The sequence below is a fragment of the Capricornis sumatraensis genome, chromosome 11, assembly GCF_032405125.1.
Source record: "Capricornis sumatraensis isolate serow.1 chromosome 11, serow.2, whole genome shotgun sequence".
Classification (NCBI taxonomy): Eukaryota; Metazoa; Chordata; class Mammalia; order Artiodactyla; family Bovidae; genus Capricornis; species Capricornis sumatraensis.
Genome location: NC_091079.1, coordinates 14,075,416 through 14,147,504, shown reverse-complemented (window position 1 = coordinate 14,147,504; position 72,089 = coordinate 14,075,416).

The window sequence follows — 72,089 nt, the reverse complement described above, 5'->3', positions numbered from 1 at the left end:
CCCATATTAGAGGAAAAGTGCCAACTGGAAACAATTGAGGTCATATTGGAGTAACAAAGAAGAATAGGAAGGGGAACTCTTTCATTTTCCATCTAATGTGTATTCTCAGTAAAGTTCTAAGGTTGTAAACATTGGAGATCATCTCAAGTGCTAGTCTAGCAGAACCCTATTGGGTATGTCTATTTTGCAAAGATTTGACAGGCAATAGGTACAAAGTTCAAAAATAATTATGCAAAGCAGAGTTAAAATATAAACACATATATGTATACATATATATGTATATGTATAAAACTTCTTATGATGATTTTAAAGTAGGAAGCTGTGTGGCCTGAAGGTAACTACTTAAATAGGTAAAAAGACCAGGGCTTATTAGGCGAATTTTGGTGTAATCAATGGGTTTGCCTTCTGATTGGTAATTGAGTGTTTCTCTCCCCAAAGGCGTTTATCCATGTATCATTGTTTAGTCACTAAGCTGTGTCCAAATACTTCTGCATTCCAGTCCCCTATGATAAAAAGGACAGCTTTTGGGGGTGCTAGTTCTAGAAGGTCGTGTAGGTCTTCATAGAACTGTTCAGCTTCTTCAGGGTTACTGTTTGGGACATAGACTTGGATTACTGTAATATTGAATTGTTTGCCTTGGAAATGAACAGAGATCACAGTTATTTTTGACATTGCATCCAAGTACTGCATTTTAGATTCTTTCATTGACTATGATGGCTGCCCCATTTCTTCTAAGGAATTCTTGCCCGCAGTAGTAGATATAATGGTCATCTGAGTTAAATTTGCCCATTCTAGTCCATTTTAATTCACTGATTTCTAAAATGTCTATGTTCACTCTTGCCATTTGCTGTTCAGTCACTTCCAATTTACCTTGATTCGTGTACCTAACATTCCAGGTTCCTATGAAATAGTATTCTTTACAGAATCGTACCTTGCTTCCATTACCAGTCACATCCACAACTAGGCATTGTTTTCATTATGGCCCTGAATCTTCATTTTTTGTGAATATCCAACTCTTTGTACCCCATGGACTGTAGCCTGTCAGTATCCTCTGTCCATGGAATTTCCCAGGCATGAATACTGATATGCATTAAATCACTTCAGACTTGTCTGACTCTTTGATGATGCTATGGACTGTAGCCTGCCAGCCTCCTCTGTCCATGGGATTCTCCAGGCAAGAATACTGGAGTGGGTTGCCATTTCATCCTTCAGAGGATCTTCCCGACCCAGGGATCAAGCCTGAGTCTCCTGCATCTCTTGCATTGGCAGGGAAGTTCTTTACCACTGGTGCCACGTGGGAAGCTCCAAAGTGATAGTGAAAGTTGCTTAGTCATGTCTGGCTCTTTGAAACATCATGGACTATACAATCCATGGAACTGTCCAGGCCAAAATACTAGAGTGGGTAACCTTTCCCTTCTCCAGGGGATATATCCTACCCAGAGATCAGACCCAGGTCTTCAGCATTGCAGAGAGAGTATTTACCAGCTGAGACACAGGGGAAGCCCACATGAATACTGGAGGGGTGGCCATTTCCTACTCCACAGGATATTCCAAATGCAGAGACTGAACTTCTGTATCCTGCATTAGTAGGTGGATTCTTCACCACTGAGCCACCAGGGAAGACATATCCATGTGTAATAGGTGGTATAAAGGCTTACTAGGTGGCTCAATGGTAAAGAATCTGCATGTCAATGCAGGAGACTTGAATTTGATCTATGGTTTGGGAAGATTCCCTGAAGGAGGAAATGGCAACCCACTCCAGCATTTCTGCTTGGAAAGACCTATGGACAGAGTTGCCTGGTGAACTATAGTCCATTGGGTGGCAAGGAATCAGACAAGACTGATCAACTGAACATGCACACAACAGGGAATATATGTTATTATATATATATATATTTCTCCTTGTTCAGCTAGTACATAAAGACTATATAATTTCCCTAAAATAATTTAGCCTTTAGGCAAACCATTCAACATCACAATAATCCAAGTCTATGTCCCCAGTACCAGTGCCAAAGAAGCTGAAGTTGAACTGCTCCATGAAGACATAAGACCTTCTAGAACTAACACCAAAAAAAGATGTCCTTTTCATGATAGGGGATTGGAAGTCAAGAGTAGGAAGTCAAGAACTACCTGAACTAACAGGCAAGTTTGACCTTGAAATACAAAATGAAGCAGGGAAAAGGCTAACAGAGTTTTGTCAAGAGAGCTCACTGGTTATAGCAAATGCCCTCTTCCAACAATACAAGAGATGGCTCTACACATGTACATCACAGGTTGTTCAACACTGAAAGCAGATTAATTATATTCTTTACAGCCAAAAATGCAGGAATTTTGTACAGTAACCAACACAAGACCTGCGACTGACTCTTGATAAGATCATGAGCAACAAATTGCAAAATTAGACTTAAATTGAAGACAATAGGGAAAAATCATTGGCTTCACTTGTGGCTCGGCTGGTAAACAATCTCCCTGCAATGTGGGAGATCTGGGTTCTATCTCTGGCTTGGGAATATGCCCTGGAGAAGGGAAATGCTACCCACTCCAGTATTCTGGCCTAGAGAATTCCATGGATGGGACATTCCATGGGGTCACAAAGAGTTGAACACAGCTGAGGGAGTTTCACTTTCACTTTTGAAGATAATAGGGAAAATCATTAGGCCATTCAAATATGACCTAAATCAAATCCTTTATATTACAAGTAGAAGTAACAAAAAGATTTAGATTTAAAAGACAGAATACCTGAAGAACTGAGTGGATGTTCATAACACTGTACAGGAGGTGGTGACCAAAACCATACCCAAGGGAAAAAAAAAAAAAAAAAACACAAGAAGGCAAAATGGTTGTTTAAGGAGACCTTACAAAGTGCTGGGAAAAGAATAGAATTGAAACACAAAGGAAAAAAGGAACTATATACTCATATGAACAGTACCCCACGAATAGTATGAAAAGGCAAAAAGGTATGACACTGAAAGATTAACTCCCCAGGTCGGTAGGTGCCCAATATGCTACTGGAGATCAGTGGAGAAGTAACTCCAGAAAGAATGAAGAGATGGGATATGACACTGAAAGATGAACTCCTCAGATCAGTAGGTACTCAATATGCTACTGGAGAAAAATGGAGAAATAACTCCAAAAGAATGAAGAGACAGAGCCAAAACAAAAAGAGCACCCAGTTGTGAATGTGATGGGTGATGGAATAAAGTCTGATGCTGTAAAGAAAAATATTGCATAGGAACCGGGAACATTAGGTTCATGAATCAAGGCAAATTGGAAGTGGTCAAATAGGAGATGGCAGAGTGAACATCGACATTTTAGGAATCAATGAACTAAAATGGAATGGAATGGGTGAATTTAACTCAGATGACCATTATATCTACTACTGTGGGCAAGAATTCCTTAGAAGAAATGGAGTAGCCATCAAAAAAAAAAAAAAAAAAAAAGAAAGAGAGAGAGAGAGAGAGTCTTAAATATAGTACTTGGATGCAATCTCAAAAATAACAGAAATATCTCCATTTGATTCCAAGGCAAACCATTCAATATCACATTAATCCAAGTCTATGCCCCCAACCAGTAACACTGAAGAAGCAGAAGTTGATCAGTTCTATGAAGATCTAAAAGACCTTCTAAAACTAATACCCAAAAAAATCTGTCCTCTTATTTAGAGAGGACTGAAACGCAAAAGTAGGAAATCAAGAAATACCTGGCTGCTGCTGCTGCATCGCTTCAGTCTTGTCCAACTCCGTGCGACCCCATAGACAGCTGCCCACCAGCTTCCCTCGTCCCTGGGATTCTCCAGGCAAGAACACTGGAGTGAGTTGCCATTTCCTTCTCCAATGCATGAAAGTGAAAAGTGAAAGGGAAGTCGCTCAGTGGTGTCTGACTCTGAGTGACCCCATGGACTGAAGCCTGCCAGGCTCCTCCATCCATGGGATTTTCCAGGCAAGAGTACTGGAGTGGGGTGTCATTGACTTCTCCAAGAAATACCTGGAGGAACAGGCAAATTTGGCCATGGAGTACAAAGCGAAGCAGGTCAAAAGCTAACAGAGTTTTGCTAAGAGAACACACTGGCCATAGCAAATACCCTCTGTCAACAACACAAAAGAGGACTCTATACATGGATATCACCAGATGGTCAACACGAAAATCAGATCGATTATATTCTTTGCAGCCAAAATGCAGATGCTCTATACAGTCAGCAAAAACAAGAACGAGAGCTGACTGTGGCTCAGACCAAAAACTTCTGATTGCCAAATTCAGGCTTAAATTGAAGAAATTAGGGAAAATCACTAGACCATTCAGGTATGGCTTAAATCAAATTCTTTGCAATTATACAGTGGAAGTGAGAAATCAACTTTTCATTCCAATCCCAAAGAAGGGGTATGCCAAAGAATGTGCCTGCTACTGCAGAATTCTGCTCACTTCACATGCTAGCAAGGTAATCCTCGAAATGTTTCAAGCTAGGATCAAGAGTATGTGAACCAAGAACTTCCAGATGTACAATCAAGATTTAGAAGAGGTGGAGGAACCAGATATCAAATTTCTAGCATCAGTTGAATCATAGAAAAATCAAGAGGATTTCACAAAAATATCTATTTCTGCTTCATTGAGTAGGCTAAATCCTTTGACTCTGTGGATCATAGCAAAATGTAGAAAATTTTTAAAGAGATGGGATAACCAATTCACCTTACCTGCCTCCTGAGAAACTTCAAGAAGCAACATTTCAAGAAGCAAATCAGTTAGTTCAGTTCAGTCGCTCAGTCATGTCCTACTCTTTGCGATCCCATGAACCAAAGGATGCCAGGGCTCCTTGTCCATCACCAACTCCCGGAGTCCACACTAACCTATGTCCATTGAGTCGGTGATGCCATCCAACCATCTCATCTTCTGCCATCCCCTTCTCCTTCTAACTTCAATCTTTCCCAGCATCAGGGTCTTTTCAAATTAGTCAGCTCTTCACATCAGGTGGCCAAAGTATTGGAGTTTCAGCTTCAACATCAGGCCTTCCAATGAAAATCCAGGACTGATTTCATTGAGAATGGACTGGTTGTATCTCCGTGCAGTCCAAGGAACTCTCCAGAGTCTTCGACACCACAGTTCAAAAGCAAAAATTCTTCAGTGCTCAGCTTTCTTTATAGTCAAACTCCCACATCCATATATGACCACTGGAAAAACCATAGCCTTGACTAAATGGACCTTTGTGGAAAAAGTAATGTCTCTGATTTTTAATATACTGTCTAGGTTGGTCATAACTTTCTTTTCAAGGAGGAAGCATCTTTTAATCTCATGGCTGCAATCACCATCTCCAGTGATTTTGGAGCAGACCAAGAAGAAACAATTGGAACCAGAAATTGAAAAATAGACTAATTCCAAATTGGGAAGGAGTATGCTAAGGCTATGTATTGCCATCATGCAGATTTCTCTTATACGCTGGGTACATCATGTAAAGTGCCTGGTTGGATGAATCAAAAGGTGAAATCAATATTTCTAGAAGAAATATCAATAACTTCAGATATATAGATGACAACACCCTAATGGCAGAAAGTGAAGAGGAACTAAAGAGCCTATAGAAAAAGGTGAAAGAGTGAAAAAGTTAGCTTAAAACTCAACATTCAAAAAACAAAGATAATGATATCTTGTCTCATCATCTCATGGCAAGTAAATGGGAGAGAAATGTAAACAATAACAAACTTTATTTTCCTGGGTTTCAAAATCACTGTGTATGATGACTGCAACCATGAAATTAAAAGATTTTTTTTTTCTTTTTGGAAGAAAAACTGTGACAAATCTAGATAGCATTTTAAAATGAAGAGACATCACTTTGCCGACCAATGTTCCTACAGAAAAAGCTATGATTTTTCCAATAGACATGCAAGAGTTGGATGATAAAGAGGCTAAGCACCAAAGAAATGATTTTGAACTGTAGTGTTGGTCAAAACTCACGAAATTTCCTTGGATTTCATGGAAATCAAAACAGTCTAACCTAAAGGAAATCAACCCTGAATATTAATTAAAAGGATTGATGCCTAAGCACCAATACTCTGGCCACCTGATTTGATGCTGAGAAAGATTGTCAGGAGGAGAAGTGGGTAACAGAGGATAAGATGGTTGGATGGCATCACCAACACAATGGACATGAGTTTGAGCAACTCTGGGAAATAATGAACAGGGAAGCCTGGCATACTGTAGTCAATGGGTTTGCGAAGTGTTGGATATGACTGAGTGAGTGAACAACAACTTTAGCCTATGAGCCAATTGATCACCTCTGGGTTGCTATTGCTTTTACTATGGAATCAGCTAGAGGGATTTATAAAAATGTTTTCATTGGCATTTAATCCAATACAAAGGAGAAAGCTTCTCCTTATAGAGGTAAATTCAGAGTCATGTATGCCTCCTGTATGTTTTAATTTAAGCTGGCCATGGAGGCTTAATGGGATAAACAAATGACAAGCTTCAAAAGTTTTATTTTAGATCTGGCATCAAGGAGATGCTGGGTGAAATTAGCAGTAGCACTTGGAATGAGTGACAAAAAGCTCTTATATGATGAACTCAAACATTACCATTATCATGAATGAATTGAAGTTTTTGGTGACAAATTCAAAAGTTAGATAAGTTTATCCCTATTGTGATAAGTTAATAAATGTATTGTCTGTCCAAGAAAAGGAAGGGAAGGAACAGGTAAGAAGTAGCAGCAGGAAAAATATACAGATGTGATCAGGCCACCCTGGAAATATTTCCTTTAGCTGTTGTCTGCTTCAATTCCTGGTCAATTTGATTCTGCAGTCTCTAGGGCTTATATAGGACAGGATATCAGATGCAGTCATCTTTAGCTATGAGATATGTATCCATCTCCAGTCTCTGAAATTTGGCTGCCATCTGGATAGTAAGGAGGATATGGTATTGTTCCTTACAAGGACATTTAAAGACAATCTTTGTTCTTATTGATTCCAAATCAGAAGGATGGGAGAAATTGGAAATGTTATTTTGGAAATTGTCATCATATATTTGAGTGAAATAGAGTTTAGATATCAGTTCCTCTTACAGGTGTATAACAAATATTTAAAGATAATTAACATGACCAGAAACTAACATCTATAAAAGTGAAACATAATTTTGCCCTCTATAATTATCTCCTTTTTTTGTGAAAGATGATCATAGTAAAATAATTTGTTTATATTAAATTTGGCCTGATTTTCTGCATAAACACAGCAAGAATAGTGATTAACTGTATATCCAGATTATTTTGCTGAAAACTTGTAAACAAGGTCCTAGGCTAATCTTTCTAAGCCGTTTCTAAAACTTTTATGATCATATTTGACTATCCATATCTCTCTTGAATATGACTATTCAGTCAAAGCCTTGGTAATATATCTAATATTTCCAACTTTTTTTTTTTTTTTTTGTTACCAGGAGTGATGACTTATTGAATCTGTGTAAATAACTATCTTGCCATAAAAACAGAAATACACATTGAAAGCTTTTTAATTTGGAGGGATCAGGTAGGGAGAAAAAGCAAATGTTTCAACTTTGATTACAGAAGTATATTTTACCATATTGATTATAGCTTTAAAGGGAAAGAAACATTTTCCTAAAATCTAGAAAAGCAAAACAATACAGTCCCTGTAATAAAATGGTACAAAATTATCCTCGTCAGTACATTTATTCCCCCATAATTAATTTTTTCTTCAGCAGCAACTTTATAAATCCATCCGTTTTCTTTTAAAGTTTTAGAAAAAAATTATACTTAATTCTGTTATGATCTTGAAGTAACAAAACTCTATTCCAGAGTACATGTCAGAGTTCTTTCCATGAATCTCTCTGAAGATGAGACACTTTTCTAGGAACATTTTTTAAGGGCCTCAGAGTAAAAGAGTTATTTTCTATGAATGACAAACCTAAGTTTAAATATTTGATAAGAGTCTATTATCATGCAATAGACAAGCAAACTTGGTTATTCCCATGACACACAACATTTTAAGATAACAATTGGAATCGTGAATAATAATAGTGGGGTGTGTTAGTCACGAAGTCATGTCCAACTCTTTGTGACCCCATAAACTGTAGCTCACCAGGACCCTCTGTCCGTGTAATTATCCAAGCAAGAATACTGGAGTGGGTGCCATTCCCTTCTGCAGGAGACCTTTCTGACCTACTGATTGAACCACAGTGTCCCACAATGCAGGCAGATTCTTTACCATCTGAGCCAACAGGGAAGCCATATGAATGATAATATATGAGGACAGATTAGATTTCCAAGAATCCCGTATAATTTAAGAAACACTACAGGAATGCAGTAACAATGGGGCCTGATGCCATTATCTTAGTTTGTTGTTGTCGTTGTTGTTGTTTTGTTTTTAGTATTTAGTCATAAGTTGTCTCTTTCATACTCTTCCTTCTCCTTAATCAAGAGACTCTTTAGTTCCTCTTCACTTCCTGCCATTAGAGTGGTATCATCTGCATATTGGAGGTTGTTGATGTTTCTCCCATCTATCTTGATTCCAGCTTGTAACGCATCCAGCACAGCATTTCTCATTATGTGCTCAGGATATAGATTAAACAAATAGGGTGACAGCCGAAAGCTCTGTCATGCTCCTTTCTTCATCTTGATGCAATCACTTGCTCCCTACAGGGTTCAAACTGTTGTTTCTTGACCTGCATGCAAGGTACTAATTTTCTTGTGAATAGTAATGAGGATTGATCTTGTCCAGTCCTGTGGTCACAACTGGGTCTTCCAGATTTGCTGACATAATGAATGCAAAACCTTGATGGCATCCTCCTTTAGGGATTTGAATATTTCTGCTGGAATTTCATCACATCCACTACATTTATTAATAGCAGTGCTTCTTGAGGCCCACTTGACTTTGCACTCCAAAATGTCTGGCTCTGGGTGACAAACCAAAATACCATAATAATCCAATTCATTAAGATCTTTTTTTTTGTTTGTTTGTTTATTCAGTTTTTCTGTGTATTCTTTTCATCTCTTATTTATCTTTTTAGATTCTATTAGGCCTCTACCATTTGTATCCTTTATTATGCCCATCTTTGGATGGAATTCTCCCTTGATGTTTCCAGTTATCTGGAAGAGATCTCGTCTTTCTCCTTTTGTTGTTTTATTCTATCATTAAGCCTTGTTCCTTGAAGAAGGCCTTCTTGTCTCTTCTAGCTATTCTTTGAAACTCTGCATTTAATTGGCTATACCTTTCCCTCTTTCCCTTGCTTTTTGCTTCTCTTCATTCTTCTACTATTTGTAAAGCCTCCTCAGATAACTACTTTGCCTTCTGGCTTTGCTTTTTCTTTTGATGGTTTTGTTCACTGCCTCCTGTACAGTATTATGGACCTCTGTCCAAACTCCTTCGGGCACTATGTTAACTAGATCTAGTCCCTCAAGTCTATTCAGAGATAGATTGTGAATTCATACGGGATTTCATTTAAGTGATATCTGGCTAGCCTAATGTTTTCCCCAGTTTTCCTTAGTTTAAGCCTGAATGTTGCTATGAGAGGCTGATGATCTGAGCCATGGTCAGCCCCAGGTCTTGTTTTTGCTGCCTGTATATAGTTTCTCCATCTTTGGCTACAAAGAATGCAATCAATTTGATTTTGATATTGACCATTTGGTGATGTCCATGTATAAAGTCATCTCTTGTTCTGTTGAAAAAAAAGTATTTGGTATGACTAGTGCATTGTCTTTGCAGAATTCAGTTAGCCTTTGCCCTAGTTCATTCTGTTCTCCAAATCCAAACGTGCCTGTTACTCCAGGTTTCTATTGAGGGCAGAAGGAGAAGAGGGCATCAGAGGATGAGATGGCTAGACGTCATCACCAGTGCAAAGACCATGACTTTGGGCAAGCTCAAGGAGATGATGAGGCACAGGGAGGCCTGGCATACCGCAGCCCATGGGGCCACAAAGAGTCGGACACAACTAGATTACTGAACAACAATGACACAGATGCAACATAAGGAATGTTTTGTATTATTTTTTATTTGGTAGTTTTTCTAAATAATTAAAACCAACAGATTATGAACCCAACGGTAACTCCCCCAGCGGAGATGCAGTGCAGACACGTGCCTCCGCCACTAGCAAGTGGAGGCTGGGCAGGGAGGTGCGGGCTGCAGTGCTTTTTAAGAATCGGGCCTGAATGTCGCGAGTGTAAACAGAGCAAACTAACTTGGGCTAGCAAACCAGACTGTGGGAGAGTTACCATGGGAAAAGCTCTAACATAAGACATTGCCAGGACCACACACAGAACAAAGGATGCAACAGAATTAGCTGGCTGCAGACCATCCCCCTCCAGTGACAGGCAGCCAGATCTGGAAGGGCTGGAAGTGGGCAATCGCAGCCCCAGAGAGACATTAACTACCAAACTGCAACCAAGCTTCTTTGCTAACTAAGACTTCTTGGGGTTCTGGACAGTCACCATCAGCCTGAGAAGGGGCGCCGGTTGTACACCCAGAAAACTGAGCAGCAGGGACAGGAAAGGCGATAAGTCTCAGCAACTGTGCTCGTCAAACACCTGAGCTACTCGGACCTGGGAAGGGCACAAAACTCAGGCCAAACCAAGCCTGCACCTCTGAGGACTACCTGAGTGCCTGAGCCTGAGCGGCTTAGACTGGGGAGGTGCATGCAGCCCAGGGCCGGCCTCAGAGGGTTCTCGGCGGAGCAACCTAGAGCCTGAGTGGTGTGTGCCATGAGCGGGGTCAGGCCCAGCGTGGCTGAGACACTGCGAGCACACGCCAGTTTTTCTCATGTAATTTAACACTTTCAATAAGCTTTTTCAGCCTATTATTTCTCTGTTTATAAGGAAATAAAATATATGTCTTGAGATGCTTCACGGCCCTCCAGAAAAATCACAAATTTAGCTCAAAGAAATGAAAAAAAACTTATTTACATTTTTGACTTGGGAGAAATTTTCAAAAGTTTTGGACATTTGACTGAATAGGAAAACACATCATTATAAAATTGTGCTCAGTTATTCATTTAACCACAGTGACAAAATGATTTCAAAGGCAAATACACAGCTGAAGAAAGCTTAGGTCTTTTAATATTGAGAAGACTCAGATTTTCTGATAATAAAAGAACTGGTAAAGACAAAATGAATATATGTTTTAAGGAAAAATACATTAACAGCCAAGAAACTTTGTTCATTAACAGAGAGAAAAATCAAGATATAATTTTAATCCAGTATACATTTGTTATTAAAGTGCATTTATCTCTTCAAATTTAATTAAATCCATCCCAATTTTAGCCTGCTTGACCACAAATAAAATTCCTTTTTCAATGTTATTTTCCCACAAACCTTTTACAATTTTCTGTATACATTTGCTTTTGTCTTTTTTTTTTTCTTTTTTTATTCAGGAAAATTATTTTACTTTAAGAGTCTAGCACTGAGGATTCTTGAGCAGTAAAGTTTATAACTGGAGTGGGATGCTATTATTGTAACTTTGTAATGCCATAGACATACAACTGTAGTTAGTGTTTGGGTAGAAGCAGTGAGGCTTGTATAGGTCTGGGGCCTCTGACCAAGTCAAGATTTTTGGCTTATGGACTAGATCTTTCTTAAATTGAATTTGGTTGAAGTTCCTACTGAGCTTCAATATGATACCTTAGAAACCTAAATTGTTTTTTTGTGGTTCTTTCTCTTGGATTGTATAGTAGTGGTAGTGTAAGTCACTCAGTCATGTCCAATTTATTGCAACCCTATGGACTGTAGCCCACCAAGCTGTTTTGTTCGTGGATTTCTCCAGGCAAGAATACTGGAGGATATTCTCTTCTGGGCATTTTCCCAACCCAGAGACTGAACCGAGGTCTCCTTCATTGTAGGCAGATTCTCTACCATCTGAACCACCAAGGAAGCCCAATATAGATACTTATACACAGCATCTAAACTAATATTGACCATAGTTCACATCTGATCTTCAACACACACCAGACCAGGGGATGATGGTCGCACTGCTTTGCATAGCAAGCATAGCAAAGATCTAAAACTCTGGGCATTATCCTTGGAATTGGGAATAGTAGACTGTCACAATAAAATGGCTGCATATGGCTGTTGAGACATATATAAATTTGTATTATCGGTGCAGCAATTTGTCTTTAGCTATTTTAAAAATATTATGTGGCTATCAGAGGCTTACTTAGTTCTGTCTAAATTTGAATATCATACTTCAGGACTGTGCCTTCAGTTAACTTTACTAATGATGTAAAAATTGGGAGTGGAGGTTAGATCACAAATAGCACTTCACCTTGTGTGATTTATAAAAGACTACTTTATAAGGAAGGATAACGGTGTTAACTAAGAAGATAACTTATTAGATTGTTTTGGTTTTTGGTTTGATGTTTTTTTTTTTTTTTTCACTTCTTTTTGCAGACATTTCAAACAAAACAGAAGTAGATGAAATAACATAATAAACCCCCAGAATATATCCACAGCTGAACATCAACACTTAGTGACCTTTTGTTTCATCTATACCCCCAACTGTTTTTCCCTAAATATACTAAAGCAAATACCAGATTTACATTTGCTTGTAAATTGTTATTAAGTGTGCATCTTCAGTGTGCATCTCTAACAGTTTTTAAATAAATCTAGGGGTATTGTCTTAATATAATTTACCTTGTTTTTCTATTCCCCTTTTTCTTGTGTACTGATAGATTTTGGAACTTACTTATATTTAGATCTACTTTAGTTTACTTTTAGAAAGAATATTTCATAAAGATGCTGTGTGTTTGCTATTACACATGAGTTCTCAAAACCTTTGATAGTTTTCTTGCTTTCTGGCTCAGCACGTTATCCCAGGCCCATGTGTATATTCCCTGTCCCCCAACTTTTAAACAGCCATTTCACTGAGGAGCTCTGGTTTCTTTATTGGAAGTAGATTTAGAGCTCACAAAATGGGCATTAATGATGCTGTTACTATTGGTTTGCATTTTTTCTAGGATTTTTCAGGGACAGAATTAGGAAATAGGTATGCTTTTGAAAACAAGGAAATATTGTATAGACAATGACCTGACTAAAAAGTTCTTCTGGGTTTTTCCAAAACATCTTATGGAAAAACCTAAATCAATTTTTGGCCAATTCATTATGTCATAATAGCTCTAGTATTAGATATTTCCCATGTAATTTTTAAATATAAATGTATTTATTTTAATTGGAGGTTAATTACTTTAAAATATTGTATCGGTTTTGCCATACATCAACATGAATCAGCCACAGGTGTACACGTGTTCCCCATCCTGAACCCCCCCTCCCTCCTCCCTCACCATACTATCCCTCTGGGTCGTCTCAGTGAACCAGCCCCAAGCATCCAGTATCATGCATAGAACCTGGACTGGCAATTCGTTTCATATATGATATTATACATGTTTCAATGCCATTCTCCCAAATCATCCCACCCTCTCCCTCTCCCACAGAGTCCAAAAAACTGTTCTATACATCTGTGTCTCTTTTGCTGTCTCGCATACAAGGTTATCATTATCATCTGTCTAAATTCCATATATATATGCATTAGTATACTGTATTGGTGTTTTTCTTTCTGGTTTACTTTACTCTGTATAATAGGCTCCAGTTTCATCCACCTCGTTAAAACTGATTCAAATGTATTCTTTTAAATGGCTGAGCAATGTTCCATTGTGTATATGTACCACAGATTTCTTATTCATTCATATGCTGATGGACATCCCTTGCAATTTTAAGATTACAGCTTGAACTTAATTTCTTTGCTTGTAGGTATGTCTGTGCATTCCAATGATATTGAAATAATTCCTTCATGACTTATTTGATATTAAATAGCTTTAAAGTAATTGGAGAAGGAAATGTTAACCCACTCCAGTATTCTTGCCTGGAGAAACCCAGGGACAGAGGAGCCTGGTGGGCTGCTGTCTATGGGGTCGCACAGAGTTGGACACAAATGATACGACTTAGCAGCAGCAGCAGCAATGGAGTATTTCCTGTCATATCAGTAAACAAGGATGTCACAATCATCAGTTATTGCTGTCCTTCAATGTGAGATGGTAAATGCTCTGGTTTGTGCATGGGATGGAAAAGAATTTCCAGACATGAGGTAGAATGAGAGGAGGATACAGTTTATTAGAATGGGAGACACTGTTAGAACAGCAAGCCAGCTTATGGAAGAACAGACTCCTCTTGCCAGCTAGAAACCAATTTTTATAGCTTCAAGACAGAAAAAAATTCCTACTGGAATGGTGACATTAGATGATTTATTAGGATGCTATAGGGTGGGTACTTTTTACTTAATATGGGGTCAGAGAACTGGTCCATTTAGATCTGGAGGTTCATGGAAATCATTTTGATGAGGCTTGGTCAGTTCCAGAGATTTTTGCCCTGTGACCTTGGTACAGGGCTCCACACCTGTTACCTTGGTATAGGGCTCTACAGTGAGCTCTGAGAAAACTCAGGGAGGGGAATACCTGCCATCTAGAAGCCACAAACTGTAGCCCCTCCCTTTCATGAACCTTCAGGAAAGGAATTGCAGGATATGAGAACACAGGATACTAGCTGTAGATAGCTGACGTGCATAACAAAGGAGTGATTTCAGTTATCCCAGACTCTTGCATCTTCCCATATATAGAAAAGCACTACATTTCTTAACTGGGGACATCTGGCTTCCTTTAAATAACAATAATCTTTCGATGCTCAGACTACCTGCCTTTTGTTGAAAAATTTATAACCTGGCTCCTCCTCACCTCTTTGGAACAGTTGTCTCAGGGTTACTTGAGATGCTGTCTCCCAGGCTTAAAGTCCTAAAACTTCCCACAAAATAAAACATAACTCTCAACTTTAAGGCTGTGAACATTTCTCAAGTCAACAAGGACAAAATTACTTTTTTTTTCTCCCTTACCAAAAATGCATCGCTGTTCTTCATACTTGTTTTTTTAATTAAAAACTTAAGTTTGATCTTTCACATATAGTCATTGTTGTACATCATTTCTAATAGTTTTGTAAAGATAACAGTTCTTTTAAAAATCAATCTTGGCAACAAACTTCTATATCATCTGTAATTTTTTAAAGTTTTTTTTTTTTGCTGTGATTCCAAATTTATCACTTCAAATGTTATTTTCTCAATTTCAAGAATGTGCACAGCTTTGCAGAAAAGAAATGATGATTGACAGCAATTACAAAAAATTATGAACTTACTGTTATAAGATACATAACTGCCTATGCACTATGTTAGTTAAATTTAAACTTATCCCATATAATATAGTTTAAATGGAGCATACACTATTTGAAAATCCCTGAAAGGTTTACTGGTATCTATAGATTCATCCTGAAATTGTTCTGCTGGACTCTGACTGACAGGACAGGAAGAGCAGCAGAATCCCCACAGTGCTGCTGAGTATGGCTGCTCTAAGTAGAGTAGGCAGGAAAAAAATCTGAAGCACACTGTAATAACTTTTACTTTGATGGCCAAGCTATGAATATTGGGAGAATACCACAAGAATTCTCAGTTTTGCAAGTAGTCATAAGAAATGGGGGAAGTTGTTTTTAACAAAGTTTGCTGCCTGGCTGCAAATCTGGAAAGACTAGGCAAGCTAGTATGCACATATCAAAAAGTTACTACTCCCTGACCTTGAGGAGTTAACAATGTGTGTGTGCAGGATAGAATATGTGGTTGTTCTTATATTGGCCTTTTCATCTGGTTGATTGCATAGACACTTTATTTGCTCAAGTTCTTGTGATATGAGAACAGCAGATTTCAACCATTCAAACTAAGAAATATCGTGTATATTATAACCCAATACACACCCAATTGTATAAACCCAAATCAGTAACTGAAATAAAGTTAAAAAAACTGACACATTTTTCCTATTTTCAGGATTTGTTATGCAATAATTATATTTTGCACTTTATAAAACTATTCATTTTTATTTATATATGGATAATAAATGCATATATAGTGAATTTATCTATGAATTATAATAAAAGTGAAGAAGCATGTTATCCACTTACATATATAACATATAGAGTATATGTGTTTCTTAATTTAGATAAATGTTAACTTTAACACACCAATGGTCTGTGACCACAGTTTGAAAAAAGAGTAAATTGCAGTAAATCCTCCCAGAGTAGGAGAAATATCTCATGGGAGTCCCATTGCTTCTTAACTTTCAAAGGGGCAATTGCTTCTTTTGTCTGCCTTGTCTCAGCATCAATGCACACATTTTGTGCAGAATTCATTTATGCTTATTGCTCTAAATGTTTTGATATTTTCTCTTTGATTCATTTGCTATTCTCTTTTCACAGCCTTTTAAACTGTTTATAGTCTTTGCTTTCTGGTGAAAATTAAGAAGCAGATCATTGTAAACTAACATATATTAGAATCCTGAAGTGAATTAGCAAACAGAAATACATTAAAATTTTCAGAAGTGTATTTTTTTTCGCATAATATATTTTTGTTTTTGTTGTCTTGGTTGTTTTAGTTATTAAGTTGTATCTGACTCTTGTCCAACTCCATGGACAGTAGCCTGCCAGGCTCCTCTGTCCACTGGATTTCCCAGGCTAGAATACTGGAGTTGCCATTTCTTTTTCCAAATTTATTTGTAAAGCAGCATAAAATATATTTATTAATTGATCTGAATATTTTTAAATTAAAAAGCTAAAAGTAGATAAGCATGTTTAGCAATTATGTTTATCTTATTGAAAACTTTTTTGATATGCAATGATTATTCATTATTTAGTTTAACTTAGGAAATCTTCTATCTTGTTTACATTAATTTAAACATTTGTTTTTAGCAGTTATGCTTGGATTAGACATTAAACAGATAAAAATCATTTTAAGTTGTTTTTCTTACTGACAAATTTCCTAATAGAAATAGCATGGGATTTTCCTGGTGGCTTAGTGGTAAAGAATCTACCTGCCTGTACAGAAGACATTGCTTCTATCCCTGATCTGGGAAGATCCCACACTCCAAGCAGCAACAAAGTCCTCATGCCACAACTATTGAACCAGTGCTCTAGAGCCCAGGAGTCACAACAACTGAGCCTATGTGCTGTAACAACGGAAACCTGTGTGCCCTAGAACCTGTGCTCTACAACAAGAGAAGTCACTACAAGAAGCCCAAGCACCACAGCTAGACAGTAGCTTCCACCATGCACAGCTAGAGAAAAGCCTGTGCAGCAATGAAGGCCCAGAACAGCCAAAAACAAATACCTAACTAAACAAATAAAAAGAAATAGCATGAGCTCATTTGATCAGTAAACCCAGGTACAAAAAGTTCTGTTTGCCAAACGTTAAATATTGATAACTCCAAAGACATTCCTATTTTCATTAAATCAACAAATTTAATTAGCTTTTATTTAACAAAGATTATCTCAGATTGTGTGAACTTGAAAAACATTTAGGTTAGTTTTTTACTTACATTGGGTTATGTCTAAACATATACTAGATGAATATAAACATTTAATTCTTCTTTAAGCCATTTAAATAGAGCTCTTTAAAATTAATTTGTCATATCATCTAGAGTTAAACAAGTGTCATGGGCATATAGACATATATAGTACAGAGAGATATCAAGATTTTATAGTTTTTGCTTTAAAAAATTTTAGCCATATCTCAAGTACAAAAGTCAGAGAAATAGATTCACAAAGATTTCAATTAATTTTTTGATTGACATGCTGTAATAATTGTTTCAGAGTTTCATTTGAAACCTTTTTTTTTTTTTTTAAATTTTAGAAGTTTTGTGTACCAATCAAATAATGCATCCCTTGTCTACTAGAAGTCTGGAATCCTCTTAAGTGCACATTTTAAGGTGGATTTATACAAAACAAGTTTTTCCTGAATGGACATTATAATTCAAAATTACCTAAAAGTTCGCCTATTTTTTCTTCTAGAAAGACCAAAGATCTTCTTCAAGGTACAAGTGGAATCTACCCTACTTTTGGATTTCCTAAAGGTATTTTGATTGGGGAGGGGGTCCCATTTTTCCGCAGCATTTTAAAATGTGATCAGGAATCACATTTTATCTCTTTGAACAAAATAGGTGACTTATCCATGTTGCTACAAATGTCATTACTTCAATTTCCTGGCTGAGTAATTTTCCATTTTGTATATGTTCCATTGTCTTATCAATTCATCTGTAAATGACCATATAAGTTGCTTCCATGTTTTTGCTATTGTAAATAGCACTACAGTGAACACTGGGGTACAAGTTTCATTTTGAATTTTGATTTTCTCTAGGTATATGCAGAAGAGTGGGATTGTTGTATCATATGGTAACTCTATTTTTAGTCTTTTAAGGAATCTTCATACTGCTCTCCAAAGTGGCTGTACTAAATGTACATTTCTACCAACAGTGTAGGAGGGTTCCCTTTTCTCTACATCCTTTCCAGCTTTAGATTTTTTGATAATGGTCAATATAACCAGTGTAAGGTAAAACCTCATTTTAGATTCTATTTGCATTTCTCTATAATTAGTGATTTTGAGCATTTAAAAAAATTTGTCTATTGTTTTATTGGGTGCTTTTTTTTTTGTCATTGTTTGTTTTTAATCGAGCTGCATGAACTGTTTGTATATTTTGGAGATTAACTTTTTGTCAATCACCCAGCACTTTAATCTATGTTGTTTATTTTTGTGTATAGTGTTAGAAAATGCCTTACTTTAATTCTTTTACACATAACTGCTATGCAGTTTTCTTAGCAACACTTATAGAAGAGACCATATTTTCTATATTGTATATTCTTGCCTCCTTTGTCATTGATTAAGTGACCATAGTTGTGTGGTTTTACCCCTGGACTTTCTATCATATTTTGTTGATCTATATTTCTGTTTTTCTGCCAGTATCATACCGTTTTGATTCCTGTGATTTTGTAGTATAAAATCAGGAAGCCTGATTCTGCTACCTTTATTTTTATTTTGCAAGGTTGCTTTGACTTTTTAAGGGCTTTTTGTTTTCAGAATATTGCAGACAAGAACACTTCCAAGATCACTCTACAAGGCCCACAACACTCTCATACCTAAAAAGCAGATAAAAATATTACACACACAGGAAAAATATTACAGGCCAGTATCACTGATGGACATATATACAAAAATCCTCACCAAAATATTAGCAATTTGAATCCAACAGCACATTTAAATGCAAAGCTATCAAGTGGGTTTTATCCCCCAAGGGATGCCAAGATTCTTCAATATATACAAATTAATCAATGTGGTACACCATATTAACAAGTTCAGGAAAACAAAAAGCAAAAACATATGATCATTTCAATGAAGAAAAAAAAATTGACAAAAGTCAACACATATTTATGACAAAAACTTTCCAAAAGTTGGCATTGACGGAACATGCCACAACATAATAAAAGCCATATATAACAAATCCACAGCAAACATCATTTGAAACAATGAAAAACTGAAAACATTTCTTCTAAGATCAGGAATAAGACAAAGATGGCCACATTTGTCATGCTTTTTTAACCTTGTTTTGGAATTCCTAGCCACAGCAAGTAGTGAATAAAAAGAAATAAATGGAATCCAAATCGGAAAAGAAGAGGTGAAATTGTTGCTGTAGATGACATGAAACTTTACATAGAAATACCTACAAATGCTACCAGAAAACTACTAGAACTCATCAATGAATTTCATAAAGTTGCAGGATGAAAAATTAATAAACATAATTTGTTTTTCATTTCTATACACTAAAAATGGGATATATATATACATATATACACACTAAAAATGAGATATATATATATATACATATATACACACTAAAAATGGGAGATATATATATATATATATATATAACCTCTCTGGAGAAGGACAAGAGTGTAAGGCTGTGATGTTTTCTCAGTGCTGAAGTGGTGCTAAGTGTGTTGTTTCTGTAGCAAAAGGAAACTTTTTACTTTTCTTTTCTTTTTCTTTTTCCTTTCAGCTCTGTCTCTCACTCATGTCCAACACTTAGTGACCCCATGGACTACAGCATGCCATGTTTTCCTGTCCATTACCAACTCTCAGAGCTTGTTCAAACTCACGTCCATCAAGTCAGTGATGCCATCCAACCATATGATTCTTTGTCATCCTCTTCTCCTGCCTTCAATCTTTCCTAGAATCAGGGTCTTTCCCAATGAATCAGCCATTCACATAAAGTGGGCAAATTATTGGAGCTTCCACATCATTCCTTCCAATGAATATTCAGGACTGATTTCCTTTAGGATGGACTGGTTGGATCTTCTTGCTGTCCAAAGCACTCTCAAGAGTCTTCTCCAACACCACAGTTGAATCGCCAGTCTAGGTTTGATACAGGATACAAGATACTTGGGGCTAGTGCACTGGGATGACCCAGAGAGATGATATGGGGAGAGAGGTGGAAGGGGGGTTCAGGATTGGGAACTCATGTACACCTGTGGCAGATCCATGTCAATGTATGGCAAAACCAATATGGTATTGTAAAGTTAAATAAAAATAAATGAATAAAAAATGAAAAAACAAACAAACAAAAAACAAAAGCATCAATTCTTCAGTGCTCTGCTTTCCTTATGGTCCAACTCTCACATCCATACATGACTGCTGGAAAAACCATAGCCTTGACTAGGCAGACCTTTGTCAGTAAAGTATTGTCTCTGCTTTTTAATATGTTGTCTAGGTAGGTCATAACATTTCTTCCAAGGAGTAACCATCTTTTAATTTTTGGGCAGCAGTCACCATCTGCAGTGATTTCGGAGGTCAAGAAGGTAAAGTCTCTCACTATTTCCATTGTTTCCCCATCTATTTGCCATTAAGTGATCGGACCAGATGCCATGATCTTCATTTTTTGAATACTGATTTTTAAGCCAACTTTTTCACTCGGCTCTTTCACTTTCATCACGAGGCTCTTTAGTTCTTTTTCACTTTCTCCCATAAGGTGGTGTCATCTGTAAATCTGAGGTTATTGATATTTCTCCTGGCAATCTTGATTCCAGCTTGTGCTTCATCCAGCCCAATATTTTGCATAATGCACTCTGCATGTATGTTAAGCAGAGTGAAAATGTACAGCCTTGACATACTATTTTCTCAATTTGGAACCAGCCCATTGTTCCATGTCTGGTTCTAACTGTTGCTTCTTGAATTGCATACAGATTTCTCAGGAGGCAGGTAAGATGGTCTGGAATTCTTGAAGAATTTTCCAGTTTTTTGTAATCCACACAGTCAAAGGTTTTAGCATAGTCAATGAAGCATAAATAGATGTTTTTGAGGAATTCTCTTGCTTTTTCTGTGATCCAACAGATGTTGTAAGTTTGATCTCTGGTTCCTCTGTCTTTTTTAAATCTATCTTGAACATCTGGAAGTTCTTGATTCATGAACTGTTGATTCCTAGCCTAGATAACTTTGAGCATTGTTTTGCTTGCATGTGAAATGAGTGCAATTTTGCCATAGTTGGAACATTCTTTGGCATTGCCTTTCTTTGGGATTGGAATGAAAATTGACACTTTCCTGTCCTTTGTCCACTCCTGAGCTTTCCAAATTTGCCGGCATATTGAGTGCAGCACTTAAATACCAATCATCTTTGGGAGTTGAAATAGATAAGCTGGAATTCCATCATTTTCTTTAGCAGGACATAAAATTCCCATGTCATTAATGTCCTACATTGTACCAGTAGAAAAAAACCATTCTTATCTTCGTTCCTCTTTCTTATTATTCAGGGTGCAAGAGTAGTGTGAGTATAGAGCTCCCCTGCAGGACTTCTCTACTCCACTAAAAGTAATGTTTCTTTTGTTTGTTTTCACTGTGGCAGTGACAATGATGTGTATTACATAAATTTGAATTTAAAAAATGGAGGTGAGCAAAAAGAAAACAAAACTAGAAGTTAACACTATTTATTTTAAAAATATATTTGCTACAACAACAATAATGAAACCTCAATAAATGCCAAGATTTTTGTCCCTTCCTTTTTTAACTTCCAGGTACAATGTCTAACATGTAATAGATGTTCAATATAAATTTGTAAAATAACTGAAAATAAATATTATTAAGTGAGCATTATAATTAATCCCAATTTACTTAGGTAGAGAATGATTCATTGACTTGAACAGAGAAAATTACTTAAAACTATAACAGAAGCAAAACTAAAACTATAAATCTTATCTTTTCATAACAGAATCTTTTGTGGAATTACACTCTGCATTTCCATGCTTAACCCATAGAAATCATTAAAACATACACAGTATTATAAATTTATAAATTTCTTAATCCATTACTTCATTTATGCAGAGTTTCCTTTATACAAAAATCTACAACACAGCTATACCCCATAGAGTAGCAATCTGCGATCTTCCCAATAAATGTTTTATAAAATGAAAAGCTGAAAAATGTTTGTTGATTCTGCTACATAACAACCAAGAAGGCAGTTATCAAGCTTTTTCTGCCATTATTGTATGCTTGCATCTAATATTGTGTCCAAATAATGCACAATATTCAATAGAATATTATTAAGCAAATTAGTTTGTGATGTATACATATATAGTTAAAATTAAATATGTCTGTGCTTTCATCCTGTTCTTCAGTTGTGTCTGGCTCTTTGCAACCCTGTGGACTGTAGCCCTCCAGGCTCCTCTGTCCATGGAATTCTCCATGGACAAAGAGAACACTGAACTGAATTGCCATTCCCTTCTCCATGGGATCTTCCTAGCCCAAGAACTGACCCACCAGTCTCTTAAGTCTCTTGCATTGGCCGGCAGGTTCTTTGCCACCAGCGCCACTTGGGAGTATATATATATATATATATATATATATATATATATATATATATATATATATATATATATATATATATATATACAACATTAATAAACAATTTAAAGGGAAGACATCTTAATTTATAAGTGTTTTAAATTTGAAAGGATGAGTTAAATAAAAAATAAATGTAAAAACAATCCTTGGCAAAAAGAATATCAAATCCAAAGATCCTGTATCATCAGGGATTATTATTTGGGGACTCTGACTCAGTATTTAGATCCTAGGAAGCAAGAAGGATAGAGATGTGAGAAGATTTGCAAATACCACTAGATTATAGACTACGTGGGGTTTTATCACCCATATTAAATATTTTAACCTTTAGTAAGAGTTGGTGATAAGCCTATGGGAAAGTTTGAGCAGACAGAAAAAAAAAATCTCAATTTGGAAGCAAATTTTTTTTAATGTATATTTCATTATCATAACAGCACACCCTGAAGTTGGTCAGGTTCATATTTGTGAACTGGTATCAATTTTGAAATCACTTTTATTTGTCTTGGATTTAGATTATATTAGTAGATGACTTCATGAATATGAGACTACTTACTGTCTAAAATTCATATTCTCTGATAACAAATGATATTTAAATTTAGAAGGAAGATTAGCAAACAAGGAGTCAAAGTTTAAGAAATTATCGTACACTTTTTTTTTTTTTCTGGAGAGAATTTAGGTCATTGAGTTATATGTTTCATGGAACTGTCACTGTGGTAAAATGGAACTATCTATCATTTGCAACTTAGGATTCTATGGGAATTATTCCTGATCTGAAACCCATTAGAATATTTCCTCTGCAAAACTGCATTCCATCTCTGAACTAAGTTTCTTCCTCTTGTCAGTTTTTATGGCCTGGTGAGTAACATTATCTCTATCTTTAATTGATTCATTGAATGAATATTTAATAAAAAATTTTATGGGCCAGACTGTGTTCTAGGTTTGGCATATACATCAGGGCGAAAAAGAAAGTACTCTGCTCTCATATATCTTCTATTGGCTTTGTGTAGTGAAAGTCACTCAGTCGTATTTGACTCTTTGCAACCCCATGGGCTATCCTGTCCATGGAATTCTCCAGGCCAGAATACTGGAGTGGATAGCATTTCTCTTCTCCAGCGGATATTTCCAACACAGCGATTGAACACAGGTCTCCCTCATTGCAGGTGGATTCTTTACTAGTTGAGCCACAAGGGACACCACTACTGGTTTGAGTAGACAAAAAGTAGCTTCCTACCAAAAAAAAAAAAAAAAAGTATATAATCAAAGCCCGAAGATTTTTTTATCTTATTTCATTTGCTGAATGACTGAGATCTTGACAGAATAATCCTTTTGAACACAGCCTAACAAGCTGAAACGGTTTGAGCCAATTTAATCGACAGACATGAAAGTACAAAACTTTTATTTAAGCAACTTTATTACAAATTTTCTATTGTGCCAAATCTTAGAAATCACAAAACTATAACAAACGATGTGATTACATATTAATATTACATAGTAGGGATTATCTTCCCTTCTGGAGAAAGAATTCCAATCTATTCATAATTTAGTATGGAATATTAAAGGGCAATTGTCTGCAAATGGTAGTTTTTTTTTTTTTTTAATTATTATTCTTAAAAAGTAAATTACTGAATGAATGTGCTTACTCAGTCATGTCCAACTCTTTGCGACTCTGGATTGTAGCCCACCAGGCTCCTCTGTCCATGGGATTATCCAGGCAAGAAGACTGAAGCAGGTTGCCATTTCCTACTCTGAGAGATGGTCCCAACCCAGAGACCAAATCTGTGTCTCCTGCCTTTTCTTCCTTGCCAGGAGGATTCTTAAACTAAGAGCCATTTGGAAAGCCTAAACTACTGAATAAATGTGATAAAAGCATTGAATTAATCAAGTATCTTGAACTTGGTCCAAATCTGATTTGTCTGGTCACCTTGGGGACTTTGTAGCCTGTGGTGACTCTGACATATTAAAGTGAGTAATTTCAGAGCCTTTTCCTTTCTTTCTTCTGCTCTTTCCCTCTGCCTTCCCTCTCTTCCTCCTTTTTCCTTTCCTCTTCCTCCACTTTCTTCTTTTTCTTACTTGAATACTAATGCCAGTATTTCTCCTGTTATTTTCAAAAGTATCTTGTGGCCAATACAAATAGGTAGAATAAAAAACAGACCTCAGCAGATTTTTTTAAATGTATCTGGCCTCTCATTTCAATATTAAATAATATCAAATAATGCCAAGCAAGTGTTCAACAGACTGAAACAAATTGCATAAAATATTAAAAATGTGATATTCATGGGATCTAAAAGGTGAGATAAAGACATACACAAAAGCAATTACCAAAAAGATAAAGAAAGAAAAGAAACAAAGACAGCAGAAGAAAGAAAGGGTAAATGCACAGTACATATAGTAAGTGAGAAGTTGTGAATTTGTTTTATTTATTAGCAGTGAGATATTGTACTTTCTGACATTTTCGTTTGAGATAGTTTAGTTAGTGACATGATTTACAATGTTAATAAATATAAAATGTGAAATATCCTTAATTAACAAGATGAAAATATCATTAGCTTACTTGGAAAATGTGAAACTGAGTGTAAGCAACACATGGTTTTCATTAATAAATCATGAATTAAATGTTTTGTAGACTTTGTTTTTTTCCTTTGGATAAATAAGGTTGCATGGGTCACAGTCTAGATTATTACCACCCAATCTCAGTTAAATGTACTGCTGATAAGCTCCCAAAATTTCTTCTTTAAAAAATAGAAACATTTTTGCAGGATATTGAGTGAGAAGAGATCTAATAGAAAATGCTTAGCCTTTGAAGCATCCTTTTAGGGGTGAATTAGGTGTGATTCTCATTTTCTGTTGAATAGAAAATTAAAACCCTCCCGTTTATAACTTTAGAAGTTTTGGTAGAGATTTTTAGCCACATCATTGGCATTTTTTTTTAATATTTCTTCTCAAGAGAAAGATTATTTTAATTAATTAGTTAATAATCCTTTGAGATATGACCCATATTAACCAACACTGCTTGTAAATTAGGTACTATCTCTGGCTCACTGTCTTGTAGGTTATTTTGGTTGAGCAGACTCTATGGATAAACTCTTTATATAATGATACAGTTATTAGTCTCTATGTATTTATGAAATCCTTACTTTTAATTGGATAATATAGACTTTGAGAGTTATTTGACAATAGCAAGCTCGTTTAAAGGGATTTGAATCCAATGGGTACTGAAACTTCCATTTTCATCTGGTATTAAATGTAATCACTGCTTATCAAAACTTTATAATTACTTTTTAATATCTTTCTGATGATATAAATGAATAAATAATGTTTTAAAATAATAGCAAGGATAGAAAACTTTTTAAAAAGAAAAATAAAAGCAATAAATCATCTAAGTAAAGAATAAAAATGCAAATGATAAAAGTTATAATCTAAAATATTAAAACAATGTACATTAGTAAGATGAGAATAATTTAAGCCAGCCTTAAAATTATTTATCATACTAAGGCTAACATTTGCTAAAGGGCAACATTTAAGATCTCATTTTTTAGCTCCTGGACTTTGGAGTTGTAGTAGTTATTACAGTGACTTGCTTCTGTAAATCATCACGTTGTACACACTGCAGATGCATGAGGATATTGATAATTGCATAACACCAATTAAATCAGTTTCTAAGACTTGACACCACCCAAATCTCCTGAATCAAAGCTCCATGATTAAAGTCCTTCTCACACTGTTGTAATTTTCATTTTGGAGATTCTCTAAAGTTAAAAAAAATAGCTTTGATGTTAAAAATTCCACTTGTATCCTCTTAAAGACTTTCTTAAAAAAAGAGTAAAGAAAATGTGAGAGTGACTCTGTGGAAACTAACTTAATTCACTCAGCTCTTGTTGAAAATAATGAGTCTTCTTAAAGTTTATCTATTTAGGTTCATTCTAAACTTTAAAAGTTGTGAAAAATTGATGAGAACCCTCAAAAAAGAAAATATAATATTTTATTAATAGTTTAAAGTTGAGCTATGTCATTAATAATTTATAAACTACCATGTGTAACTGCAATGATTTATTCTTTAAGTTCATATGCTTTTAAATCATTGATTTGAATGTTTTGATTAATCTTCTAACCTATATCCTGACAGAACTGCCGTTTGAAAGCATTTTCTCTAGAGGGAAACAAAATATTCTTCAATAGCATAATGGAATCTAATCATTTGCTATTTAGAAATCAAACATTTACTGAGAATAATATAAAAAATATTTTATTGCTAATAGAAAATTTGGAACAGTTATCTCAATATGTACTCATTGCATTTTTTAAGGAATTGTTTTATATAAAATTAATTTCAATGATGTTGTTAGCATATTTTAACTTTGATCAATATACAAACAAAACCATGTCAATTCTTCAGGAATACAAGGAAAATGAGAGATTGTAAATACATATAGTCAAAGTTACAAATTGTGAGTGAGTAGAACAAAAGCAATTATAAGAAAAATAGTCAATATGCACCCTGTTCCCCCCACCCAAGGAGGTAGTATTAGTTTTATTGAAAGGACAGAATTGTCTTTATTTAATTCCATAACCCCAACGTGACACATATGTGCACTCTACATACACTCTGTACTTTGTGACTATGCAAACTCAGGCTCTTTAAGAGAAGAAAAATTGAAAATCCTGTCATGAAATCACTTGAATGCATCAGAGAGCCAACTATAATGTGGAAGCCTTGAGAATAATAAACTCCTTTTTCTTCACCATGTTGGGAACATTCATTCCAATATGCTTTCCCCCCTATTTATGTGATGAACAAAATAAAAATGTTTTTAGAAATAAACTTGTATCACTGAATTTGTTTCCTCAATAGTTAAATTTTGAAGTAGATACGTACAAACTTTAATTAGCTTAATAATTTTCTTAGTAAATATTTGCTTCTTAAATATTTTATAATTACAGAGGCAGATTATAAATACAATAAATAATATATAGTTGTAAAATGATTTAGGCAATACTAAATGTACATACCTGTGGTGGTTTCAAGTTGATGTATGGCAAAACCCATACAATATTGTAAAGTAATTAAACTCCAATTAAAATAAATAAATTTATATTAAAAAAAAGAAAAACACTGTTCCAAAAAAATGCATAATGCCTAAAAAAACTAACTACATGCAAATGCAATTCTTTTTCACCATTATATTTTCCATCTTCACAATTTCACATTTACAATGAATTAAAGTTATGTTTCAGGCATGATAGTTCATGTTCAAATTTTATCACACTGATTCATATGTAGTGTAAAGATCTTATAAAAGTGTATTACAAATTTCTCCTTCCCATTCTTTGTGCCATTATTGTAGCCACTTATTTAACATTTCCTTGTAAACACAGGAGGCACAATTAATTGTTCACTCATTGAAACATATTTTGCAGCAATCAAAATATGGAAAATTAAATTTTGCCTTCATTTTTCAAATTTTGTCCCTTTTCACTTTGCAAACATCCAAGTTTATGATGTATGTAAAATTTATTCCACCTAAAAATTCCCTTAAGCATTTTCTGTAGTGTATTCCTGGTGGAAAAAATTTCCTAAGCTCTTATTTTTTTGATAAAGCAAACTTCAACTTCTCTTGTTAAAGATACTTTTTTGTTGGGTATATAATTATGTTTGGGCATATTTTTCAAGACTTTAAAGCTGTTACTTCATTGTCTAGTTGCCTCATGGTTTCAGATGGGAAAACTTCTGTAGATTATATGAAATTGTTTTTCAAGATTTTGTTTTTTGTTTTCGGTAGTTAAAACATAATATGTATCAATGTATTATGTTTCCACTTTTCTTGCTTTGGTTTGTTTTTATTTTTGTATTTATCATGCTTGTACTTTGAGACTGTTGGATCTGTGGTATTATGTCTGCCATTAATTTTGGTTATTTCTCAAATATAATCTCTTCAAATATGTCATTATCCTTATTTACTCTTTCTCTTCTTCAGAAATTCCAGGACACATATTGTCATGGTTGGCTTTTTTTTTTCTTTGTTGTTTGTTTTTACTCTATATTTTCTCATTGCATTCCATTTTGCCATTCACTGTCAACCTATGTTCACACTTTCCTTGGTCAGTAAATGACTGAGCCTATCAAAGACAGTGTTTTAGTTTGAACAGATTGTTTCATTTTTAGCAAGCACATTTAATTCTTGTAGTTTCTATCTCTCTCCTGAAGTAAACAAACAGAGTTTGCATGTTGTTTGCCTATTCCATTAGAACTTTTAAGATAAATATCACAAGTATTTTGAATTTCCTCTCTGGTAGTTTTAGTATTTTTGTCATTTTTGTGTTGTTCTGGTTATTGCCCTGTGTTTTCAGATTCTGATTTTTTTCTTACTTTTCAATTTATTTTGTATTTTATTTTATTTTTGAAATATGGAAAAATATTATATGATATATACATATATGAGAGAGAGACTAGTACAAGTTTCATCCTGTTTTGGTTTTAGTGTGAGATGCTTGTTAATCTACTCAAGAGTTGGCTTCATGTAATGACTTCTGTTTCTTAATACAAGATTTGAAGTTTTCTGCTGGTATGAGCACCAGAGGCTTCTGTGGTCTTCAGCATGTTTACTCTGTAAAGCAAGCCCATTTAAGTCTCCAGTAGACCTATATGTTGCTCTAGTTTGTTTGCTTTATATGCTTGTATGGTGTTAAAGCACAAACACAAGCTCCAGGTAAACAAATGTTTAGTCCCCATTGCTTTCTAAAGACTTCTGTCACTGTCCACATTTTGGTAAGATCATCTGCCCTGTGACCTCAATTTTTGTCATAGGTTCATGAGGAGTTTTTTTGGAGTTTTTCCATTTTAGGCTTGTTTTACGGATGGGAGTGACATTATACCTAGCTCCCACATTTTTATACTAAAACTAGAAATTCATTTTATTAGTTTTTAGAATGTAGCTCTCTAATAAAATTCTCTATAAATTAAATGGTCTTCCCTGATAGCTCAGTTAATAAAGAATCCACCAACAATGCAGGAGACCCTGATTCGATTCCTGGGTCAGGAAGATCTGCTGGAGAAGGGATAAACTACTCATTTTAATGGTAGCTATCCACTCTAGGATACCCATTCTTGGGCTTCCCAATGGCTCAGCTGGTAAAGAATCTGCCTGCAATGCGAGAGACCTGGGTTCAGTCCCTAGTTTGGGAAGATCCCCTCGAGAAGGGAAAGGATACCCACTTCAGTATTGTGTCCTAGAAAATTCCATGGACTGTATAGTCCATGGGGTCACAAATCTTTTGTGTACTTATTAATCACACTTATTGTAACTCAGTGTCTGAATTTCAGTGTTTTTCTCTTCATATTCTTCTTTTGGTTTTTAATTATTTGTTCTTATCACCCAACATGCAAATTTGACTCTAATACAATATATAGTGAATAAAATATTTATCACAATGATGCAAGATCTGGGTAGTATTACCTTCTCCTGAAATGAATTTGATTATTCAATATGGCTGCCAGTTAGAGCATAAGCAATTATTTAAATCATTTTTTCTTTTGAAAGAACTGTTTAAAGCTGTATTATGGTTAACTGTGTTAGTTCATTTGCTTAATTTCTACTACAGAATTACATTAAGACCATGTAATTTCCAGGGTCCTGACTGGGGTATACACTAGAGGTTCCATAACTGATTTGTCCTTGAACCGAATTATTCTCTCCCAAACATGTAAAACTGTGGGAAAACTCATTTTTCCCATAACTACTTGCCACCTCTTTCAACCAACTTCATAGGCTCACAGCTCCCATCTCTATGTATTGGTGAATTTCTTTAAGGAACAAGAACTGAAGAAAACTGAACTCACTCAATGTCCTTTTCCTTCAAGTTTTGGTTACTCAATTCTTTGCTCTCCAGGTATCTCTAAGATATCTAATGCTTAGTAATTTACAGTGTAATGTTTAGAAGTATCTATAAAAACATGCTTTGGTATTACTCTATAAAAACATGCTTTGATATTACTGTAAACAATATTTAAAGTTGAATATAGAAGTGTTTGATAATATCCTGCTATTCAAAGTGCTTATTAACTATTATGATTTTATGGTCTAATAAAACTGTTTTGACATTTCTGGCTACTGCTTTCTCACTTGGATTCTGATAACATATTTTATATAGCCCTGTAATAAAATGTAATGAACTATTTTATGTTTAATCATTTCCTTGCCTTCATGCTGTATAGATTATGAAGCTTATATGTTGGGTATAGCATTTAACACTTTGAATGATCATGATATACAAGAATTATATTTAAATAAAATAAAACCATTCCCTCAACAACACTGTTAAATTTATTTTATAATAGTATATTAGCTATAAATAATTGTATAAAACATGCACTTTCCTGCCAAATCTTTAGCCCATAAATAAATATGTAAATAACAAATAGTCAGCTTTGTAGTAACTAATTATGTCACTTCTTTCAAATTATTTTTGAGAATGATCACTATTCATCTGTATATAGTTCATGCACAGACAGCAGAGCATTTCATTGTATTACTCCCTTGTCTTTTACTGGGAACTCTCTAGATATTTTACAGAAATGCATTATCAAAGAAAGAAATTGACTATCTTGGATAGAAATGTAGCACAGAAACAAAATTTGACAATTCTAGAAATGAAATTAGTTGTAGTAACTTTTTAAAATTGGCAACAATAAACCAAGTACAGGGCTTGATTTAGGCTTTCATGAAATTAAAATATGAAATGTGTTGAAAAAGTCTGAGGAATATTAAAACAGGGTAAACTCTTCAATATGTTTTAGTTTATGTTACACTAGTAACAGAAGGTAGCTTATGGTTGAAATAGAGTAGGTGCTTTTGTATTGGAATAAACACTTCCACAAAGAAGATTCCAAACTCTTGGGCTAGAATTCTAATCAAAGCATGAAAGTCAGTTGCAAAAGTGAATAAAATGAGAATTACAAAGAGATTGAAAGAGAATTTGGGAATATTATTTTTTCTACCAACAAATATTGGTTTCATGATTTCAGAAGATGGGATACCTTGATTAATGTTAGCCATCTGGTTAAGCCACTCATGTAAATAATGTTGTAGTGTGGAATTTGCAATCAGATTCCAAGGATTAGTTAAGATAGATATTTGTAAATAAAAATATAATGATATTTCAGATAGAATAGCAAGGCAAATTTCTTACATCAAAGGAACTCTCAGAGATAACTCCTGAATTTGAAATCACAAAGTGTGAAGTGCTGGAAAGCTAATCCAAACTTAGAAAAAAGTGTAACAATTCACATGCGGGCGTGCACACTAAGTCACTTCAGTTATGCTCAACTCTGCAATTCTATGGACCATAGCCCGCCAGGCTCTTCAGTTGATGGGCATTCTCCAGACAAGAATACAGGAGTGGGTTTCTATTCCCTCCTCCAGGGGGTCTTCCCAATTCAGAGATCGAATCTGCATCTCCTGCGTCTCTGGCATTGGCAGATTGGTTCTTTACCACTAACACCATCTGAGAAGCCCCATAATCCATAAAGACATTGAAATGAAGCTCTCTCCATATCATAACACATAAAATGAGAAAAAGGCAGGCACTATTTAAAATACTTTTCATGAGGTTTTCAGTTCAGTTCAGTCACTCAGTCTTGTCCTACTCTTTGCGACCCCATGAGTCGCAGCACGCCAGGCCTTCCTGTCCATCAATAACACCCAGAATTTCCTCAAACTCATGTCCATCGTGTCAGTGATGCCATTCAGCCATCTCATCTCTATCGTCCCATTCTCCTCATGCCCCCAATCCCTCCCAGCATCAGAGTCTTTTCCAGTGAGTCAACTCTTTCATGAGATGGCCAAAATATTGGAGTTTCACCTTCAGCATCAGTCCTTCCAATGAACACCCAGGGCTGATCTCCTTCAGAATGGACTGGTTGGATATCCTTGCAGTCCAAGGGACTCTCAAGAGTCTTCTTCAACACCACAGTTCAAAAGTATCAATTCTTCAGGGCTCAGCTTTCTTCACAGTCCAGCTCTCACATCCATACATGACCACAGGAAAAACCATAGCCTTGAATATATGGACCTTTGTTGGCAAAGTAATGTCTCTGCTTTTCAATATGCTATCTAGGTTGGTCATAACTTTTCTTCCAAGGAGTAAGCATCTTTTAATTTCATGGCTGCCGTCACCATCTGCAGTGATTTTAGAGCCCAGAAACTTAAAGTCTGACACTGTTTCCACTGTTTCCCCATCTATTTCCCATGAAGTGATGGGGCCAGATGCCATGATCTTAGTTTTCTGAACCTTGAGCTTTAAGCCAACTTTTTCACTCTCCTCTTTCACTTTCGTCAAGAGGTTTTTTAGTTCCTGTTCACTTTCAAGAATCAAAACAAAATATTTAACTCTCAACATTTATTGTATTTTAAATTGTATTGTGCTAAGTTAAATTGTGCTAAATAAACATCAGTTTTATGGTTTTTTTCTCCTTTTTTATTTTTTTACTTTATTATTATTATTATTATTTACTTTACAATACTGTATTGGTTTTGCCATACATTGACATGAATCCACCATGGGTGTACATGCGTTCCCAAACATGAACCCTCCTCCCACCTCCCTCCCCATAACATCTCTCTGGGTCATCCCCATGCACCAGCCCCAAAGATCCTGTATCCTGCATTGGACATAGACTTGCGATTCGTTTCTTACATGATAGTATACATGTTTCAGTGCCATTCTCCCAGATCATCCCACCCTTTCCCTCTCCCTCAGGGTCCAAAGTCCGCTCTACACATCTGTGTCTCTTTTGCTGTCTCACATACAGGGTCATCATTACCATCTTTCTAAATTCCATATATATGTGTTAGTATACTGTATTGGTGTTTTTCTTTCTGGTTTACTTCACTCTTTATAATCGGCTCCAGTTTCATCCATCTCATTAGAACTGATTCAAATGTATTCTTTTTAATGGCTGAGTAATACTCCATTGTGTATATGTACCACAGCTTTCTTATCCATTCATCTGCTGTTTTTTTAAATGATCTTATAAATTTGTAAACAATGCTTAATCAGGAGGTAAGGGGACAGGGCACAACTTTTGAAAGAATGACATAGCTCAAGGATACAATATAAACTGAATAGAATCAAATGGGCCCAATGTGGCAGACAAGTCAACTTGGACTAGACCTTGATCCTCAGCTGGCAAAGTAAATGACACACCCAGAGAAGCCATGACAGTTCCAAGGAACCATCAAAAGAACAAAAAGTAGACAGTGGCCCAATTCCTTGAAATTTCCACACCTTCCTGAAAATAGTTGGAATAATCCTCCCAGTCATTAGCCTGTGAAATTACCCAGACCATAAAAGCTAACCAAGCCAAAATTCAAGGTGGTGAGACTCACCTTCGGTGATGGCCAACACTATGTGGAGTATGTTTTGCTCTAAATAAATCCACTTCTTACCTACCATTTTGTTGAGCTCAATTCCTTCTGCAATGAGATATCAAGGTCCTGAGCTTCATTAGGTCCTGTAATCAGGTACTCTGGCTTTTAGCTGGATTCAAGTCCCAGCCATGTTTTTAGAGTTCCACACTGGGTTTTAGGTGGGTTCAAGTTCTGGTCACATGGGTTCAAGTCCCAATTTAAGGCTAACAGCTTCATTACTAATAATATTGCACTAATAATTTGATGTGAAAGATGAAAAATATCTCTTCTTTTAAAAATAATATAAAGTTAAAACTTTAATCACAAATTTTAAATGTTTAAAGAATATATTTTAACATACATGTTAATGTAATTGTCAACTTAAAAAATTTTACATCCAAAAAGCTGAGAGTTATGTTTTATTTGGTGGAAATTTTTAGGACTTTATGTCTGGAAGACAGCATCTCAAGTAAACCTGAGGGAACTGCTCTGAGAGGTGAGGGAGGACCCAGGTTGTATAGAAGTTCAGCAACAAAGGTCAGGTAGTCTGAATGGTAAAAGGTTTTGTTTTGTTTATTTATTTATTTTTTTTTATGTGTAAATTAAAGAAAACCAGATATCCCAAGTTAAGAGAAGTGAAAGTCTCTCAGTCATGTCTGACTCTTTGCGACTCATGGACTATACAGTCCATCCAGGCCAGCATACTGGAATTGATATCCTTTCCCTTCTCCACGGGATCTTCCCAACCCATGGATTGAACCCAGGTCTCCCACATTGCAGGCAGATTCTTTACCAGCTGAGCCACAAGGGAAGCCCAAGAATACTGGAGTGGATAGCCTATCCTTTCTCCAGTTCATCTTCCTGACCCAGAAATTGAACCGGAGTCTCCTGTATTGCAGGCAGATTCTTTATTAACTAAGATATCAGGGAACCTTCTCCAAGTTAAGGAATTCAGTTGCTTTGCTTTGATTGGAAAAATGCAAGAATTTGAGCTCACTGAAATCTTTCATTGATTTGCACCTCAGCTAACTGGGCCAGTTACCTTTATTTTCATATTCTGAGATTCCTCTCCTCATGGCTCAGTTTGGGGAGTAGCTACTATCTGATGTCTGCTTGATGGCAGATAGTCTCATTTTGGTGTTCTCTCAAAGTTCATTAGCTCGCATTGGAGGGCTGAAATTACTGATGAATATAACATCCTTGTTTACTGATATGGCAGAAAATATTCCAATTCTCAGAATACAAAATTTAATTAAGCTAAAAGTAATACATATAGGCTTAAAATATTTAGATCTTGGGATATTTCCTTGTATATATATATATATATATATATATATACACACACACTAAACATTTAAAAAATTTACAGAGAATATTTATTTGCATCCCCCAAGTAATGGATAATTTAACAGTTAGGATGTAGACACAGTGTTTTGTTCCTACAGTATACTAAGATCACTCTGCCAGATTACTGTTTTATCATATGCTGGTAAAATATACGTTTCTTATCTTATTTATAATGTTTTGTGATTCAGTATATTATTAAAACACATGACATCTTTTGTTTTGATACTTTTGAATAATTTCTAGTTTTAATAAAGCATAAATTTATTAAATTAAGCAAGTTTTGAAACCAAAAATTGACCATGCTAAGATAAAGTGTTTTTTTGAGAACACACATCCATGTTTTAGTAAGAAAGCACTGAGTTTAAATGCTTGCACATATTGATTTTTATTTTCTTTTGAAGGAAGAACTTTGTTTCCTTATGCCTGAGGTAAAAATAATGAACATTTATGACTATAGAAAAATAAGTTTAGAAGATTCTGATACAAATTACAAAAGCTATGTGCAAACATACCAATAATATGATATTTTTCTTACTCCTGCCTCTATGCCAAAGAAAGAGGAAACCAAATTTAAAAGAAGGTGGGAAAGGTCCAGGAAGGTGGAAGGTGGTGAGAAAAGAAGTCAGGTTTTTCCTTTTGTTTTATTTGTTTTAGATGTTTTGTTAACTGATATTTTAGAATCTCCACTCAGTTGGAATATATGTCTAAGTTGTATCTCTAGACTTCAAGTCAGTGGCTGTATTTTAGGGTTTAATGATTATTTTGAAACATATACACTGGCACAATAGAGAAATGAATGAACTTGAATGGTTGTCCAGATATGCAATATTTATGAGAACTCAATGATCTTTTCAGTTTTCCAGTATGCCTATAATACCACTAGCAGAGGAATATGTTTTATTCACATCAAGTTTTAGAGCTAAGCATGGAAGGGAAAGTTTGTGTTAAAGTGATTCACTCCACAGTATATCTTAACTGCAGTTATTTTAATATATTCTGCTCATTTGTGGCCCATGAGACCCAGCACTTCTTGTATAAGTATCTTTGCACTAGGAATGATCCTGTACTCCATAAGCTCTGCTCATCCAGCATTTCCTGATACTCTACAGTCCTGCTTTACAATTTTATTTCTTACTGAAATGTACATATATAAATGAAATATATATATATGTACATTTCAGTAAGAAATAACGTATATATAAATGAAATATATATATATATTTCATTTCTTACTGAATTTATATATAAATTGAAACCCGAAAACAAGCAAAACAAACAAAAACAATAATAAAAATGGTGGACTTTTTTGCCCAAAGTAAAACTGATGACTTGTACTGACAATATCACTTCATGGGAAACAGATGGGGAAACAGTGGAAACAGTGTCAGATTTTATTTTGGGGGGCTCCAAAATCACTGCAGATGGTGATTGCAACCATGAAATTAAAAGACGCTTACTCCTTGGAAGAAAAGTTATGACCAACCTAGATAGTTTATTCAAAAGCAGGGACATTACTTTGCCGACTAAGGTCCGTTTAGTCAAGTCTATGTTTTTTCCTGTGATCATGTATGAATGTAAGAGTTGGACTGTGAAGAAGGCTCAGCACCAAAGAATTGATGCTTTTGAACTTTGGTGTTGGAGAAGACTCTTGAGAGTACCTTGGAATGCAAGGAGATCAAACCAGTCCATTCTGAAGGAGATCAACCCTGGGATTTCTTTGGAAGGAATGATGCTAAAGCTGAAACTCCAGTACTTTGGCCACCTCATGCGAAGAGTTGACTCATTGGAAAAGACTCTGATGCTGGGAGGGATTGGGGGCAGGAGGAGAAGGGGACGACAGAGGATGAGATGGCTGGATGGCATCACTGACTCGATGAACATGAGTCTGAGTGAACTCTGGGAGTTGGTGATGGACAAGGAGGCCTGGCGTGCTGCGATTCATGGGGTGGCAAAGAGTCGTACACGACTGAGTGACTGAACTGAACTGAACGGAACTGAACTGACAATATCTGTATTATATATGTCCAAGCTTCATGCTTTACTATAATGATACATAATGTGAGTTATAAATAAGGTTTGTCTACTAATTTAGACAAAGTTATAGGTTAAATCTCAGCTCTCTTGTATTTCTTCCTTGTACATACAGTACTCCTACCTTTGACGTAACTTAGTATGGTTTATATTTTAGAAGATTGACTTTAAAGTGTTTTGCAATTATAATATATTTTTTTTAATTTTAATTTTTATTTTTTTAATTAAATTTTAAAATCTTTAATTCTTACATGTGTTCCCAAACATGAAACCCCCTCCCACCTCCCTCCCCATAACATCTCTGTGGGTGAAAATACAATTATAGAACAAAATAATTTCAAGGATGCACCTAGAAGATCACAAGTTAAGTTCAGTTGCCTAGAAACAACACTTCTACATGCATTTCTGAGTTATCTGAATCTGGTCCTCTTCTGCTTATTCTTATTATCTTTTTTTTTTTAATTTTTATTTTTACTTTATTTTACTTTACAATACAGTATTGGTTTTGCCATACATTGACATGAATCCACCACAGGTGTACATGCATTCCCAAATGTGAAAATAAACCTTTAATTCAGGTGGAGAGATCTCTCCTTCCATTGATGCTTGATGACATAGTGATGGTTTTCTTCTTGTCTGCATGCTCTTTCCAAAGCTTTCTCTAACTTCTCCTTTATGTTCTGGTAGGAGACAGAAAGAGAAGCAATGTGAGCATTCTGGCAATGCTTTATATTCTACTGTTTTTGCTGGTTATGCATATTTCTCAACTTTATTAAATTTCATAGACATGTATTATTTTTGTGCACTTTTACATATTTAAATTCTAAAATTACTTGCAAATAAATTTTCAGAAAGTACTAATACTTCGTAGTGCACCGTAAAATATGGTAATGATAACCCTGTATGTGAGACAGCAAAAGAGACATAGATATATAGAACAGTCTTTTGGAGTCTATGGGAGAGGGAGAGGGTGGGATGATTTGGGAGAGTGGCACTGAAACATGTAAAATGTCATATATGAAACTAATTGCCAGTCCAGGTTCGATGCCTGATACTGGATGCTTGGGGCTGGTGCACTGAGACGACCCAGAGGGATGGTATGGGGTGGAAGGTGGGAGACGGGTTCAGGATGGGGAACACGTGTATACCTGTGGTGGATTCAAGTTGATGTATGGCAAAACCAGTACAATATTTTAAAGTAATTAACCTTCAATTAAAATAAATAAATTTATATTAAAAAATAAAAAAGTGATCTCAAATAGAAATAATTACTCAAAGGAACTGTGAACTATTTATTTATAAACTTTAATTAGAGTCAAACTTTTCCATATTGTCTCAGATAATGTGTTTTATTTTACTTTGTGTTTATTGTAAAATGGCGAGGCATGGTACTAAATTTTATATTGTTCCTCCTCAAGAACATACTACACATGTACTGATCATTGTCAAATTATTCATTGTTACTTATATGTGTGAGATTATCTCCATTGTCAGAGCTTTCTGCATGATAAATGCTAAAACACAAAAGCAAATATAAAAAGAAAAATTGCATTCCTATGTGACCAGGTGAAATGATTTTTATTTTTTCGTTTCCTATGAGTAGATTATAATATTAAATCTTAAAAATGCATTCACACCCCTTTGACACATTAAATTGCATTCATATCTCTAGTATTGATAATATTTCACCAAGGAAAATATGATTTTAAATTGTTTTAAATTTTCAGATTGCTCTAAATATTTTTTTTTTCTTTGTAGAATTCAAACTTTAAGTAATTTTGTATTAATCTATGAGGATATTCCAATTAATTATTAGGAAACAATCAGGAACATGGTAGGAAAAATGATCTTTCTGATAAATGTGACTTTTATTCTTTAATATTGCTTTTTCATTTTTAATCCACTTAGCAATTAATGTGCCATTTAGTGGCTGTAAGCAAAATTGGGACAATGTATTGGGCACCCAAGTTACAATAGAAAGCTTTATTTTATGCCTATATTACATAGTACAATATATTAAAAACTAGGGAAGAAGAGAGAAAACATATATTTTCATGCACTGCACTAAAACCTAATAACATTGAGGAAGGATGATATCCCTCAATGACAAAAAAGCAGTAGAGATCACCTTTATCGTCTTTAAAAGTCTGTAACCTGAGATCTGAATTGTCTTATTTCCATTTTTCCATGTCTGAAGGAAGGTTCAATTCAGTCACTCAGTCATGTCCAACTCTGCGACCCCATGAACTGCAGCACTCCAGGCCTCCCTGTCCATCACCAACTCCCAGAGTTTGCTCAAACTCAGGTCCATCGAGTTAGTGATGGCACCCAACCATCTCATCCTCTGTTGTCTTCTTCTGCTGCCTTCAATCTTTCCCGGCATCACGGTCTATTCTCACGAGTCAGTTCTTCACAACACGTGGCCAAATTATTGGAGTTTGAGCTTCAGCATCAGTCCTTCCAATGAATATTCGGGATTGATTTCATGTAGGATTGAATGGTTGAATTTCCTTGCAGTCCAACAAGCTCTCAAGAGTCCTCTCCAACAGCACATTTCAAAAGCATCAATTCTTTAGCTCTCAACTTTCTTTATAGTCCAACTCTGACATCCATACATGACTACTGGAAAAACCATAGCTTTGACTAGATGGACCTTTGTTGGGAAAGTAAAATCTCTGCTTTTTAATATGCTGCCTAGGTTGGTCATAGCTTTTTTTCCAAAGAGCAAGTTTCTTTTAATTTAATGGTTGCAATTACCATCTGCAGTGATTTTGGAGCTCAAGAAAATAAAGTCTGTCACTGTTTGCATTGTTTCTCCATCTATTTTCCATGGAGTGATGGGACCAGATGCCATGATCTTCTTTTTTTGAATACTGAGTTTTAAGTCAGCTTTTTCACTCTCTTCTTTCACCTTCATCAAGAGACACTATAGTTCCACTTCCCTTTCTGCCATAAGGATGGTGTTATATGCATGTTTGAGTTTATTGCTATTTCTCCCAGTAATCTTGATCCCAGCTTGTTCTTCATCCAGCCCAGAATTTTGCATGACTTACTCTGCACTTAAGTTAAATAAGCAGGGAGACAACATACAGCCTTTATGTCCTCTTTTCCCAATTTGGAATCAGTCTTGGAAAGATGGTTAGATATTTTGAAGTGAAAAATAATTTGTAGAACTTCAACCAGGTATCAGTTTCTATGCAATAATCATATCCATTAAAATGTAAAACCATTGATAGCATGTAAATAAAATAGCATGTAGTTAAGAATAATTATTTGTCTTTATTATGCTGGGAGTAATTAAAAAAAAAAAAACTTTCGTTTTGTATAATGCTAACATTGCTTTAGACTGGTATTGCTGAACTGAGCAATCTCTATAAATCAGATATATATATATATTTTTTTCCCCATGATGGCTTATAGAACAGAATCTAAAACCTTCAGTATTTTGTCACTAACTGCAGGATAGAGTTCAAGATATCTGGCCAGATAACTGTCTTTATCATGCTGTTCATGGGCTGGATGAAGCACAAGCTGGAATCAAGATTGTTGGGAGAAATATCAATAACCTCAGATATGCAGATAATGCTGCCCTTATGGCAGAAAGCGAAGAGGAACTAAAAAGCCTCTTGATGAAAATGGAAGAGGAGAGTGAAAAAGTTGGCTTAAAACTCAGCATTCAGAAAACTAAGATCATGGAATCCAGTCTCATCACTTTATGGCAAATAGATGGGGAAATGATGGAAACAGTGAAATACTTTATTTTGGGGGGCTCCAAAATCACTGCAAATGATTACTGCAACCATGAAATGAAAAGATGCTTACTCCTTGGAAGAAAAGTTATGACCAACCTAGATAGCATATTCAAAAGCAGAGACATTACTTTGCCAACCAAGGTCCGTTTAGTCAAAGCTATGGTTTTTCCTGTGGTCATGTATGGATGTGAGAGTTGGACTGTGAAGAAGGTTGAGCGCCAAATAATTGATGCTTTTGAAGTGTGGTGTTGGAGAAGACTCTTGAGGGTCCCTTGGACTGCAAGGAGATCCAACCAGTCCATTCTGAAGGAGATCAGCCCTGGGATTTCTTTGGAAGGAATGATGCTAAAGCTGAAACTCTAGTACTTTGGCCATCTCATAAGAAGAGTTGACTCATTGGAAAAGACTGGAAGGAATGATGCTGGGAGGGATTGGGGGCAGGAGGAGAAGGGGACGATAGAGGATGAGATGGCTGGATGGCATCACGGACTCTATGGACGTGAGTCTGAGTGAACTCCTGGAGTTGGTGATGGACAAGGAGGCCTGGCGTGCTGCAATTCGTGGGGTCGCAAAGAATTGGACACGACTGAGAGACTGAACTAACTGAACTGAGGGAAGGTTAGTATGCTGCTGCAGTCCATGAGGTCGCAAAGAGTCAGACACGACTGAGTGACTGAAATGAACTGAACTGAACTTCTGACTTTCAGCTTCTGCTATTCCTTATATGAATCTTTAAATCTAAGCAAATGGCATATTCATAAATCCTATTTGGCATTTTCTCTCTAACTTTCTTTCCTCTCAATTTTTATCAACTATCAATCTGTTAGCACATAACCTATATTTTCTTGAATTGCATAATTATATTGCATTATATAAAGTATGATTCTTATAAGTAAGTTGCAAATAGTTTGACACTAGGAGCTGTATTCTATGCTATTTCAAAATAGAAGTGGTACTGATCAACTCTGGATTATAACGGCATATATGGTACGATAACTTTGAAGGCTCATTTTTGCACACTAAGACACCTCAGTCTGGTTTGCTAATGTTGCCATACCAACAATAATGGAAAGAGGGAGCTATGATTTTTCCATAACCAGAAGCAACTTTCTTTCTCATTACTCAAACCCAACCCAATCCTACTGGTCTTTCTGCTCTTAGCTTAAAGTTTTAATTTTTTGAGTATGAACTTCTTTGAGTATGAACTTCTTTTAATTCTTTGAGTATGGTCTCCTCAATTAGAATCAGGGTGTGTGTGTGTGTGTGTTTAATTTTTTTTCTGTTATATAATTTCATATCTGTGTATATTTTCAATTTGTGTAACTTGAAATTACAATAATTTTAGAAGATATATATGTTTATTTCTAATTAAAGTATAGAATCTATGAGAATAGGCACCATGACTCTTTTTTCATGCTAGTACACACATATATTGGAGAAGGCAATGGCACCCCACTCCAGTACTCTTGCCTAGAAAATCCCATGGACGGAGGAGCCTGGTAGACTGCAGTCCATGGGATCCCTAAGGGTCAGACACGACTGAACGACTTCACTTTCACTTTTTACTTTCATGCATTGGAGAAGGAAATGGCAACCCACTCCAGTGTTCTTGCCTGGACAATCCCAGGGATGGGGGAGCCTGATGGGCTGCCTTCTATGGGGTCACACAGAGTTGGACACCACTGAAGTGACTTAGCAGCAGCACACACATATATAAAGGTTTTTAGAAGAGTATCAAGGACATATAGATCAGGATAGAAATTGCTTAATATACAATGAAATAATTTATTTTCACATAAAATTTTAGCTCAGAATATTCATATGTATTTTTATGACTATATGAAAGAGAAATTAGTTAGAAAAACAAAAACAATCAAAAAAGATTGAGAAATTTTAAAAAAAATGCAATTTCCATTAGGTTTTCAAGAACTATGAAAGTATTTCCACATACTTTATTCCTTATAATGTGAACATTTACAATGCGTATAATATTTTATATTTTAATCTAAGAGAAAATACTTTCTAATTATAAACTTAGAATGTGTTCACAGAAGGTTATTGTTCATCATGGAGGTGCACATTTTTAAATTTATCAATAAAGTTTCTTATTTAATTGTCACAATTCAGTGGTTAAGTATTTTAAAAACTATTGTATACATGAGAAATCTAAAATATCGAAGAGGTTACAGACCTTGCCTTGCAGTCTCACTCAGTGTGAAAAATGGTGCTGGAATCTAAACCCAGTTCTTCTAATTTTAAATTTAATTTCATGTTTTGTTTTTAATCATTTAAAAACTAACAGCATTAAGAAGAAAAATATAATTTAAAGATTCACATAAACAAACATCAATAGGTAAGAGAATTAACAAAAATTCATTTGGTGTTTACAGTGTGTTTCGACGTGGTTCATTTAGATCTCAAAGAAAATTATATATATATATATATATATATATATATATATATATATATATATATTTTTTTTTTTTTTTGAGTTACTGAGTCATGTCCAATTCTTTGGTACCACGAGAACTGTAAACTCCCTTGTTCCAGTCCATGGGATTTCCCAAGCAAGAATACTAGAGTGGGTTGCCATTTTCTTCTCCAGAGATCAAAACTGCATCTTCTACATTGCCATGCAGATTCTTTACCACAGACCCATCATATATGCATATATACATGTACATACATATTATTCATGCTAGTTTGAGAGGTCAAGGCAATTATTCAAAGAGATTAAGTTAACTTTGTCCATTTTTGTAAATATTGTGACAGAAAGGATACTTGTAAAAGTTTCTTTGACATGAGATTATAAGACCCATAGTCTCAGGTTAGCATGACATAGTGGGAAGTATACTAAATACCAGATTTAGTATTGGGAAAATAGAAGAGAAAGATGCTCTATTTGAAGGCAATGGCTAGTTTCCATTCCTATACCAAAAGAGAGAAGAGCAAAGATATATATATATATATATATATATATATATATATATATATATATATATATATATATATATGATTAACATGTATTCAAATGATATATTCATGACTTTATTAAATCATACTAAAACTTAGTCTTGATAACAGCAATTCTTTTCACAGTTGTAAAATGCCATTCATTGAAGATATATTGGACCCAGTAGCTTTGTATATAGTTTTGTGAAAACAAGTTTTATTAAATAGATGCTAATAAAAATAAATGATTTATTTTTGCTTCCTGTAATTCCTTTCATAAATTTTTCACACTGAGAGTTGTCAACTAACAGATTGTTATTTATAGACATAAAACTGGGAGAATATTCTCTAATGAAATGGGACAAAGACCTTGGGAGAACCATCACAGGTAATGTGTATTCTAGAGCACGTTTGTCAAAGCTATTAAGTTAGTGCACAATTAGCTGTAAACACAATTGAGGTTTCAGATCATAAATTTTAAATCATTATAACTAGGCTCCAGCATATCTTTATTAATCAAATAGGAACCATTGCAATCAGCCATTTTGGCCAATAAGAAATAAATTTGTTTATTCCTGTAACATAAAAATCCATTCTTGGGATTTTATGAACCCTTAGAAAGCATTTTCTGCATCTTGCTGGTTATGGAAGCATATTCTTCACAAAAAATTGTCAAGATGTTTGAAGAAGTGTTAGTTGGTGAAAGTCTTGGTGAATATGGCAGATGAGGCAAAACTTCTTAGTTCAATTCATTCAACTTTCGAAGTGTTAGTTTTGTAGCATGTGGTCAGGCATTTTTGTGTAGAAGAATTGGGCCCTTTCTGTTGACCAATGCCATCTAGACACTATAGTTTTCAATGCTGGAACTGAACAGCAGCAGACGACCAAACACTAACCATGACTCTTTTTTTTTTTTTTTTTTTTGGTATAAGTTTGACTTTGGGAGGTGCTTTGGAGCTGTAGATATGACTGGTGATAGAAGTAAGGTCCGATGCTGTAAAGAGAAATATTGATTACGAACTTTGAATGTCAGGTCCATGAATCAAGGCAAATTGGAAGTGGTCAAACAAGAGAGGCGAGAGTGAATGTCGACATTATAGGAACCAGCGAACTCAAATGGACTGGAATGGGTGAATTAAACTCAGATGGCCATTATATCTACTACTGCAAGCAGGAATCCCTCAGAAGAAATGGAGTAGCCATCATGGTCAACAAAAGACTATGAAATGCAGTACTTGGATGCAATCTCAAAAAGAACAGAATGATCTCTGTTCATCTCCAAGGCAAACCATTCAATATCAGAGTTATCCAAGCCTATGCCACAACCAGTAATGCTGAAGAAGCTGAAGTTGAATGGTTCTATGAAGAACTACAAGACCTTTTAGAACTAACACCCAAGAAAAGATGTGTTTTTTCATTAGAGAGGACTGGAATGCAAAAGTAGAAAGTCAAGAAACACCTGGAGTAACAGAAAAATTTGACATTGGGATACAGAACAAAGCAGGGCAAAGACTAATAGAGTTTTGCCAAGAAAATGCACTGATCATAGAAAACACCCTCTTCCAACAACACAAGAGAAGTCTTTACTCATGGACATCACCAGATGGTCAACACAGAAATCAAATCGATTATATTTTTGCAGCCAAAGATGGAGAAGCTCTATACAGTCAACAAAAACAAGACCAGGAGCAGGCTATGGCTCAGATCATGAACTCCTTATTACCAAGTTCAGACTTAAATTGAAGAAAGTAGGGAAAACCTCTAGACCATTCAGGTATGACCTAAATCAAATACCTTATGATTATACAGTGGAAGTGAGAAATATATTTAAGGGCCTAATCTGATAGATAGAGTGCCTGATGAACTATGGAATGAGGTTCATGACATTGTACAAGAGACAGGGATCAAGATCATCCCCATGGAAAAGAAATGCAAAAAAGCAAAATGGCTGTCTAGGAAGGCCTTACAAATAGCTGTGAAAAGAAGAGAAGCAAAAAGCAAAGGAGGAAAGGAAATATATAAGCATCTGAATACAGAGTTCCAAAGAATAGCAAGAAGAGATAAGAAAGCCTTCTTCAGCGATCAATGCAAAGGAACAGATGAAAACAACAGAATGGGAAAGACAAGAGATCTCTTCAAGAAACTTAGAGATACCAAGGGAACATTTTATGCAAAGATGGGCTCAATAAAGGACAGAAATTGTATGGACCGAACAGAAGCAGAAGATATTAAGAAGAGGTGGCAAGGATACACAGAAGAACTGTAAAAAAAAGATTTTCACGACCCAGATAATCATGATGATGTGATCACTCATCAAGAGCCAGACATCCTGGAATGTGAAGTCAAGTGGGACTTAGAAAGCATCACTACAAACAAAGCTAGTGGAGGTGACGGAATTCCAGTTGAGCTATTTCACAGCCTGAAAGATGGTGCTGTGAAAGTACTGCACTCAATATGCCAGTAAATTTGGAAAACTCAGCAGTGGCCACAGGACTGGAAAAGGTCAGTTTCCATTCCAATCCCAAAGAAAGGCAATGCCAAAGAATGCTCAAACTACCACACAACTGCACTCATCTCATATGCTAGTAAAATAATGTTCAAAATTCTCCAAGCCAGGCTTCAACAATATGTGCACCGTGAACTTCCTGATGTTCAAGTTGGTTTTAGAAAAGGCAGAGGAACCAGAAATCAAATTGCCAACATCTGCTGGATCATGGAAAAAGCAAGAGAGTTCCAGAAAACATATATTTCTACTTTATTGACTATGCCAAAGCCTTTGACTGTGTGGATCACAATAAACTGTGGAAAATTCTGAAAGAGATGAGGATACCAGACCACCTGACCTGCCTCTTGAGAAATCTGTATGCAGGTCAGGAAGCAACAGTTAGAACTGGACATGGAACAACAGACTGGTTCCAAATAAGAAAAGGAGTATGTCAAGGCTGTATATTGTCACCCTGCTTATTTAACTTATATGCAGAGTACATCATGAGAAACGCTGGGCTGGAAGAAACACAACCTGGAATCAAGATTACTGGGAGAAATATCAATAACCTCTGATATGCTGATGACACCACCCTTATGGCAGAAAGTGAAGAGGAACTCAAAAGCCTCTTGATGAAAGTGAAAGAGGAGAGTGAAAAAGTTGGCTTAAAGCTCAACATTCAGAAACCGAAGATCATGGCATCCGGTCCCATCACTTCATGGGAAATAGATGGGGAAACAGTGGAAACAGTGTCAGACTTTATTTTTTTGGGCTCCAAAATCACTGCAGATGGTGATTTCAATCATAAAATTAAAAGACGCTTTCTCCTTGGAAGAAAATTTATGATCAACCTAGATAGTATATTCAAAAGCAGAGACATTACTTTGCTGACTAAGGTCGGCCTAGTCAAGGCTATGGTTTTTCCTGTGGTCATGCATGGATGTGAGAGCTGGACTGTGAAGAAGGCTGAGTGCTGAAGAATTGATGCTTTTGAACTGTGGCACTGGAGAAGACTCTTGAGAATCCCTTGGACTGCAAGGAGATCCAACCAGTCCTTTCTGAAGGAGATCAATCCTGGGATTTCTTTGGAAGGAATGATGCTAAAGCTGAAACTCCAGTACTTTGGCCACCTCATGAGAAGAATTGACTCATTGGAAAAGACTCTGATGCTGGGAGGGATTGGGGACAGGAGGAGAAGGGGACGACAGAAGATGAGATGGCTGGATGGCATCACTGACTCGATGAACATGAGTCTGAGTGAACTCCAGGAGTTGGTGATGGACAGGGAGGCCTGGCGTGCTGCGATTCATGGGGTCGCAAAGAGACACAACTGAGAGACTGAACTGAACTGAACTGAACTTGGAGCTTCTTTTCAGTCTAAACACTCAGCTGTGGTCATTGCCAGTTGTTGCGTAAAATCAACATTTTTTCACGTCACTATCCAACTGAGAAATGGTTTGTGGTTGTTGCATAGTAAAAGAAAAGACGACACTTAAAAGCCATTCTATTTTTTAAACTTTTAGTCAGCTCATAAGTCATCCACTTATCGAGCTTTTCACCTTTCCAATTTGTTTCAAATGCTGAACAACTGTAGAATGGTCAAAACTGAGTTCTTCAGCAACTTCTTATGTAGTCATAAGAGGGTCAGCTTCAATGACGGCTCTCAATTGGTCAGTTTCTGAAGGTCAGTCACCAATTGATATGCACATCTTCAAGTCTCATCTCCTTTGCAAAACTCTTGAATCAACACTGCACTATATGTTCATTAGCAGTTCTTGAGCCAAATGTGATGTTGATGTTGCAAGTTGTCTCCCCTTCTTTACGACCTGAACTTGAATAAGAAACTGCTTTGAATTTGCTTTTTGTCTAACATTAATTCCATAGGATAAAATAAACACAAAATACACAGCAGGTAATGTCATTCACACACACACACACACACACACACACACACACCGAAAAAAAAACATTGTGACAAACATATTATAATGATTTATAATATAACCACATTTATTTATGAATGATTCCAATATCAAAGGAAAATTTCAACAATGCAAAAACTGCAATTACTTTGCACCAACTTAATAAGCAAATTTATATAATTATAATAAAATTAATTGAACTCCAGTCTTTTTTATGTTTAACAAAATTTTCACACATGTCCCTTTTCTGTTCAAAGGGCACATGTCCCTTTTCTGTTCTGTCCCTTCTGTTCAAAACAAATCAGACTATTACTTTGCATCTAAAGATATTGCATGTAATGGCCTTAGAGGAGAAGTAGAATTTGAGATCACAAAAGTTTCCGATCAATAGAAGTTAGGGTGTCAGAGTATGTAAGAGAACCGAGCCCCCATAAGAGGGTGATGGGCTTTGCAGATGGTGTTATTGATAAAGAACCTGCCTGCTAATGCAGGGAGATGCAAGAGATACAGGTTCAATACTGTGCTATGAAGATCCCCTGAAGGAGGGCAGGGCAACCCACCCCAGTATTCTTGCCTGGATAATCCCCATGGAGAGAGGAGGCTGGCAGGTTGCAGTCCATAGGGCTGCACAGAGTCAGTCACGATTGAAACGACTTAGCACATACGCAAGAGAGTGACACTACCGAAGTAAATGTATTGTTTTCTCAGACAATAACCACAGACTTAATATAATATCCATTAATTTTTAAAAGACCATATAAAGCATCAAAAATGGGAGTGGGGGGGCAGAATCCAGCCAAGGTATTCACTGAGAGGATTAATTAACATCAGATCAGTTCAGTTCAGTTCAGTCGCTCAGTCGTGTCCGACTCTTCGTGACCCCATGAATCGCAGCACTCCAGGCCTCCCTGTCCAACACCATCTCCTGGAGTTCACTCAGACTCACGTCCATCGAGTCCGTGATGCCATCCAGCCATCTCATCCTGGGTCGTCCAATTCTCCTCCTGCCCCCAAACTCTCCCAGCATCAGTCTTTTCCAATGAGTCAACTCTTTTCACGAGGTGGCCAAAGTACTGGAGTTTCAGCTTTAGCATCATTCCTTCCAAAGAAATCCCAGGATTGATCTCCTTCAAAATGGACTGGTTGGATCTCCTTGCAGTCCAAGGGACCCTCAAGAGTCTTCCCCAACACCACTGTTCAAAAGCATCAATTCTTCAGCGCTCAGCCTTCTTCACAGTCCAGCTCTCACATCCATGCATGACCACAGGAAAAACCATAGCCTTGACTAGGCCGACCTTAGTCAGCAAAGTAATGTCTCTGCTTTTGAATGTATTATCTAGGTTGGTCATAATTTTTCTTCCAAGGAGTAAGCGTTTTTTTGTTTTTTTTTTTTAATTTCATGGCTGCAGTCACCATCTGCAGTGATTTTGGAGCCTGAAAAAAATAAAGTCTGACACTGTGTCCACTGTTTCTCCATCTATTTCCCATGATGTGATGGGACCGGATGCCGTGATCTTCGTTTTCTGAATGTTGAGCTTTAAGCCAACTTTTTCACTCTCCTCTTTCACTTTCATCAAGAGGCTTTTTAGCTTCCCTTCATTTTCTGCCATAAGGGTGATGTCATCGGCATATCAGAGGTTATTGATATTTCTCCCAGTAATCTTGATTCCAGGTTGTGTTTCTTCCAGTCCAGCATTTCTCATGATGTATTGTGCATATAAGTTAAATAAGCAGGGTGACAATATACAGCCTTGACACACTCCTTTTCTTATTTGGAACCAGTCTGTTGTTCCATGTCCAGTTCTAACTGTTGCTTCCTGACCTGCATACAGATTTCTCAAAAGGCAGGTTAGGTGGTCTGGTATTCTCATCTCTTTCAGAATTTTACACAGATTATTGTGATCCACACAGTCAAAGGCTTTGGCATAGTCAATAAAGTAGAAATATATGTTTTCTGGAACTCTCTTGCTTTTTCCATGATCCAGCGGATGTTGGCAATTTGATCCCTGGTTCCTCTGCCTTTTCTAAAACCAGCTTGAACATCAGGGAGTTCATGGTTCACGTATTGCTGAAGCCTGGCTTGAAGGATTTTGAGCATTACTTTACTAGCATGTGAGATGAGTGCAATTGTGTTGTAGTTTGAGCATTCTTTGGCATTGCCTTTCCTTGGGATTGGAATGGAAACTGACCTTTTCCAGTCCTGTGGCCACAGCTGAGTTTTCCAAACTTGCTGGCATATTGAGTGCAGCACTTTCACAGCATCATCTTTCAGGATTTGAAACAGCTCAACTGGAATCCCATTACCTCCACTAGCTTTGTTCGTAGTGATGCTATCTAAGGCCCAGTTGACTTCACATTCCAAGATGTCTGGCTCTGGATTAGTGATCACATCATCACTAATTATCTGGGTGATCACATTATCTGGGTCATGAAGATCTTTTTTGTACAGTTCTTCTGTCTATCCTTGCCACCTCTTCTTAATATCTTCTGCTTCTGTTAGGTCCATACAATTTCTGTCCTGTATCGAGCCCATCTTTGCATGAAATATTCCCTTGGTATCTCTAATTTTCTTGAAGAGATCTCTTGTCTTTCCCATTCTGTTCTTTTCCTCTATTTCTTTGCATTGATTGCTGAAGAAGGCTTTCTTATCTCTTCTTGCTATTCTTTGGAACTTTGCATTCAGATGCTTATATCTTTCCTTTTCTCCTTTCTTTTCACCTCTCTTGTTTTCACAGCTATTTGTAAGGCCTTCCCAGACAGCCATTTTGCTTTTTTGCATTTCTTTTCCATGGAGATGGTCTTGATCACTGTCTCCTGTACAATGTCACGAACCTCATTCCATAGTTCATCAGGGAGTCTATCTATCAGATCTAGGCTCTTAAATCTATTTCTCACTTCCACTGTATAATCATAAGGGATTTGATTTAGGTCATACCTCAATGGTCTAGTGGTTTTCCCTGCTTTCTTCCATTTGAGTCTGAATTTGGCAATAAGGAGTTCATGATCTGAGCCAGAGTCAGCTCCTGGTCTTGTTTTTGTTGACTGTGTAGAGCTTTTCCATCTTTGGCTGCAAAGAATATAATCAATCTGATTTCGGTGTTGACCATCTGGTGATGTCCAATTGTAGAGTCTTCTCTTGTGTTGTTGGAAGAGGATGTTTTCTATGATCAGTGCATTTTCTTGGCAAAACTCTATTAGTCTTTGCCCTGCTTCATTCTGCATTCCAAGGCCAAATTTTCCTTTTACTCCAGGTGTTTCTTGACTTCCTACTTTTGCATTCCAATCCCCTATAATGAAAAGAACATCTTTTTTGGGTGTTAGTTCTAAAAGATCTTGTAGGTCTTCATAAAACTGTTCAACTTCAGTTTCTTCAGCATTACTCTTTGGGGCATAGACTTGGATAACTGTTATATTGAATGGTTTTCCTTGGAGATGAACATAGATCATTCTGTCGTTTTTGAGATTGCATCAAGTACTGCATTTTGGACTCTTTTGCTGACCATGATAGCTACTCCATTTATTTTGAGGGATTCCTGCCCACAGTAGTAGATGACTACTTCGAATTTGCCTTGATTCATGGACCTGGCATTCCAGGTTCCTATGCAATATATCTCTTTACAGCATCGGATCTTGCTTCTATCACCAGTCACATCCACAACTGGGTTTTTTTTTTTGTTTTGTTTTGTTTTGTTTTGTTTTGTTTTGTTTTGTTTTGCTTTGGCTCCATCCCTTCATTCTTTCTGGAGTCATTTCTCCACTGATCTCCAGTAGCATATTGGGCACCTAATGACCTGGGGAGTTCCTCTTTTGGTATCCTATCATTTTGCCTTTTCTTACTGTTCATGGGGTTCTCAAGGCAAGAATACTGAAGTGGTTTGCCATTCCCTTCTCCAGTGGACCACATTCTGTCAGACCTCTCCACCATGACGTGCCCATGTTGGTTTGCCCCGTGGGCATGGCTTGGTTTCATTGAGTTAGACAAGGCTGTGGTCCTAGTGTGATTTAACATTACTTCTGTAATTTACCATCTGCATTCATTCTTAAAAATAGTGGGCAGGTTTTGAGACTCCTTCTCTGATTTCTCTAGAACACTTTAGAAAGATAAATCACTGTTCCTTTTCTTTTTTATTTTTTTCCATTTTTGTGCCTGTCCAAATAACCTCAACTAAACAAAGCTATTATGCTTCTAATGTCTAGTACACCAAATGCTTGTTTTTGTTGAAAGTTCACTAGGTTATGTCCACTTTTTAAAAATCCTCATTTAAATAATATGTTATTCATTTTATAAAATTGACAGTCTTTTTTTTTTTTATTCCTTTACACAATAGCAAATTATCTTAAACCACACTTTGTGTAAGAGCAATTTTCTTTAGGAATATAACTTCTTTTCAATTACTCAGGAGAAAAAAATACAAACCTTAATTATCTTGTTAAAAACAAGCACTATTGAGGAAGATGGATTGAATAACACAAAGCCAATCAAATAGGGAAGATAATTTTGAACATACTTTTTTAATAATCAAATGCAGACTGTTAAATTACTCAGAGACAGACTATGCTAAAACCCTTTCTAAGTACACTGACTAGAACTATAGCTATATTTTGATCCATATCTGTCTACCTATCTCAATCTATATAATCTATATGTGTATATATATATATATATATATATTTAATCCAGATAAGTAGCATGAATTCAAAGCACTGATATTTTATTACTTATGCTTTATGTGTGATTAAAAGTGTATCAGATAAACAAAATACCAGCCAAAGTGAAAAGTGAAACCCGATATTAGCAGTTTTGCATTACAGAATTCAAATTTAAAAAGCTCTTTTAGTCATAATTTTCGTAGAAAATTTATATCATATGCAAAAATTAGGACCAAAAAAATGTGTCACTAAAAGCCATCACACAAGTATGTGATTTAGAAGCATTCTTCTGAACAGTTTATGCCAGTAGGTCTCACACTGGTCCCAGGTAGGGCAGTGAAACTTGCATTTCCTGTTTGCCCATCAATAAATTAGGAGAGGTACTATTCTCTATATATAAGCCTGCCAGTAAAAATGCCAAAAAATAAAGATAAAAATCTTTGATAGACTAATGAGTGCAGCATTTCCAATCATTTAGAGGACAAGGGGTCTAAGAGCTAAATGATGTTAAGTTCTTTAATGTGATTAATGTCGCTGATGATTCTTTCTTCATAAAAAATGATTTGACTAAAACCTTTAAAGTGTATTAAAATATTTTTGCATGACAGATAATAACTATGGATGTTAGTTTTCCATTTATTATTATTTTTCAGGTTGGCTTACTGTACTGGCTTTTTAAATTTGGCAACAGGAACAAAATATTTTTGACAAATATATTGTTTATTTTTATATTTAGTAACTCTGAAAGATTTATTCAAAATTTAAAATGAATGAACAAATATCATATAGAAATAAAGTGGTAAAAGCATTATAATATTATCTATGCTATATTATGTCATTTTCTCATATTTTACAAATGATTAGCTTTTTGCTAATAATTATGGTAATTGTGAAAAGAAAAGAAAATAACAACTAAGTAGAAATCTATAACAATAAAATACAATGATAAACCAAAAACTACTATACAAAGGTTAGTACAAATAGCAAAATCTTAGATAGATTAGCTATTTATAAGGTGAATCTAGATTATGTGAATGCATCTCATGTCTAAAATGAGTGCCCAGAGGATTTGAGGGTAGGGTGGGAAGAATACTTGGAGAAATAGAGAAAGCTATTCTCGTATGGAAAACCATTCTAAATGGGCATAGCTCAATTTTTCATTTTGAATATAATCAATTCTTTTCAAATATCATTTAATTAGTACATAATTTTATTGTTTAATAATTTAATGACTTATTTAACTTTACTACTTTATTTTATTAATACCAATTACTAAATAATTTTAATTATCTTTAAATAGCACTGCTGCTGCTGCTGTTGCTAAGTCACTTCAGTCGTGTCTGACTCTGTGTGACCCGATAGAAGGCAGCCCATCAGGCTCCCCTGTCCCTGGGATTTCCAGGCAAGAATACTGGAGTGGGTTGCCATTTCCTTCTCTAATGCATGAAAGTAAAAATGAAAGTGAAGTCGCTCAGTCGTGTCCAGCTCTTAGCGACACCATGGACTGCAGCCTACCAGGGTCCCCTGTCCATGAATTTTCCAGGCAAGAGTACTGGAGTGGGGTGTCATCGCCTTCTCTGTAAATAGCACTAGTGACACACATTTAAATATTTTAATTTTAACTTGCTTAATTTAAGCCATTCTTTATAATTTTGGGGCTTCCCTGGTAGCTCAGCTGGTAAAGAATCCACCTTCAGTGCAGACCTGTGTTCAATCCCTGCATCAGCAAGATTCTCTGGAGAAGAGAACGGCTGCCCACTCCAGTATTCTTTTTTTTTTTTTTTTCCCACTCCAGTATTCTGACCTAGGAGATTTCCATGGACTGTATAGTCCATGGGGTCACAGAGAATTTGACACGACTGAGCGACTTTCACTTTATAATTCATATGAACACTGGCTTCACATAGGATACAGCATGATTCGGTTGACATGAGTAAGATTTGCTTTATGCAAGTTCAGAAAGGTTTATATTAAGTGTTTTGATACCACAAAGCAAATAATGATGAGATGGATAGATAGCATCACTGATTCAATGGACAAGAATGTGAGCAAACTCAGGAGATAGTGAAGGACAGGGAAGCCTGGTCTCCTGCAATCCATGAGATTGCAGAGTCGGACATGATTAAGTGACTGAATAATAATAACAATTTATTTATTTTATATTTCTCATATTCAAGATAGGGTGAGATTAGCAAATAGTATCATGAAGTCTGGTTGTTTTAGTGATTTTCATCATGAGGTTAAGAAATAGTTTAAAATACTAGAATACTTTTATTAATATTAAATAAAATGAAAATATAGGCAGAAGATAAAGAAGTTGGGTAGATTTTTTTTCTCTTTATGAAGCTGAATTATTTCTTATTGTCTTATATTTATCTTGAAATTTGAACATCGAAAATTCAGAAAGATTAAAATAAAACATATTAAAGCTCATTATAAAGCAAATGATATTAGATCCCACTTGGATATTAATTGATTCATTAACTATGAATATGGCTTTAATTCAACTCTAAGTGATAATTAAACATTTAGGTGATGCCCTACCAAAGAACTTAATAGGTGTACTTATCCCTGATGCAGAAGTCAGAAATATGTAATAGAGGAAACAGGAAACAAATTTGAAGTAAAGTCATTATGACACAGAGTGGTTTCTAGCTGGCAAATGCCCTAATAGCAAATTATCATTTTTCACAAAAATTCAGTGTGTTCTGTAATTCTATCTCTATGTTGACTGTAGTAGACTTCTTAGGTGAATGCACTGGGATACTTTGGAATATACTTCTTTAAAGAAAAGTGAGAGTCTCAAAGATCCTGCATTTATACAGATCTATATAGAAAAATATCTACATCTATATATCTATATCTAAATTCATAAAAATATATTACCTTTGGATAGCATGTGGAAGACTTAAACTTGGGTATTAATATGTATGGTGTTAAACAATTTTGCATTTATTGTTTTAATAGCATACTTGATATCTGACTGGGACAATACAAAGAGAAGTAGGATTTAGATGCTTCATTATAAAAGACATAAAATCTATTTGAGAACAATTTATCTCCTCTAAAAGTTTTCCTGAAAGAATACTGGAGGCTTCACTGCATCTTCTAGTTACATATATCAGATATATCTGCACCCTGAGGATACTGCTTTTCATAACTCCATTATTCTGAACTGTATTTGTATATGAATGCTTGCACATGAATGTACACATGCATTTCAGTTCAGTTCAAAGTATGACCCCATTTACTCTCTTAATAAGTAGTACTAGGATTCACAGATACAAACTCCATATACAGTATTTTAAAAATGATGCCTACAGGGGGCATATTCATGTTTTATTCTCTCAACTCTTATTTATTCAAAAGACAAGCAGATACTCTGAAAAAAGTAAAAGCTTGCAGGCAACTATTAAATAAGTTCAAAAATATCATTTTAAGGAAACCTTCAATACAGTGTGTGAAACTGGTCAAAGATATAGAAAAGATGACAAGAATGTTAGCTTATGTCTAAATGTTTTGAAAGAAGAGATAAGTATTAAGATACTGTTTTAAGAAGTGAAGCATTTATATGATCAAGAGGTCTGGAATTAATACATTTATATATTAATAATTTAATATTGATATCATTTGGGTATCACTGGTGGCTCTGATTTGATTAACTTGTTCTAGAATATTTAGTTTCTGAGATTTTCACTTTATTATGGTAATATTCAGTAGCCATCTTTAATTTTCAAAAATTTATTGGCCACTTGACAATATATTTACAGAATTTTCTTAACTTTGTCTACTGGGGAAGCCCTTGAGAAGAGTATTTGCAGAAAGTAGAGAGAATAACGATGGTAAAAACTCATTTTGACTTTAAGTTTCTTGTATATAAACAAACAGATATATTTGAAATATTTAAAATGCAATTGAATATAACTTTGGTAACATTTAGAAAGAAAACAAAATAGTGACCTAAAATAATAAATTAAAATATATTATCAATGTCATTTCATACTTTGTAGAAGTCATATTGGGCTTATTCAACAATAGATTTTAAAATATGTAGTGCTTGGAACTTTCATGGCAGTCCAGTGTTTAAGACTCTGCACTTTCACTGCAGAGGGCATAAGCTCCATCCCTGGTTGAAGAACTAAGATCTGGTATGGCACAGCCAGAAACAAACAGAAGTAAACATGCAAAAAGAAAAAAAAAAAATCTTTTTTTTTTTTTTTATGTAGTACTCTTGTGCTTATGTAAAACAGAAAATATAAAAGACAGGTTGGTTAAAGTTGTTCAAACATTTTTATGTTCCAGATTCTGACTCCTCTAGATAATTTTCATCTCAGATTAATAGATGTCTACATATTTTCACCACATGCTTTCTTCCTCAAGGTCATCAAGAATACAGACAATGCTCAGAGCAGTGCTCTTCTGCTCTCTTCCAGGGCTTTCCTCCAAAGTGATGATATCAGTTCTAAAAGTTATACATAAGGCTTTCATAAACCTACCAGAAGCTACTAAAACATTATCAGAAAATAACCAGTAGTCATATTGTGAGTGCCATAAAATTACCAGGGAGAGACTGTACAGCCAGCAAACAAAGATTTCTGTGAGATATAAATTCATCTAGGTCCAGATGCATTTTCAAATTACTTAGTAGTGACTTTTTATTTTTATTTTTCCTGGAGAATAGCAGCCATAGCTGTCTACCTCTGGCTGTGATAAACCATCTAGTACACCACTAATTATAGTAAGAGTAATATAAAAATAAGCAAAATAAATGAAGCAGATTTTATTTTTGTTTGTTTTTGATACTGTATATCAGGCAGCAAAGGACTGTTATTACTTGGAGAAGAGAACTTATAAGATAAGCCCTGATACCAGCAAGGCTTCCTGATGCAGGTACGTTTTGTCAGTGACATCCATTCTGCTAAGTTGAGGAGACAGAGTGGAGGAGGTTGAGGCAACTGAAATTTCTGAGGCACATTAACAAAGAAGAGGAATGAGGCAGAAAAAGAACTCAAGAACACAGAAACGTGGCAAATGCTCTGAGTAGAGCATCTCAAGTTTGTTTGTTTGTTGGTTGGTTGGTTTCACTTTGTTTTACTTTACAATACTGTATTGGTTTTGCCATACATCAACATGAATCCGCCACGAGTGTACATGAGTTCCCAATCCTGAACCCCCCTCCCACCTCCCTCCCCATACCATCTCTCTGGGTCATCCCAGTGCACCAGCCCCAAGCGTCCTGTATCCTGCATCGAACCTAGACTGGTGATTTGTTTCTTACATGATATCATACATGTTTCAATGCCATTCTCCCAAACCATCCCACCCTCTGCCTTTCCCAGAGTCCCAAAGTTTGTTCTACACATCTGTGTTTCTTTCGCTGTCTCACATACAGGTTTATCATTACCATCTTTCTAAATTCCATATATATGTGTTAGTATACTGTATTGGTGGAGAAGGCAATGACACCCCACTCCAGCACTCTTGCCTGGAAAATCCCATGGATGGAGGAGCCTGGTGGGCTTCAGTCCATGGGGTCGCTCAGAGTTGGACACAACTGAGTGACTTCACTTTCACTTTTCACTTTCATGCATTGGAGAAGGAAATGGCAACCCACTCCAGTGTTCTTGCCTGGAGAATCCCAGGGATGGGGGAGCCTGGTGGGCTTCCATCTATGGGGTTGCACAGAGTTGGACACAACTGAAGCGACTTAGCAGCAGCATACTGTATTGGTGTTTTTCTTTCTGGCTTACTCCACTCTTTATAATCGGCTCCAGTTTCATCCACCTCATTAGAACTGATTCAAATGTATTCTTTTTAATGGCTGAGTAATACTCCATTGTGTATATGTACCACAGCATTCTTATCCATTCATCTGCTGATGGACATCTAAGTTGCTTCCATGTCCTGGCTATTATAAACAGTGCTGTGATGAATATTGGGGTACATGTGTCTTTTTCAATTCTGGTTTCCTTGGCATGTATGATGCCCAGCAGTGGGATTGCTGGGTCATAAGGCAGTTCTATTTGCAGTTTTTAAAGGAATCTCCACACTGTTCTCCATAGTGGCTGTACTAGTTTGCATTCCCACCAACAGTGTAAAATGGTTCCCTTTCCTCCACACCCTCTCTAGCATTTATTGCTTGTAGACTTTTGGATCACAGCCATTTTGACTGGTGTGAAATAGTACCTCATTGTGGTCTTGATTTGCATTTCTCTGATATTGAATGATGTTGAGAATCTTTTCATGTGTTTGTTACCCATCTGTATGTTATATCAAGTTAAAAAAAAAATAAACTTCTTGTCAGTTAGAAGTGATGGTGGCAATGATCATACTGAAACTAAGAACTTTCTGGTATTGGAAGGGATCAAATTAATTACTTGAGCCCCCTTCAGTGAAAGCACAAAATTCTAACTGTTCGACTACCAGAAAGTACCCATGCAAATGCCATTTTAAACTGAAAGTACAGAAAAATCTTAGAGAGATGGATTTTTCATATCTATACATATATTTTGTATATCAGTCTTTCAGGATCAAACTTCCAGGGCTGTGCATTACAAGATAAGAAGGATTGAATAATGAAGACTTGAGCCCATGTAATTTGCCATATTCTAGCATTGTATCTTTGGTACAAGGGCTTGGTGATGTCTGCATTTATTATAGGCAATTGGTGTAGATAAAACACTTCAGGACCTGCTGAACTAGCTTTCCATCTGACTTCTGTCACTTCCCAATATACCACCAACCTCTCCTGATGTCCATACCTGTCAAAAAAAAAAAAATGTACTCACACAGATGTCTGATGAGTAAAATTAACATAAATAAACACAATCTTTTCATTTGTATCTATAGTTGCAAACTCTATTGTCTGTGGCCCTTTGTAGACATTTTTGTCTAATGGTTAAATTTGAGACAATGAACTTCCATATTCTTAATGGATGCACACAGGATTTATATTTTTCTTTATGGCTGATTTATACCAGTCTAAAATGGATTCAATATAATCAGCTGTGCTTCAGTAGTTTCTGTATTCTTTCTCTCTTCCCTGTTTGGGAGTGTTCCTTTTTTCATCTCAGAACAAATGATCTGATCAGGCTTTCTGTTGGTCTCTATATTTTGCATGTATCCATCAAGTAAGTTTCTACTTTAGCAAGCATCACTTCAATGCCAAAAAGTAAGTCTTGTTTCCAAAAACTTATTTTAACATTTGAAAATTGTGGAATAAGTTGTAGACATTAGGGCAATGTTGTGGCCAAGATGACAGAGTAGAAAGATGATTTATTCCCTTCCTTTTATTGACACATCAAAGGAACAACTAACTACACAACAAGTATTAATTAGAAAAACCCAACTGTTGTTGTTGAGTCACTCAGTCATGTCTGACTAGTTGCAACTGCATGGGCTGCAGTATGCCAGGCTTCCCTGTCCTTCATCATCTCCCAGAGCTTGCTCAAACTCATGAGTCCATTGAGCCAGTGATGCCATCCAATCATCTCAACCTCTGTTTATCCCTTCTCCTCCTACCTTCAATATTTCTCAGTATTAGGGTATTTTCTAATGAGTCATCTCTTCTCATAAGGTAGCCATAGTATTGGAGCTTCAGCTTCAGCATCAGTCCTTCCAATAAATATTCAGGGTTAATATCCTTTAGGATTGACTGGCTTAATCTCCTTGCAGTCCAAGGGACTCTCAAGAGCTTTTTCCAAAACCACAGTTCAAAAACATCAATTCTTTGACTTTCAGTCTTCTTTATGGTTTAAATCTCAAATACATACATTAAAAACTACTGGGAAAACTATATCTTTTGCTCTAAGGACCTTTTTCGGCAAAGTAATTTCTCTGTTTTCTAATACATTGTCTAGATTTGTCATAGCTTTACTTCCAAGAAACAAGTTTCTTTTAATTTCATGCACATATGATTTGTATGCATGAAATTAAAAATTCAATAACTAGCAGAAAAATATTTTCTGTACATAAAAATGTAATGAAGGAGCCACAGCAAGATAAGTTGGAGAGGTGGAGACAAAAGGTGGTCAAGTTTCAATCCTCAAGTAGGCATCCCACAAAGAAGATGATAATCACCATTGCAAAGTTTCTCCCTAATGAACAAGGGGTCCAAACTTTCCATCTGGCTCTTCAACTTGAAGATCTTCACTAGGAGAACAAGCAACCATATATCTGACTTTGAAAACCAGAGAGCTTGCAAACAGGAAACAGAGACTTTTCTCCAAGGCAAATGAAAAATCTCACAAGCATTAATTACAACTGCAAAGGGAGTAATTTGACAATAGCCTGTATCACATACAATTTTTGATCTTGAAAATTCTCTCAGAGAGGTAGGAGACAACAAAAAACATTCCCAGTTAAAAAGCCACCAGTGGCAAACTTTTTGGAAGCTCATTCTGCCATGAGGACATGGTTTTGTTAGGATTTATTTTGATGGCCTCCACCTAGCCTCCAATTCTGGGAATTTAGCCATCTATCATCAAGACATCCCTGGATGGAGATACCCTAAGCCCTGAAAACAGCTGTGCCAAGATACAGCATTGTCCAACAGTGGATGAGTGCAAGACCCAGGACTCCAAGGGCTATGTAACCAACTGTGTCAGGACTCAATAATGCCCAGCAATGTGATGGCAGGCCACAGTAATTATAGCCAGTCCTTCATGCCAGTGTGCTCACAGTAGTTGGCTACACCTCAGCAGAAGAGTCCACAGAGTATATATATCTGGTGACCAGAGGGGCACATACTGCTGGGTCTTTTAGGATATCTTCTACATAAAACTACTTGTCTATTATCAAGAAATGTAACTGACTTTCCTAATGCATAGGAATAAGCAGAAAAAATTAGGCAAAATAAGGGAATGGAGGAATACATTCCAGACAAAACATCAAACAAATTCCCAGAAAAACTAAACAAAATTAAGATAAGCAATAAGCCTAATAAAGAGTGCAAGTTAATGATTACAAAGATGCTCAATGAATGCACGAGAAGAATGTGAAAATTTTAACAAAGTGAGAATTTAGCAAGTATATAAAAGATAAAGAAGAAAAGTAAAAAGGGCTAAAGGATAAAATAACTTAAACTAAAAATTATACTAGAAGGAATCAACAATGGATTATATAATACAAAGGAATGGATCAGCAATCTGGAAGACAAAGTAGTGGAAATCACCCAAAGTGAACAGAAAGAAGAATTTTTAATACTGAGTCTAGTTTAAGATACCTCTAAAACAGAAGAATACTAAAATGGACATTACATGTGTCTCAGAAAAAGAGAAAGAGGCAGAGACTTATTTGAAGGTAATAGCTAAAACTTTGCTAACTTGGGAGAGGAAACATATGCTTAGGTTCAGGAAGCATAGATGTCCATCAGTAGATGAATGGATAAGAAAGCTGCGGTAAATATACACAATGGAGTATTATTCAGCCATTAAAAAGAATACATTTGAATCAGTTCTAATGAGGTGGATGAAACTGGAAACTATTTTACAGAGTGGAGTAAGCCAGAAAGAAAAACACCAATACAGTATATACTAACACATATAAATGGAATTTAGAAAGATGGTAATGATAACCCTGTATGTGAGACAACAAAAAAAAACACAGATATATAGAGCAAACTTTGGGACTCTGTGGGAGAGGCAAAGGGTGGGATGATTTGGGAGAATGGCATTGAAACCTGTATAATATCACGTAAGAAACAAATCACCAGTCTAGGTTCAATGCAGGATACAGGATGCTTGGGGCTGGTGCACTGGGATGACCCAGAGAAATGATATGGGGAGGGAGATGGGAAGGGGTTTCAGGATTGGGAACTCATGTACACCCATGGCGGATTCATGTTGATCTATGGCAGAACCAATACTGTATTGTAAAGTAAAATAAAGTAAAATTAAAAAAAAAAAGAAAGAAAGAAAGGAAGAAAGTCCCAAGCTCGGGGCTCATGCACTGAGACGGCCCAGAGGGATGGTTCGAGGAGGGAGGAGGAAGGGGGGTACAAGATGGAGAATACGTGTATACCTGTGGTGGATTCATGTTGATGTATGGCAAAACCAATACAATATTGTAAAGTAATTAATCTTCAATTAAAATTAAAAAAATATATTAAAAAAAAGATAAAGCTAAGGACGGCCATATGAAGACTCATTGTAATCAAATGGAAAAGTAAAAGATCAAGATATAGTCTTAAATGCAGCAAGAAAGAAGTGGCCAATTACATACAAATTATGTATGTATGCCATAAGCATAAACTTTGCTGACCAAAGGTATTGTCACAATCTATTTAAAATGATGAAATGGGGCAAGGGGGAGAAACTATCAGCAAGAATATTCTACCCAGCAAGGCTATCATTCACACTTGAAGAAAATTAAAAAAAAAAAAAATACAGACAAGCAAAAGTTTTAAGTGCCAATAAACCAGTTTGTAAGAGTGCTAAATGGACTTCTCTAAGCAGAAAAAAATCAAAACTTGATTTTGATCATTAATAAAGGCAAATACGCAGTAAAGGTCATAGACTGACCATTTTTAAAACTAGTAGAAAGGCTCAAAAGCAAAGTAGTAAATTCATACATATCAACAGTACCCACTTAAGGGATATATAACCAGTAAAATAAAATATAATGCCAAAAGCTTTAACCATGGTAGCTGGGTAGGAAAGAATGCAAGGTTGTTAGCATGCAACTAAACTTAAAATAATCAACTTAAAATATGTATGTATAGTATAAATGTAGTTATATATAAACCTTATGACAACCTCAAGGCAAAAATATATAATACAAAGAAAAGAGAAAAAGGAATCCATGCTAAATAATACTAAAGAATCACCAAATCAAAAGAAAAGAAAGCAAAAAGAATAAAGTGACAAGAAGTACAAAACAACTAAAAAATAACAAAATGGCAATACCTATCAATAACTACTTTAAAAATAAATATACAAAATGCTTTAATAAAATATATAGTGTTAATGGATAAAATTTTTAAAATATTCATATAAATGCTTTGCTAGAGAGACTCACTTGAAATCAAAAGACACACAGACTTAAAGTGAGGGAATGTGGAAAACTAAGGTAGCTAAAATAAGATGAAATAATTTAAAACAAAGACAGTAACAAGAGACAAGTGAGAGTACACAATATTTAAGAGGTTGATACAAGATATAACAGTTGTAAACAAATATACACCTAACATAGGGAAAGGTAAACATACGGCAAATATCAACCAACACAAAAGGAGACGTTGATACTAACAAAACAATAGGAAGAGAATTAAACACCCCGTTAACTCCATCCAAAAGCAGCAGAATACACAATCTTTTCAAGTGCACATGAAACATTCTCTAGAAAAAATTATATACTAGCCCACAAAACAGAACACATATATTAAAGAATAATGAAATCATATTAAGAATCTTTTCTTACTACAACAGTATGATACTATAAATCAACTACAAGAAAAAAAAATAACTGCAAAAAACACAAAGCCTAAAAACATATTACAAAACCAATGAGTCAAGAAAGAATTTAAAAATACTCAGAGACAAATGGAAATGGAAACACAACTGTTCAAAATCAATGTGACATAGCAAAATCAGTTCAAGAGTGAAGTTGTAAGCAATGAAAGTCTGACTAAAGAAACAAGAAAAAGTAATCTATCCTTTCAAGTTAGTTGCTCAGTCATTTCTAAATCTTTATGACCCCATGGATTGTAGTCTGCCTGTCTCCTCTGTCAATTGAATTTTGCAAGCAAGAATACTGGAGTAGCTTGCCATTCCCTTCTCCAGGGGATCTTCAGGACTAATTGATCAAACATAGGGCTCCTGCACTGTACATACATTATTTACAGTCTAGCCAACAAGGGATCTCAAAGAAGAGTAATGTCAAAAACTGTTCAAACTACTGCGAACTTGCACTCATTTCACATGCTAGCAAGGTAGTGCTCAAAATCTTTCAAATAAGTCTTCAACAGTATGTGAACCATGAACCTCTAGATGTATAAGTTGTATTTAGAAAAGGCAGAGAAACCAGAGATCAAATGGCCAACATCCTCTGGATCATAGAAAAAAACAAGGGAATTACAGAAAATAAAACATCTACTTCTGCTTCATTGACTATGCTAAAGCCTTTGACTCTATGGATCAAAAACACTGGAAAATTATTTTAATGATGGAAACATGAAACACCAAAGCTGCCTCCTGAGAAACCTGTATGTAGATCAAGAAGCAACATTTATAACCAGACGTGGACAATAGACTGGTTCAAAATTGGGAAAGGAGTGTGCCAAAGCTGTATATTGTCTCCCTTCTAACTGAAATTACATGCAGAGTATATCATGTGAAATGCCAGGCTAGATGAAACTCAAGGTAGACTCTAGGTTGCCTGGAGAAATATCAATAACCTCAGATATGCAGATGACATAACCCTCATGGCAGAAAGTAAAGAAGAACTAAAGAGTTTATCGATGAAGGTGAAAGAAGAAAGCTAGCTTAAAACTCGGCATTCACAAAAGTAAGATCCTGGCATCAGTCCCATCACTTTGTGGCAAATAGATGGGGATACAATGGAAACAATGACAGACTATTTTCTTGGACTCCAAAATTACTGGGGATGGTGAATGGAGCCATGAAATTAAAAGACATTTGAAAAATAAGAATAAAAAAATAAAAGACATTTGGTCTGCAAGAAAAGCTATGACAAAACTAGATAGCATATTAAAAGAGCAGAAACATCAATTTGCCAACAAAGGTCTGTATAGTCAAAGCTATGATTTTTCCAGTAATCATGTCAGATATGAGAATTAGACCTTAACGAAGGCTGAGCACTGAACAATTGATGCTTTTGAACTGTGGTGTTGGAAAAGACTCTTGAGAGTCCCTTGGACAAAAGGAGACCAATGAACCAGTCAATCCTAAAGGAAATCAGTCCTGAATGTTTGTTGGAAGGACTGATGCTGAAGCTGAAGCTCCAATATTTTGGCTACCTGATGTGAAGGGCCAACTTATTGGAAAATATACCTCATGCTTGGAAAGATTAAGAACAGCAGGAAAAGGAGGTGACAAAGGAGAAGTGGTTGAATGGCATCATGCACATGAGTCTGAACAAACTTTGGGAGATAGTGAAGGACAGGGAAGCCTGCTGTGTTGTAGTCCATGGGTTTGCAAAGAGTGGAGACTACTGAATGACTGAAGAACAACAAACCTTTCATGCTAAGGTCTAGCAGGTTAAAAGAACATTATGCAATGTTAGTAGAAGAAAATAGAAAAGATCAGAACAAAAATAAGTGAAATAGATATTAAGGAAAAAATAGAAAAGATCAATGAAACTAAGAAGTGGTTCTTCAAAAAGACAGCGAATATAGATATACAATTAGCCAGTCTAAAGGAAACACACACACACAAACAGAGAAAGGAGACCAAATAAATAAAAACAGGGATTATAAATAAAAAGTTGAAATTTTCATCACAAAAATAGAAAAAATCAGAGATTACTGTGATCAATTATATGTCAATTAAGTGGACAATTTAGGGAAAAAAACCCACAAATTTATATGTACAATACTGAACCAGGAAATTATGGAAAATGTGAACAGACTGAATATCAATAATGAAATTGAATCAGCAATTAAAAAAAAAAAAAAAAACTCCCAACAAACAAAAATGCAGCACCTTCACAGGTGAATTATACCAAACACTGAGGAAAAGTTAACATCTATCTTTCTCCAACACTTACAGAAAATTAGAGGAAAAAATGTTTCTGAGCTCATTTTATGATATCAGTATAGCTCTGATAACAAAATAAGAAAAGGGCAAGACAAAAACTTACAGTCAATATCACTGATAAACATAGAGCCAAATGTCTCAACAAAATATTAGCAGACAGAATTCAGAAAAATAAATTTAAAGAACCATATGGCATGATCAAGTGGGTTTTATCCCAAGGAATTCAGGAAGGTTCAATATATCTATATATTTAATGATATCAATATATCATTAAATATAATATAGCACCTTGATATACCACATTAAGAAAATGAAAAATAAAAACCACATAATCATCTAAATATTGAGCTGGCCAAAAGTTAATTCAATTTTTTTCTGTATAATGTTATGGAAAAACTCAAATGAACTTTTTGACCAAACCAGTAGATACATAAAAAGCATTTGAAAACCTTCAACACCCATTTGATATAAATTCTCAACAAAGTGGTATATAGGGAACCTCTGTCAATATAATGAAGGCTTTAGATAGCAAACCTACAGCCAATATCATGCACAGTGTTGAAAAGGTGTAACATTTTCCCTAAAATCAAGAAGGCAAGGATATAACTCTTACTACTTTTATTTAATATAATGCTGGAAGTTATAGACACAATAATCAGAATACAAAAATGTTTAAAAGTCATCCAAATGGATTAGAAGAAGTAAAACTGAGGATGGCATGATACTATATATATAGGAAATCCTAAAACTGCCATAAAATTTTTAAATTAATATTGAATTCAGTAAACTTGCAAGATACAAAACTAACATAAAGAAATATGAGATGTTTCTGTACACTAAAAAACAAACTTTGTGAAAGAGAAATTAAGAAAGCAATCCTAATTACAAGTGTATCAAAAAGAATAAAATATCTAGGAGTAAATGTAACTATTTAGGAAGGTCTGTACTTCCAAAACTATGACACTGATGAAAGAAACTGAAGATGACATAAATAAATGGAAAGATTTACTGTGATCTCATAGATTGGAAGGATCAATATTGCTAAAATGACTATACTATACAAGACAACCTACAGGTTTAATTCAATTCTTATCAAGCTACCAACAGTATTTTTCACAGAAGTAGAACACAGAAACTTAAAATTTATTCAAAAGCACAGAAGACCTCAAATTCCCAACACAAAATGACAAACAACAAGATTTCAAAAGAGGCAAATGAACTGAATAGACATTTTTTCCCCCAAAGACATACCACAAACTGACACATGAACAGATGCTCAAAATCACTTATCATGAGGAAAATACAAATCAAAATCTCTGTGTGATACCACATTACACTTTTCAGAATGACTATTATTAAAAATAAGACAATAAGTGCTGATGAAGATTTGGAAAAAAAAGAATCTTATTGCAATTTTGTTTGGAATGCCAATTGGTATAATCATTATAGAAAATACGTAGTTTCCTCAAAAAATTAAAAACATCTATCATACAATCCATCAATTTGGGCATTTTTGGAACAAGCCAAATGGCAAAATCAATGCAATATTGTAAAGTAATTTGTCTCCAATTTATATATACATACATACATATATATATATATATATATATATATATACACACACACACACATACACACACACACACACACACACACACACCCCTGTGGACTTCCTTGGTGGCTTAGTTGGTAAAGAATCTGCCTGCAATGCAGAAGAATGCCTGTGGTGCAGGAGACCTGAGTTTGATACCTGGAAGATCTCCTGGAGAAGGAAATGGCAACCCACTCCAGTTTTCTTGCCTGGAAAATCCCATGGACAAAGGAGCCTGATTGGCTCACAAAGAGTTGGATACAACTTAGCAACTAAATAGCCATGACCATGTTCAATTATGAATTATTTACAATAGTTAATATATGGAAGTGACCTAAATGTCCATCAATAGATGAATGAATAAAGAAGTGATATCTATCTATCTATAATGGGATATTAACCATAAAAACGAAAGAAACTATGCCATCTGTTAAAACATGAACAGACTTAGAGAGTATTATGCTCATGGGGTCACAAAGATTTGGACATGACTTAGTGACTTAACCATTACCAAGTTCAATTGAGAATTATTTACACTAGCTAATATACAGAAGTGACTTAAATGTCCAAAGATAGATGAATGAAAACAGAAGAGGTGATGTCTACCTATCTGTCTATCTATCTATCTATAATGGGATATTAGCCAAAAAAATGAAAGAAGCTATGTCAATCTGTGATAACATGAACAGACCTACAGAGTATTATGCTATGTGAAATAAGTCAGAAAAGACAAATATTTTATGATTTCACTTATATATGCAATTTAATAAAAAGAACTAAATGTCAATCATAACAAAAAAGAAACAGACTTATAGATACAGAGGACAAGGAAGTGTTTGCCAGAGGGGCGGAGTTGGGGGAATGAGTGAGATAAGTGAGGGAGATTAGGAGCTACAGGTTTCCATTTTCAAAACAAATATGTATTGGGAATCTAATGTACAATGAAGGGAATAAAGTCAATAAATTACAATTATTGTCATAACAGCACTAATTAGACTTATTGTGGTGATTATTTTGTAATGTGTAAATATGTAACATGACTATTTTGTACACCTGAAACTAGGGTAATATTGTAAGTCATTACATTTCAAGAAAGAAAGAAAAAAAAAAAACCTGATAGAAGCTAAGCCTGGAGAAAATATGATGTCATACAAATATCTTGGCAAATTATAATCCTGCTGTCTTTTCTTTCATTCTGTACATGGCATAATGCACTACTCTTTGAACCCTAATATTTTAAAAAGTCCTGATTTCATTTATTGTATTTTTAATATAATTGCATATTTTTCCTGATATCAATCAGATATGTGGATAATTCTGTGGTATATTTCATTTGGGAAATTATAGTAAATATCTGAAACAGTTTATAGTCCTTAACATGAAGTCTTCCATTTTTTTCTTTCCATACTTAAGTTTCCAGAGTAAATATCAGAATTTTGAAGTTTATCAATGACTATCTCATGGATTTTCAATGATGGCACCAATCAATGAACGAATATTTCCCACAAAGCTAAACACAAAATATTGCAACCTACTTCTAAATTTTTTTCTGGCTTTTTCATTTCAGAGATTGTTATCTAAATCTGGAAATAAAGTTAAGTAACAGTATATATTGTTTGATACACAGTGACACTAGTGGCAAATTATGTAAAATTCATCACAATATTGTAAAGTAATTATCCTCTAATTAAAATAAATAAATAAAGTTTTAAAAAGAGAAAAAAATAAAAGACTGGTAGATATTAATAAATATATAAGTAAATAAAGCTTATTCCAACTGTTAAAAAAGAACCTGTGTAAGCGATGTGGGGTCAATCACTGATCTGCAAGATCCCCCTGGAGGAGAACATGGCAACCCACTCCAGGAGTCTTGCCTGGAGAATGTCATGGACAATGGAGCCTAGCAGCTAGAGTCCGTATGGTTGCAAAGAGTCAGATACAACTGAAGTGACTCAGCATGCTTGCATGCACATATACATTAAAGACTGTTATGTTTCTTCATGAATGTTTTCTTTTGTCATGATGCCATGTTCCTCTTTATTGCTAAAAATATTCATTTTTTCTGAAGTCTACTTGATCTTATATTAACTTGGTCATAACTCATGCTTTATTTTGATTATTTTGTCCATTTACCACTTTATATTCTTTCACATTTAAGAATCCTCTTTAATTTAATCCTCTTCATTTAAATTTTCTTGTAGAAAATACATAGTTTGGGCTTAAATAAAATCTTTATCTTTAATTATTGTGCTTATTTCATTTTCTTTTTTATTGTGATATAGGTCACATATAAAATTTTACAAAAAGGGTAACATTTAATGGTTTTTAGTGTATTCACAAAGTTGAGGAACTTTCATGCTATTTTCATCACCCTATTTCTTTCATCACTCTAAAAATAAACCAGATACCTATGGTCAATCCGATTTCCCTTTTCTCCAGTCCCTGTGAAACAATACTTTTAGCTTCCATGACTTTTCCTGTTTGGACTTTTTATGTAAATGAAAAATATTTTATTCCACCTCATATGAAGAGTTGATTCATTGGAAAAGACTCTGATGCTGGGAGAGAATAGGGGTAGGAGGAAAAGGGGACGACAGAGGATGAGATGGTTGGATGGCATCACCGACTCAATGGACATGAGTTTGAGTGAACTCCGGGAGTTGGTGATGGAAAGGGAGGCCTGGCGTGCTGCAATTCATGGGCTCGCAAAAAGTTGGACACGACTGAGCGACTGAACTGAACTGAGCTGAACTGAACTGAACTGAAGCAACTAAACTGAACTGAATGGCTATTTATGTTAAACTATTGTGTATGTGTCTATTGACTATTTGTATATCCTCTTTTGAGAAATGTGTATTCAAGCCTTTGATAATTTTATTTTTTTTGTAATATTTTTTTATTTTAATTTACAATACTGTATTGGTTTTGTCATACATTGACATGAATCAGCCACGGATGTACATGCGTTCCCAAACATGAACCCCCCACCCGCCTCCCTCCCCATAACGTCTCTCTGGGTCATCACCGTGCACCAGCCCCAAGCATGCTGTATGTGTCCTGCGTCGGACATAGACTGGCGATTCGATTCTTACATGATATCTTACTGATGAGCTGTGAAAGTCCTATATGTATTCTGAATATTCAATATTTTATACACATGAATACACATAGAATACACACCTTTCTTGGAGCTGTATTTTCTTTTGAAGTCACACCTTAAAAAATAATCTTATACCATGTCACAAATTTACTCTAAACTTTCTTCTAAAATTTGTAGAGTTTAACCTCTTAAATTTAAAACTTAGATCTATTATGAGTTAACTTTTATACATGAATGAGGAAAGGTAAATCCATTTTAAAAAAAATTGGGCATGTTAATATCCAAATATCACAGCACCTTTGGTTAGAAGGACTATTTCTCAACCCTAAACTGTCAGCTGTGTAGTTTTGTTTATTAATTGATTACTTTTCTTTTTATCTTATTTGTTCTTTTTTTCTCTGTTAGTTCATTTTATTTTTTTTTTGAGTTATTT